General features: G+C 38.6%; 1 protein-coding gene across 1 annotated transcript; it reads right to left on the bottom strand.

The window, feature by feature from the left end:
* Positions 1-23,959: 23,959 nt before the first annotated feature.
* Positions 23,960-50,964, bottom strand: zgc:165507 (uncharacterized protein LOC561188 homolog). Its single transcript, XM_042511352.1, has 5 exons — positions 50,828-50,964; positions 37,913-38,158; positions 27,443-27,586; positions 26,015-26,818; positions 23,960-25,330 (listed from the first exon to the last, which is right to left on the bottom strand). The coding sequence occupies exons 2-5, from the start codon at positions 38,127-38,129 to the stop codon at positions 25,050-25,052; spliced, it is 1,446 nt and encodes a 481-aa protein (XP_042367286.1). The 5' UTR covers positions 38,130-38,158; positions 50,828-50,964; the 3' UTR covers positions 23,960-25,049.
* Positions 50,965-72,089: the final 21,125 nt, after the last annotated feature.

Raw genomic sequence — 72,089 nt, 5'->3', positions numbered from 1 at the left:
AGCTACATTATCGACATTTTCCTCAGGCATATTATTAAATTAAGAAGAAAAACTTAATGGGACTTAAGTTAAAATATATATTTTCTTGCCATCTACTGACAAAAGAACTTCCATCATCTCCGCCATTTCTCAGAATCAACATCAACATCAACATACACACCATAACTTGTATTTAACATAATTTTGTTGTTTTCATATGGACTCTACTCATGAACCCGGTAAACATGATCTTATTTGAAGGCAGCATGTATCCCACTGGCTTGCTAATCGCTGCCAGTCTGCATTGCGCTCATACAGTAATTAAAGCTCATAATTCCCTCCCAACCTATGGTGCTGTAACAATGTCATCCAAGAAGGGAGACACACCCTCAGCTTGCCGTCCAGGGATACACCGTTAGCTCTGTCAGCATTGTTACTGTTGTCAGCACTGTTTACGCTGTTAGCACCATTAGCTGTTTGCACCATTAGCTGTTAGTCACTGGCTCAACCACTTCCATTTTGAGAGCCGTGTGTAGACAATCACAGCTCAGACTCCCGAGTCATAGATATGCTCTGAATAAGAATATTCGCTATTTTGGAAAAATTACAAAACATGTTTTTGTCACTCATGGTTCAAATGCTGTGGCATTTAACACACTCTTGCTCGTAGTGTGAACATTTCTCTCTTTGATAAATAAAGACAGAATTAGAAATTACAGTTAACATGTTTTTGACTCCTTTTCCGAGTTGCTGTTGGGGTTGACCCACCTGCCTAATGTATGCATTTAATGTGTTACGGCCAGCTGTCCATTTACACCAGGCGTTCAGCCACCCTGTGATAGTGCTTCCCTCAGTGCCCCGTTCCAGTTGTGAGGAAATCTGTCGCCTGAGGCTCGTCAAGGGCATTACTGCTGCCTGCCAACCAGCTCCACATTCCTCTTTGTATCAGGGATAAAGAGTTTCACACGTTAGAAATACAAACTTTACCAGCAAAATAAATGTAACTATGCTTTATAAATGAAAAGCGGCTGATCTGTGAGGGACTCAAGTTTGAATCCCTCAAACAGCACAAAAACAGCGCGGGTGCAAGGATGAGATATTTCCAATGATGAGGTAAAATTTTATTACAAACAGTCGGAACAAAACTAATTACAATGATTGCATGAATATGTCACCTTGTTTATCTGATTGCTTTGCAGGCCCTTCAGTGAAATCAATTTTCATGGTCTAAATTGAATCCCTTAATTAAGAGAGGTTCTTTCCGTATTTCAGCTCCCGTTGCATTGCATTGATTGATGTCTGGTTTAGCGATCACCGCAGGGAAACAGCAGCGAGGCGGCTAATACTGCATGAAAAATGTAGACCAGAGCAGACAAAGCGAAACTCGAAATGAAGTTCTGCCAGGGGTTATGTTATTAAATGATGTCTCTGTTGTACGAGTGTGTGTGCGCACCTGTGTGTGATTGTGTTTGTGCAAACCCACAACGTGTTCGGTTATAATGATGTTGGCGTGGCATCTGGTTCTTTTACGGCACAATATCATTCCATCAAGACCAGAAACACCGCAGCAAGGGAAATGTGAAAAACACAAGGAATGGAGATTGTGTGGGTACATGAGACTCTGAGAAAGAGGAGAAATCACTTCATCATCAGCTCGTCCGGGAGCTTTGCCTGAATGATGGTCGCTTCAAGGCTTATTTAAGACGAGTCTGGCACTGTTTTACAGGCTGCTGTCAATCGATGGGCCTAATTATTGTTGGTAAATGTTAAAAGCAGTTGAGTCTACAGTTTGTTACAATATGTCTTGCAGCCAAGGGTGAAGGTTTCGTTTCAACATTTGAAACTGTGGGTTTCATGGTCCTCTGGCAGAAAATTTCAAGCATCACATGCGTTGAATTTTTATGCATTGATCATCATTTTCCTTGCATCAGTGTATGGTGTAAATGTAAATATTGAGGTGGTTCCCTGCTCTGACTTGAAATCTATGCCTAGGGTGACAATGAAAATGAGCAAGTTAGCTTAAAGCCTCTGTGACTGTGAAATTTGACCAATCTTACAAGTTTAATGCAAACTACACTGTGCGTCATGGATCTATTAATCTCAGATTTGATGTTTGCAGGTTGTGCAATGACATACATCCATCGACGTTAATACAACAAAACTTCATCAGTGTAGTGGTATGGGAAAAATGTAAACAAACATGAATCAAGCCTTTGCTATAGTGGCTTTTATGTGTGTCAAATGAAGTCTGAAGAAAAAGAAGAGAATGTAGATACTGTCATGGCTGGGGAAAAAAGGCCAACTTGGCCTGCCAATTTTGCAAGAGAAGTATTTATTAGCATCTATAACCGTTCAGAATTCACTAGCATTTAACGTTAGCGTTCAGCGCCAGTGTCACGCTGATCCGTGTCATCTCATGCTACATTTCTATAAGTTGCTTAGTAGACATGGGTCATAATAGCAGTCACACAGTGAGATGCTCATCCCAAATTTCTCACACTGTCAGATTTTATTCCAGGCTGTCTTTGATTGCAAGAGTGTGACAACGGCTATCCTTGAACCTCTCTCACTGTGCGGGATCACAGGAGGCCTGTCGATCAAGTCATCTTATTGGGCTATGGGAAAAAAACGCCAGTGATGTCAGAGGCTTTTCTGCTCTGAGTTGAATTTTTTTTTCAACTTCGGTATGCTCAAAATATAAGCAGTGCAAAAGCAGCTAACACAAGGTTTCACCCTCATTGAAAACAATTCCAAAAAGCCACACCAGGCTGCACATATGTGCTCTGTCTGATCACGGCTTAAGATGTCAATGTGGTGAAAATAACCTGTAAAAAAAATCATTTTGCACGCTGATGTTAGCATGAAGCAGAAAGCACCTCTGTGTGGAAGTACAGCCTTTGTGCTGTTGTAAATTTAATAAAGGCATCTGTGTATCTACAGGAATTGTAATGTATCTGTAGGAATTATTGAAATGTGTAAGTAATATAATAGACAATTACCTGTCTCTATTAGTTTAAAAGTAACCCCGCTGTGTGGCACTCACTAACAGAGAAAAACACAAAAAGGAATATATTAAATCTCATTTGTTTGTGGTATGAAGTAATCCATCTGCTGATACTTACAGAAGTGTGGACGCATGTTAAGTTCATCCAGATTCAAATCTTGCTCGAACAGCAGCACAACAGCATGAATCAGCTCTGAAAGATGATTTGTTGCACAGCTGCACAACAGTTATATGTCGGAAACAAAGCAGTTGCCCCTAAATTATTCATGAGATATAATAAGAGGACAGTTGCCGTGTGGGGTGAGGATCGGACTTGGGGAAGATGAAGCTGAGAGGAGGGAGCTCTGGTGTGCAAAGTGAACATCTTTCAGTGAGATGGAAATAGGCAGTTAGAGAGTGAGGAACGTGCATTTACTGTGTTGCACACGGAGCTAAAGCCTTTCAGAACAGAAAAAGATTTTCTGAGACCTCTGCTTCGGCTTGCTTCAGGGAACCTGTTTGTAGTGTAATGTTATTCTGGCCCGTGGACACATCGAGTTCTGCCACAACAAAAGGAGACTCATTCGAGGGAAGGAGAGAGACGGCTTTCAAACAGCATATATTAAATGTCTTCTTTTGCTGCTCTCACCTTCTGTGTTGCCGGTCCTTTGAGTTTCTCTCACGTCCGCGGGCTACGGCACTAACAAGGCTCCCCGCTACGGTCTCTGGTCACACTGTATTTACCTCACTGTCGCTGCAGCTGTATGCGGCCAGCACACAGTGTAAATACACTGGTTACAATAGCAGCACATTCTAACTCGCTGCCTAAACTTTAAGCCACTGAGTCACGGTTTTTCGGAGATGTACAGCAGATATTTCCGAATAATCTCTGAAGAACTTCGGCACCAAACAAAGCTGTTTGGACAGTTGTATCCAGAGGAAAATGGATCAAACTTTGCACCAACACACAGGAATTCCTTGTCAACAGTTCAGTCTGAACCAGCTGTTTATTCTACAAGCTCAAATAATTTAACAGTGAATGTGTTGTTTAACTCAAATATCGCACTGTTATGGAGTCGTGACTGTAGTTTTTCTTGGGCCAGTCAGAGCTATTTTTAGTGAGATCAGGCTGGTTTCCAGGAGTTGCGCGGGTCTTTGAAGCCAATTTTTATAGTGGCCAAACAACGTAACATGAACACACACAAAAGAGAAATGCATGCAGTGCCATAGCTATTTTAATGTTAACATTAGCAGTGTTACAACCAAATTTCACCTTGTAATATTTGCATTTCGTATGCAGTATGTGGTGAAAATCACTTCACATAACTCCATTAAACTTTAATTAGAGGTACTGATTGGTTGCAACTGACACAGCGTTTTAGTCAGACTATTTTTAAATGTTGTAAGCGTTACCTTTATACCCGAACTTCCGATCTAACATGTATCCAGCTGGTGCAACACACTGCAGGTAAATATAAAGTTTGTGTTTTTCCCACCTGCACTAAGCTCCACAGTTGGCCTTTCTGAACCGAGTAGAGTGTGAGCCGGTCTGCAGGGAGGCCTTGATACCATCAGGCGAGCTAATGGCTGAGGAGAAGCACATCAGATCCATAAAAGGCAAAGAGGTTCAAGGAAAGAGTTGGTCCTCTTCCCAGGGAGTAAATTTGAGGAGGGGAAGTCATCGATGCTACCTGACCTCGTGAAGTTGCACTGCGCTCACTCTGCCATTAGGAACCTCGTCGCTGCAGGAGCTGGTAGATTCAGTGCGGCTGCAGAGGAAGCGCCCTATCTGCAAAGTAATTTGGGGAACACACTGAAAGTGATTCATTTTTATGCTCTATTGTTCTTTATATAATGAGCAAAGAGGTGTTCATTATAGCAGAAACAGCTTCTACTTCTGCCAATTAGGGGAAGATGATTAGCAAAGAGATATGCTGAAATTGCAAATCCAATTCTCTTTGAGACAGGAAGTGTATTGATAATACTGCTTCACTATATGAGTCCCATGCCAACGTTTGTCCTTGATGTCATTTTTCCCAGAGGTGAAGTTTTCCCTAAAGCTTTAGCTGTGCTGATATTTCTCCAATCTGGACTGCCACCTGTCCTGGACGCCAAGCCCAGCACAGTATCCTTACAAATTACGCTCATATTGAACAACTCCACACCTCATGATTTCTGTCCAGTGCTGAGATTTCATGCCATTGCAGGAGGTAATGATCCCTTTATGTAAAGTGGTGAGAAGAAAGCATGTGGAGATCCATGCGGGAGACTGTAGCTCAGCACTGGGTATCACCTGCTGTGTGTAAGTTCAAGCACGACCGAGTTGTTTGGACATAATTTCGTCATCATCATCATCATCATCATCATCATCATCATCATCAAACCACTCATTAACTCTGGGAAAATTGACTTAGTATTAAGCTCTTTTACGTCAATGCCCTGGATTCATGGCAGTGGGCTAAAATGATATATAGCATATGATAGCTATGGAAAATTTGATAAATTCCATAAAACCAAATTACTGGCAGATTAACTGTCAAAAAACAACAGTAAAAAAAAAGATGAAAAAGTTAAGTAGCAAACAGAAAAAAGCGACAGAAAAAAAACAACCCAATAATATAGGATTGATGATTATATTTTTCCTTCTTCATACTATCCATATGGTGTGGAGTGTTTTTTGTTTACTGTTACTGTTCCTGTTTGTGTTTGTGAAAAAGCATTAAATATAGCTTTGATTTTTTTCCCCCCAAAAACTCAATTTTTTTTTCCATGTTTATCAAAGTAATCAAGCAAATTTGCTCGGGATTCAAAGGGTTAAAGTGATTGTGTGTAGGCATAGGCCACTTACATAGGCCCTGCGTAGAGCTGATCACAGCTATAAATCCACCTTAAGTAAGAACAGCTTTGGTTATTTCACAAGACTTTTTTGATGTTTTCATTGGGTTTAACCAAACAAGTAAGCAGACTTTTTAAGAGTACGATCTGAATAAAATGTGTCAACATCAGTACTTAGGATAAAGGAAAATTGTTATTTGTGTAGCTGTGTTCAATCTCTTACTCTTCTGATCAAAAATGATCTGAAGCTCAATCCCGAGGCTGCTCTGTAAATAGTTTTATGATATAAAGTAATAGCAACTTCTGTCAATTTAGTGAATAATTTAGTGAGTTAAACTTATAAAGATACAGTGTCAGATAATTTCGTACTCACTTATCCCTTCCAATGTGCTACACTTTTAAATAATACCCAATGTCTATTGTTTTCAAAAACTTTACATTTTGCGTATTTTGTTGTGAATTTAAAGGGTAATAAAGAAAAACATTAGATTTGGAACTGCATTTTCAGGCGCTGTAAGACATGCAGTACTTCCTGCAGTTGATATGAAATATCACAAGTGTGCAGATATCTTTCACTACAACAAAAACAAAGAAAACATGCAATGAATTACAAACTCAGAGGTCTATTAGTATCTGGTGCAGTTCTACTACACTGTTTGTTCATCCACAGTCTGACTTGGTGCCCAGACAGGTGACCTTTTTACCTCACGTCTTGGCATGAAAGATGCAACCTGCTGCTGTATGAATTCTGTGTAACCTTGCCCCGTGGACAGGACATGCCTAAGTATAGCCACCGGCAGTGTGATAGGTCAGGAGTCAGCCTGCGTGTCAGAAAAAAAAAGCCTCTGTGATTAAAGCATCCTGCTCAAACCTGTGTTTGCATTTCAAGATGGAAGAGCATCTCAAATTCAAGCATAGAGCGTGCGGTCAGGAATCACTATATGATGATGTGATGTGACGTTAAGTGAAACTGGATGGGTTTTAGCAAGCTGAGAGGTGGAAAGAAGCGATATGGAAAAAGGGCTAGAGACGTGCTGGCACCTGAGCCTGAAGTGAACTCTTCCTGCACATTCAAACTTCCCGTAGTGACACTCCTGCTGATCCACTATCATTACATGATCAGAATTCAGCTCAGGCCTCTGCATGCTTCAGTGATCAATATATGTACATCTATATTCCTAATTAATATTTTAAATCATTACATAAAGGACACAAACTCAGTCAAGTTTTCTGCAGGATGTTGGAATCACGGTTCCTTTCTGTGGTTACGTAAAACAGTTGAGTAATAAATTATAGCAGAAACAGACATTGCAAGGTGCTTTTGCTGCTGGTGAGATAGAGATGAGAGGCGTCAGAGAAACTGCTGTGACTTGCAGCATATTAGTTTGGATGTCAGCACTTTGATTGTAATTAAATACCAAAAACCGGTGCCCTACTTTTGCCCAACTTTGGCAGCCGAGCACATAATCTCCACACCGCCAGGTTGAAGGACATGATTAATGACATCAGCGTGGAGACAAAACTCTGTGTCATCTATTGTTTTTGTTTGTTTGTTTTTTCCCCCTCCTCTGTGTGTGAGGCGGGTGGTATGTTGTTTTTTTTTTTTTAACGCCCTCCGTCTCAGCTGTGATTTATCTCCCAGTTGTGTGTCTTTGGCACAATGGTCTAAAATTAATTTCAGGAATGGGAATATTTTTAAAGATGGAAATACTTGAGTAACACAAACTGGTAAATGGGGATTTTAAGGATACTTGTTACTTTATTTCATGCATTTTTTCAACACAGTTAACCCTTTTCCACTGGCCTGGCTACCATTATCATTAAGATATTCTACATAAAGGGATAATTTGCCATTTTTCAACCAGCCTTGTATCATAACAATGTGGGTAGTATGTGTCAGTGAACTGTGGTAACCTTTCTTCCGTCTTACCAGCATCCAGATCCCCCTGCTCATCTACCAGCACTTGAGCAGCTGATTGCAGTTCCACATTTTCTTATACCCACCACCACTGACAAAGAGTGTAGCAGCTGATCAAGAGAGAGCTACCCCCTGTATTCTCCCTCTCAAATTCAGACCAAACAAAGTGCTGATCAACTATAAACCAATACTCTGTCCTTGTATTGCCTATTTATTGTCTAAAATGTTTTCATCAACATTTTTCAGTGTACTGTTTGTATTTCGATAATTTGTGGACAGGAAGTGGGCACCACGCCGTGTCCTTGATTTGTATTCGTCACTACAAAATCCCACCCCACCCGCTGGCATTTACTGCTCACTGCTTTAGGTGTGTTCAGGGTCTGAAATTAACACCCCACAAGCGTCACATGCGAGTATATTTTTGTTTGGCAAGTAAATCTTGGAAGGCTATCATGAAATAGGATTGTGCAAAATGATGAGATATATCACCTGAAGATAAAAAGTAAAGTCTATCGTGTTATATAGCATTACTATTATAGCAAAGCATAATATACGTACGATATTATGCTATATCGTACACAATGCATGGCACCAAGAAAAAAGACAGGTAAGGCTTTGTGTTTTTCTTTATGCATAGCTTCGTTTGCGAGTATTTAGTCATATTTTGTGACCCTGGAGCACCAGTGCAACTTAGAAATCTTATGAACTGGAGAGCAGTTAGTTTGTTTCCAGCTCGCAATGGATGAATCCTCATATCAATCCAATTGTAGTTTAACTTTCTGCTAATGCCAATAACCAACTGTTAACCAGAAGCTTCAAAAATAATCAAAAACATTACCACTTCCTGCCAGAGACAAGCCAGGTCCTTCAAAAATAAAAGTACTATGGGTTCTGCTTTGATTTATTTAATTATGACAACACTTTCAGACCATATTTTCAGCAGTGAAAACCTTCTTTTGTCTCATCAGGCTAAATAAAAGTTGAGTAAAGTTAACTCTGTGATTTATTATCAGTGGAAATGAATTTCCACCGCCAAATGTGCAGACATTGTTTTGTTTCCTGATGCTCTGATGTCAGCAGATACTGCAGTTTTATGCTTAATGGTGTGTTTGTGGCGTCCTTGTTGTTTATGCTGTTTGCTCTCTGCAGTTCCTGGTGTGTGCCCTGCCAGCTTTTTACCTGTCCTACTTTACTTGACTTGTTTCACTATATTGTCAGAAAGTCCTATTATCTCCCTGAATTTTTTGTTGACATTTTTAAGATTATCTTTTGGTCTTTTTTGCCTTTATTTAATAGGACAAGTTTAAGAGTGAAAGGGAGAGAGAGGGGATGACATGCAGCAAAGGACCATGGGCTGGAGTCGAAACCTGCGGCCACTACTTTAAGGACACAGCCTTTGTACATGGGGCGCCCACTCTACCACGTGAGTTACTGGGCATCTCTTTTGCTGAAATTTTGACATGCCATTATTACGAGTAGCAATTAATTAAAATTGCAATACAGTACAAGTTCCTCCAAATTGTTCATTAGTACAATATTTGAGTGCTTGGTGACTTTGCACCGCTGTCAAAAATGAAATGTTTGGAGTAAAAAAAGCTCCTTGTTGAAGAAAACCATGAAGAACATTTAATCTAACAACAAAGAAAAACAACTTTGTTTGTTTCTGCATAATTACCTGAGATCAAACTCATTTGTAATCTTAATTTCTCACAACACAAAACAAACAGTCACTTTAAGAGAAACATGTGCCGTCTGCTTGTTAGTTATTAAAGTCTGTAATTTCCTTCTGAAGCAGAAAAACAACACACACGGAGGACAAAACAAGGACACACTGCCAAGGAAAGGCATTTTTTGGGAGCCATAAATTTTGGCATTTCACTCGTACAGTAGAGGCTGCCAGACTTCTTGCCGATGGCCTTGTTTGTTTGTGGTTCTGTGCTGGTGTCTCTTTTATTATTTATTGATGCTGAATTGCATCAGAAACCATGGACAACCAACTCTTTCCTAAATTGATAAGCCCAACTAGCTTGATAAATATTGTAAACAGTGATTGGGAAACCTGCTCCAGACAACCACTCTAACAATGATTGATTCCAAAGAGTTGATTTGCTTGTTTTTGGGCTTTTATGCCCGAGGCAGCCCGAGTTAGTCAGGCAGACAGTTGTGCAGCACAGAATCTGCTCATAAACCAAAAAAACATCCCGCTCAGCATTGACAAGTGTCCACAAATTCGGCCTCCCACTCACTGTCAATAAAACCACAGGGAGTTAAATGTGATGACAGCACATTTTGGAGCCTCTTCTTCTGAATCACACTGTCCAAAATCACATGAGAATCCTCCTCTAGGGTGGCTTTGAAAACCAGTGCTGTCGTTGCAACAGAGACATTTCAGACCTCTTATCAAATTTAGCATTTAGCATTGTATAATCTTCTTTCCCTAAATGATAGAGATTAGCAAATGCGGAGGCGCCTGTAAAGTTGAAGACAAAAGACACCGAGCTGTCCTTTCTGTCTCACACAAAAGCAAAATCACCTCAATAAAACTTGCACTCTCCTCCTTTGAAGCCAGCCTCTATAAATAACTTCCCAGTGGTATTACATGGTGGGACTGCAGAGAAAACCGAGCTAAGAGTGCCCTCTACGTGCAGGCTGAAGCTTTGTGCTTGCAAATGTGGAACACAGTCGTGCTAAAATGCTCAAGATATGAATATACAGACACGGATATATAACTGCAGCTGCTTCTGCACAGGATAATTGGTAAAACAATTTTCCTTCTACCTGCCTCTCAGGCAGCTGCATTTTTTTTCCATATGGGCTCAATATTAAGAGCGTTTAAGGTGAAAGTCAGAAGGAAAGCTTCACGCTCCTGGTGCCCTCTCTAAGTGCAGTGTCATCAGAAGTTAAGTGGGAAGGCAGGCCAGATCAAAGCAGCAAAGCAGATCTTCACTGTCTGACTTCATCTTTGCTAAAGCCTGAGAAACCCTGTCACAACCTCAGATGCTCAAAAAAACGATTTTCCTTCTGGACTCATTATTCCCTCCAGCACCGGATGATGCTACACACAGCAGTCACGCTTGTGTAACCCAAATCAAAGCGCTCCGTTTGAAGACTTGTTTGGTTAATAAGTCCATTACAGAGCTATAAAAACAGCAATTAGATGGAAAATCTGGAGTCAGTGTCGAAATCCCAGCTGATTTTCTAAAGTCAGATTATGCAGAGACAAGGTTTGTCACCTGTAGTAACTCGTACTGATGCAGTGAATGAATTAACAGTGATAACATGCTACATAGCTTCATTTACATACACACAGGCATGTGCTGTATTTAAATAAGCATGTAAGGGACCATAGGATAGGCTCAGATGATGCATGTTTAAAGGGAGACTTCATCCCCAAAATTATCCTTTCTGTATCAGTTATTTACCATGATTTACGTTAAATTTGGAGCGGAACTGCAACTGTTTCATGTTGTTAAGGTCAGGTTTAAAACTGTGACTGGCAGGGCGGTATTTATGTTGTTTTGGGGATGGTCATTTGACTATTTAATTGTTTAGAAATGAGAGAGAGTGTTGTTATTTTATATTATAATTATAATTTTGAATTTTATAATCAAGAATGAGTTGCATTATACTGTGCACATTATGTGAAAGTTTGTATAAGGATGTTTTCATACAGTTTTGGGATGACTTCAATTTATCAGACATTGCTAAATTTTTGGATTTTTCACCCACTGGAGGCATGCAAGAATAACACATACCAGTACGGTCATATCCTATATATATATATATATATATATATATATATATATATATATATATATATATATAATTAAAAAAAAATACCCTGCCTACTTTACAGTATTTACAATATTTTATACATTTGTACAACAAATAAATTAAGGTCATAAAAAAAGAATCATTGCTTTACACAAAACAGAAATGACAGAAGAGCAGCAACCACAAAACAGAAAAACTCATCAGAGGATTTTTTTAATAACACAGAGAAGAAAAGGAAGGCCAAATTCTTTCAGAGCCATAAAACAGGAAACATGTTGTCAAGATCTTTGTAGAGCGAGTGTGAATAGAAGTTTTAAGGGCATTTAAAAAATTGTCAATTAATGTGGCGTCCCTGACATTTCACAACCTGACGAAGTGTGCATGAATGTAGCACTCATGTAAAAAGCAACAGCAATAACTGAGACACACCGTGAGTCAGAAATGTCTTGTCAAGTGAAATATCTAAACGCCTACTTCAAAGTACTAAGAGATTAAAACAAAAAATACAGGGTTCTCTCATGTAAAATAACAAATGTTCTTAATTTAGTACAATAAAGTGTTCATGTAGGACCCTTTTGATAATAAAATTAAATAAAGGTTTTACTGCCTTTAAATACTGTTACATGCTGAATAAGTAATCATTGTGTCTTACCTTGCAGAATGTTCCATATAGTCTCAGACATCTTTCCATCTTTATCCAAATAGTTAAAAATATATAATTTGAGTGTTCAGTCTATCTTTTTTTTTTTGCTGTCAAATCTGAAAAGTTTTACACAAACTCAAGCTGCACTAACCATTTTTTATTTATCAGTTGATCAAATGACTGAAGTGTGTTTTCTGCAGAAGATGACAAACCCAAATAGAGTTATCACCTAATTAGGAGGTTTTACCATTTTAGTGTTTTTCAGCTCATGGTTTTGGTTGCACGGCCTTTATTTACTTTCACTGTTGTCACCAGCATCATTTGTTGCAGCAGGTTGCCGTATTCATCAGAAAAGCCCTGATAAACCCACTTTTTACCCAAAGAACTGCTTAGTGTATTTCCCTCAGCAGTTGGTGGAGACCAAAAACAGTTAAAACAAGAGGGAATGTTGCACTCAAGTTCCCCAACACAACTTTAAATTAATACTAATGTGTCTGCTGGATCTGCAAATAGGCGACTGTTGCTAACGTGTTGTTTTTGTGTTTACAGCTTGTTGTAAAATCGATTAGAAAAGTGCTCCCAGGAGAGAAAGGATGCCTGCCAGGTGACTTGGCGGCTGCCCTGGCTGATCACAGCAACTCGAGATAATTCTTGTAATTCCAGCAGACATAGGGCAGCACGTTTCAGAAGTGTCTGAAGCTAAGGAAACTACGCACCTTATTTATCTTTGACAGATCTGCACAGAGCAGATTGAGTTTTCCTGTTAGCAGACTCTATATGTAAAAAATGATTGTATTTTTAAAAACTGAAACACAGCAACAAATCTTTGATCCATGTCATTTATAACTGGACTTTAAACAGTATTAACTTTGTCAGTATGCTACAACATAGTAGGATATAAGAACAATAAATACGATTTAAAAAGATTTGATACAGTTTGGCCTGCAACAAACAGTAAAGCCTTTTGTTTTTATAGCCGAGCCGATTTCCGGAAACTAGTGGCCCCTACCAGCAAGTTAAGAGCAGTGAGGAGTCAGCAGTCAGTGACAGTATAAAATACTCAATTTAATTTTAGGCATTTATCACAATTATATAATCACAGCAACCACAAGAGTTCCTTGAGCATATAGTCTATAGTATAGTATAGTATAGTATAGTATAGTATAGTATATAAATGTGCACACAAAATATGAGGCTGATGGGCCCAATAGTTTGCGAGATTAGCTATGGACAGACACATGCTCAGACATGACCAAACATATGAGCTTCTCCAGGCATATGCCTCAGGCGATAATTATTGCAGGTCTAAGTATATTTTTTAATGCCAAAACAGACACATTTTGGAGGGAATGTCTGCTATAGCTCATTTTTTTTCAAAATTTCAACATTAAGCTGGGCCTGTGTCTAAAAAATTTCCAATAAAAATCGGATGATCACCCCTTCAAGATCAGGATTATATCTGTTTAAAGTGTCTTCCTGACACTGAGCTGCAGCGAGATCCAGTCAGTAAGTGGCAGAACACTCGCAGGAGAACGAGCAGCCAGTTCTTCACTCCACAACCTGGCGCTGGAGCAGACAGATGTGCTGATATGCCATCTATAGCCGCAGGCCTTTTCTGACTTCTAAAGGCTTCCGCTGTCAAAGTGGGGCGCCTGGGAGTGCATGACACAAAAGTTAAATGAAGGTTAAATGGAAGCACTTCAAAGTGGGAGATCTCCACAGAAAAATAACGCAGTAAAGGTTAATGTGTGTCTTGTTGAGACACCAGAGCAGCTTGTAGCTTTTGGGCATGACGGTTTGAGGTCCAGTTCGGGTCAGAACGCCTTGGGGCCGCCGTTTATTGGTTTCATTCACAGAGTCGATGTGTGCAGCACGATAACAGGGTTTTAAACTGATGCTTGGGGAGCATTTTTCTTCCAGGTCAGATTTTCCTCTGTTATAGCTTCAGTACATATTCTGTAATACTAGAGGCAGACAATATTGGCTTTGTACCTGTTGGATATGAGCCAGTTGGAATCATATTTGCTGATACAAAGAAACAGGCTGGAAATGCTGCAGAAAAGCCTCATATTCACAATTTCTTTCTTTCTTTCTTTCTTTCTTTCTTTCTTAGCTGTTTCCAACTGCCACTGGCCATAGCCTCCTATTCAACAGATAGATGTCACAGGGGTACCAATCTTCTCCATCCTACACCCTGCAAGAAGAGGTCAAAGGTAAAACTCTGCTCAAACTGTATATTTTTCAATGTGCAGCTGGGCAAAAATACATTAAATTTAGGCACTGATATGCTGTTGGAACAATAACTAAATGTAACTAAGATTTCTAAAACAAACCAGCACTATTCAACCAAATTAAAGGTAAGAGAAAGTTTGAAAAGTGTTGTCCAACCACATCTACAGTCAGTGTTGTGTATAGCTGTTCAGAATGGCTTATAAGGGTTTTGATTAACAGTGATTCAGACAAGACATATGTTTTAGTGCTTTAAGATCTTAATACTGTAATTTACATAGACTGGGTTGGTTTTCCGGCAAAAGAGGCAGGGATCATTTTGTCGCTATTAGGAATTACATGCCCCTGACCTGTGATGTCCCTCAAAGGTCAATTCGTGGCCCACTTATATATAAAAAATATTCACATTCTCTGTACAGTTGAAATGAACAAGAAAATTTGCTACAGAGACCAAAACAGGCTGGTGTAACAGGCTGTAAACATGTTTATTTCTGCTGTAAAGTTGGGCACTTTAACATGGGGGTCAATGGAAATTCACTAGCTTTTGCAGCCAAACTCAAGTGGTCATTTGAGGAACTGCAGTTTGTGACACTTGCAGATTGGCTTCATTTTTCAGCCCCAGATTTTACAGTTTAAAAAAAGTTAACTGTATTAGTTCGCAGAGATGAGAGGATCGGGGTTGCTGTTAATCTCAAGGACAATTGAGGCAGTAAAAACAAAGAAGTTTTGACTTTTATGTAAAAGCAATAACAAAATCAGGGGCACCCACTAGCTCTCCTGGTACAGTGGGTGCCCCATGTACAAAGGCTAAGTCCTTGCCACAGTAACTGCAGGTTTAATTCTACCGTCAGCCCTTTGCTGCATGCCATCTTCTCTCTCACTCTCTCTCTCCCTTTCAGTCTTAGCTTTCCCGACCAATAAAGGGCAAAAAAGCCCTGAACAATAACAAAATCAGCATTTTATCATCATCAAAAACATAGCCAAAATCAAGGACCGCATTTCAAAACAAGATTTGAAAAAATGGTTCATGCTTCAACTCCAGATCTCCGACAGGACATCCTAACAAAACCATGAGGCATTGGCAACTTATTCAAAATTCAGCTGCAAGACCTATTACCAAAACTAAAAGTCCACATCACCCCAGTTCCTAAATCTCTACACTAGTTGTGAGTAAGCCAGAGAATTGATTTAAGTCTTATTACTTATTTATAAATCTCTTCTTGGAGTTGGCCCTAAATATGACTGACATGCTCAAGCAATATAATCCTGCAAGACCTCGAAGATCACTGGGGAGTGGACTAGTGGTGCCCCGGGGCAAAATCTAAACAAGGAGAAGCGGATTGTAGTCGTTATGCAGTACAGCGATGGACAGCCTGATGGTCTTAGGAATTACAACCATTACAGTTTTTAAATCTAAATCAAAAACCACAGAAGTCCTGAAATGTGATTTTTTTTTATCTTGTGCACACTAAATAATTAACTAGTTTCACTCCTTTTTAACTGTGTTGTTCCAACTTTGAATGACATTGTTGTTTTGTATTTTGTTTCAATTTCGCACCTTGAAGCGACCTCTGTGTGAGAATTTTCTTCAATGTAATTAATGCAATGTAACGTAGGGTGAGTAAGTGATATACAAATAGTCATTTGGAGGGTGAATTATTCTTTTAAGCTCCCAGCCCCATTTCATGTTTATGCAGCCCAAGGATATCAGAGGAAAAACTATTGGAGGCAGGTAGATGTAAAACAATGAGCAGCAAAACGCTGCATCAAAAGAATAGTAACATCTCCTCTGGGCCGCCTGCATTCCTTCAGTATTTAACCTGTTATCACAACACTGTTAGGGAAGTGCAGTTGGCCTGTATGCCAATGCGACAGCTAATTGCCAACTGCCAGGACTCAAAGGCAGCCGACCTGAAACTCCGCGGCATTACAGGGAATAGAGTTTGACACTGTTTTGAAGGTCAACTTCCTCTGCATTCAAACCCCAACAGATCCCCCACCCACCCCCTTGGGGTGCCGGGTCCTGCTGAAACGTCTATCACAGGAAGCTGGAGAGGCTTATTGTTCTCTCCTCTCCTGTTGACCCTTACCGCCCCATTAAAATCTAGCCTGAAACTCTGCCTGAGGGTCTCCAGCCATCATCAGCACGTGTAGCCTCGCCAAAGCATTGCATACTAATGAGATGAAGGGGAGGGGGTGTAGAGTGGTTGTGGGCTTCGGGTTTGCATCTTTAAAGTGCGGGCTGGGATTGGTTACTGGGCAGAATTAATGAGAGGCTCGTGCCTGGTTATTAGTGGGTTGGAAGCAGGAAGAGAGCAGGAGGAGCTGCACTTTGAGCGTAATGAGAGCCGCTGGTCCCAGCCAGGTGATCTTGTGTGCTGACTGTTAATGGAAATACACACAGAGATATGATTGTGCTGACATGCTAAAAGATTATTGCCTCTATCATGGTGGTTTTGTTTTCAGCTGGTGGTTTGTGTGTTTGCCTCTGTCAGGAGGATTTCTAAAGAATGTGAAAAGAGTTTGTCACAGCGTGTTGTATTATATTACTTAGTATAATTATTAGCTTGAATAGAGATGTACAGTATTCTGTGAGACCATAAAGTCGCTATTTGTTTTTTGTTTTTTTTAAATCATAACTTAATGTTAGCTGGTTTTAGCACATTTAATGTCTAGGCCAGTTTTGGAGGCACAATCCCAGCAGGAAAAACAGCAGTGTCTTGGTAAAAAATCAAACCCTTTTTTGTGCCACTATCCCAGCGAGAAAATCAGTGATGTCCTTGCAGGAAACACAGTGATGTCGCTGTAATTTAACAACCATTTTTCATGGCACTGTCCCAGCTGGAATTGCAGCAACGTCTTGGTAAAAAAAAAGCAAAAAACAAAAAAACAACCCTTTTAGTTGTTTGTTGGCCTCAAACTTGCTCAGACTGCTTTGCAGTGGTCTGCAGCCTGGCAGGTGTGTTGCCTAGGTGACACCCCTGCCACCTGCCACCATAGTATATAAGTCAGCTTATATACTATGTCAATTTAGAAACATTGATATGATAAGTTTGAGAACGCAAAATAGCAACTTTTTCTTTTGGCAACTGGGCTGGCACCTAAACGACATTTTAAGCATCTTAGCAAAGGGTATGAGCACTTGTGTCAATATGATCTTTCAGTTTTTTATTTTGATTTGGCTTTGTTATTATTTGGTACGGTATTAATTTGATATGAACATATACAAGGTAGCTGATATTCAGAATCCAGATGGATATATGTTTTAACATACTAAAGTCTGGCATAAAAGATATTTTGTGTTGAAGTAAAATAACTAGGAATTACCGATGTATGGGGTCCATGCTGTCCTTTAATCAGATATAAAGGATTGATTTAGCACGTGGTAAACATAGTAGCTGTTTCGCCGTGACCAAAAAAAAAGTAGGAAAAATTACATTTGATTTGTTTTTCTTTTGGCATTTCATTTCCCACTGTTTGTAATCTAGCCAATATTGAGCTGTTAATAAAACCAGCTTGATAAAACATCAAAACCATAAAATCATGAACAGACTCAAAGGCTCATTTGGTTATATACTTTATTTATTCAGCTACAGTGATAGGTGATAACATTCTATTAGAATTACAAAAACATAAATCGGTTTTCTATACCCGTGTGGTACTTATCCTCACTCTGACATTGACGGCTGCAGAGGTAGTGGAAAGACTGACACAATCTCCTAAAAAGGTTAAATGCCATACAGTATGGCTGCCCTGATGAGAAAGCACACAATACGTCTGCTACTGGAAGGACATAACGGACTGAGTTCACTGCTGAGACAGACTACAGTACTGATGTCCAAACATGTGAACACAGCTGTCCTAAACGTGTTCATACACAGAAATATTTGCATCTTAGAAACACAAAATATAGCAAGTATTATCAAAGAAAATAAGTTATAAATATTTAGACTATATCTGGTGTTACAGCTTTTTGCTTACATGTGATAATCTGGTGTGAACGAGACAATTTTAGAAGAGTGGCTACATAAGTTGATTATTTACATAAAATTAAAGACTGTAAACATTCAGTCAGTAGGACACATTTTAACCTAAATCGCATAGTTTTAGCATCAAAATAACATTAACATTAACAGTGTTCACAAAAAGCTGTTTATGACCAGTACAGCACAATAAGGCACAGAGATGTTATAGACAGTCCTTCAGCCTTCCAGTAGCAAACCACCTTGTACACAATCCACACCAACACATGCTGATCCTTCTTATCGCAAAAACGCAGGAAAAAAAAATGGAAGTTTGTTCAAGATTTAGTTTTCACAGATTGGAATTTCAATAAGTCATAAAACACTTAATGGAGACAGAAATGATCAAATTGGCTTTAGGTGGACAGAGATGAGCTCAACTGAAAGAATAAAAATACAAATAAAAAAACAGGGTTTACTAAGTGGAGCTCTGAATGTGAAAATCGTGAATTCAAATCAGAACTGAAATTCTGATGAACATAAAAACAGAACGTTCAGGTCGAAAACAAACAATGCAGAGTAAAGAAGGAAAAAAGAAATTCAGAACTCATAACTAAAAATAATTTCACTAGTGGCAAGACACCACACCACACCCTGTAATGAAAAAATCTCTGCCACACGTTGGAGAAACTCCAACGAATGAAACTCAAATCTGCTGTCATTTCTATCAACTAAACACTGTTAGCTGACAAACTGCATGTAATCCAGGAGGAACCTAAATGACATCTCCTCCAGTCTCTCACAAACTTTGAAGAGACAGTTCACCTCCTCTTACCTGTTGTGCTATTTGTCAGTCTCGATCGTTTTTGTGTGACTCGCCGTAGAGATGTCTGCCTTCTCTTCAGTATAATAGAACTAGATGGCATTTGGCTTGTGGTGCTCAAAGCACCAAAATAGAGACAAAAAACTCAACAGCAATGTCTCTTTTACAGAAATCATGACCAAGTTACTCAGGTAATCCACAGACCTTGTTGTAAGAAGTTTTACTATAGGAAGTACTTTCTCTCTACATGCCATCTAGTTTCATTATATTGGAGAGACATGTCCTCGGCAAGTGATACCAAACCAATCTAGATTGATAAATAGCCCTACAGATAAAAGGGAAAATATTTATTTTTAATTTTATTTGGGGGTGAACTGTCCCATTAAAACCTTTACATTCTGCTTATTGCTTCCACACATCAGAAAAAAAACTATACAGTATTTGCTAAAACAGTTTTCAGTCAGAGCATTTCCTAAAGTGAAGACATAAACATTCCCTTTTTTACACAACACTTATGTGCACGTACAGACATCCAAGAGGGGTGAAAATATTTCATATTCATTTTAATTCTCTAAATTTGGTCTTAAGCAAACCTCAAAATAAACCTCTGTCCCTAAATATACCGTACACTTCAAAGAAAGAAAATAAATATAAGAGATGCTATGCAATATAATTGATAAGGCTATTGGTGCATGTCAAATTCAATCAGTCATCTCTATTTAGATTAAATAATTAATTTCCTTTTGTTCTTAGAAATAACATTATGAACCAAAACACATACAAAACGTATAGCTTAACTCTGAACAAATAATGTCAAGTACAGTAAGGAGGATACCATAAAATTTCAAACATGACCAGCACCCCAATTAGCAGAGAGTAATGTTATGGAGCTCTAAACCAGCAACCTTTTTGGCATATGTCGTTTTAAAACGAAACACTATCTACTTGTGAGCCCTTCTCACAGATAATAGTATCACAGGATACAACTATCATGCATGTCACAAAAACATAAATTGTAGAAAATTCTGAAAAAAATAAATACAATTTTGGGACACATCATATTTTTGATTCCTCCACATCATCGTAGGTACTGCTGCTCTAGAGATGCTTCTGCATGCTTCTTGACCGCTGCATTTATTTCTGCTCCATCTACAAGAAAAATAACCTGCTCTGTGGAGTGAGTTCTTATTACTGAGTAAAGTGAAAGACATGGAGTATCATTTACATGGAAAGAAAGAAGAAACAAACAAAAAAAAAATGAAATTCGATGATATTCCCCTTAGTTCCAACAAACCAAGACAAGGTTTTGTCCTATTTGTATACTTCAACATATAAATACCAAAAAAATTATTTAACTTAACCCAACCAAAAAAGGATTGATGCACTTACATTACCCATGAAACTGAAACTCTGTTACAAAAATAAATATGTGAATGAGTGTGTTTTGATGAAGGGAAGCTCGGCTCTCTCTACATTTTGGTCTAGGTGTTTTGAAACCAGCAGGGGGCAGTGTTATTTGGTAGAAAGTGATTGTACAGCAGTCTATCTCCCTCGTTGAGAGTCATCATATACACAGAACTAACAGACAAACTCTTAACACTAGATGTGTGTTAAAGCTGTAGTTTGAAACTTTTTGTCATATTTACTGAAACTGTCTCCACACAGTAGTAAATGAGACAGATGACCTGTGAAAAAATCAGGTTCCTTCTTCTTGTAGTGCTTCTAATGAGACGAGAAGTCTCTAATGCAGCTGTAAGTCATGTCAATCACTGCTCATGATCTGGGATTAAATTGTCAAACAGGCAAAGCCCCACTGATCAATTATGAATTTAAGATCGTGTTATTGCATTGCCTATTTCTCGCCTCAAATGTTACATAGAAGTAACGTATTTTTGTTCAGTGCTTAGCTGTAAGGGCCTCGACACACCAAGCTGTCAGTAGGCTGTCGGTCGATATCCTTGAGCGTCTGTCGTTTTTTTTGATGTCCCGCACCATTGGCACTAGTTGGCCCTTGTTGGCCCTTCTCTGTTTTTTCAGCTGATTTAGCATGTTGAATCAGCGTCGGATATGGCCGTGCCTGTCGGTGAGTTGAACCACTCCTATTTGGCAATTCAGCTCAGCACACAAGAAGAGAGACAGAGCTGAGGAAAGCAAACAACTACAGTCAAGAGGGCGTGACAATGAAATAAACTTGTAATATTAAGTAAGATCTTTTTTTTAGCCATTTATCTCTTCAGCAGAAATGGTTGGTCATTTTTTGTGTTATTGTTCACTGGCATACAGTAAATATAATTTGTTGTGTCAGCATCAGGTTGTGTTAATGTGCTAACTGGCTAATTAGCACCTTGAATCTGTCCTGTCAGTCTTCTGGTTTTCCTTTTTGAATGTAGACTATCACTGCCTGCTGGTATGAATAGTTATTTCCTCTCACATAGGCGCAAAACAGGTGCTAATTGGCTGTAGTTTTTGGGAAGTGTTCAAGTACAACTTGGATAACACAACAGTTTGCTCTGGCCAGTGATATGCTTTGGTTTCCAACATGGTGGCTGGGTCACAAACTTTCTTGTTTTACAGCTAAACAGTACATTAAAAAATGTTTCTCAAAACATTGGAGGTGAGAAAAAGGCAATGCAGTAACAGAATTTTAATTCATATTTGATCAGCGCTGCCCAGTTTGACAGTTTGACCACAGTTCATACGTAGTGATCAAAATAATTGACAGCTGCTGTAGTGACATTTAAGTATTTTTGGAAAAGTAACCAACTACAGCTTAAAGTGATGACAGCCTGTCTACATGTTGCTTGAGCCACGTTCAAAACCAAGACTAGCTCGTTTCAGAATAGAAAAATAAGTGAGACCAAGTCCAGTTCCAGAAGGAAGCTCATAAGAAGTCAAGTGCTTTGTTAAAGTGAGAAAAAAGGTGTGCAATTCTTTCAAAATTATCTTATTTACAATAAATGGCGCAGCAGATATTCTCCACGATGTTCCCCTGATACCCTCAGAATTCATTTAGCCAAACAAAAGAGCACAGTCTCAGGTGAAGACACACGGTTGAGAGCTGCCGCTACACAGCTGGACATCCATTTTCATGATTCTGAACACACATTTGACTATTCAAAGCACAAAAAAGGACAATAACATTGCTTCTTTTTGTTCACAATTGCTTTGAAAAATAACATTTGTTGGCTTTGTTAGGACATCTGAGACAGGACACCATTTGGTCAGCGCTCGAGACCGAAGCTGATGAAAAATGATCAACAGCACAGCAGGATGACATTTACAAAACACATGGAATGGGTAGAATATCGAACAATATTGACATTCACTTAAATTGCGACGTGATATGTTCATCCAATTGCACACAATACGATTGAAAATACTGGTATACTTCATTAGCATTCATCGATTAGTAGCGTCAGTGTTTTTTCCTTCAAATGTGTTAACATACTGGTATGGACATGGTTAGTGAATGAGTTACAGAACAATATTACGTCATCTTATAGCTTTAACATTTATACACGTGTAAAGAGACAAATGGACACTGATTTCTTGTGAGTTTTAAAGCTAATCACAGCAAAGGAAGTGGGTCACATTTTACACAAAGGTTTATCAGCTTCTTATAATACTATCAAGTATTCACTGTACAACTCCCCTGCATTCATTACATTAAAGGCAATGTATCACAGAATGGACTGTCACGCTGACCACAAAAAATACATTTCCCTGTATAGCTGCATTAAAATATGAGAAATGATATTGCTCATGGGCTCTATGTGTAGGACAACCACTATTATGCAGATGGTTTTTGGTCATTAATACCTTGTTAAGGCCCACAGAGGAAATTACATTCAACCATAATTAAATTAATTTCATTGCAGCAGTTTTATAAAGATGTTTGGGGTGAAGTATGGCCATTTCTCTTTCAGTTCAGCATACTGTAGTGCAATATGGAACACTAGTCGACTTACAGGAAGCATTTTATGACTTGATCGAAAGTATTAAAGTGGGACATTTGTGCAGGTTTTATTGCACAATGTTACAGTGCTCAGGCGGGCAGCATAATACATGGGCACCACCGTCACCAGCTGTGAACACATCTGTTCTTTATTTATAGATGTGGGAATTTTACAGCACCCGGTTGCCATGTTAAAACACAGTGCAATTAGAATTTTGAGTTCTTGCTTCACACATTTCACCAGATGGGCCAACCGTTTCCGGTGCACTTGGATTGCTAATGCTGCATTTACACTGCAAGCAATGCAATCAACAAGTCATCAGGAGGTTTTCCTTCCTACAGAGCAGACCAATCAGTGAAAATTTGCCAAACTTTTTCAGCTCATCAGCTGCCACTATCAAGGCAGGTCCTCTTTTGGTCTCTGTTGATATGATTTCACAAACATTCTCCTAAACTAGGGAACATTTGCCTTTCAAAGCAGTTTTCATAGCTCTGATGTTAGAGCATCCTAAAGACCGATGCTTGGAGAATGGGTGTATTCATCATAACAGCAAATAATAATATCCAATATTGTTGTATCTGTTAGTTTTCTATGCTAACAAATTAGCACCTGTGATTGTAGCTGGTCTGATCTGACTGTACAGTTGGTAAATTTAGAGCCTCGATCAGGCCACAGTTTATCAAAAGTGCACATTGATCACATTACTTGCAGTGCGAACACGCAGTTAGGGATCAGTTTTGCTCAAAACTGAACGGATACTGGCTGTTGTTAACAGAGAAATGAGCTTGGTGCTTCAGTGCCATGCCATTGTTCCAACAGCCTAAAATTCAATGTCTTATTAGTCAAAAAAATGTCCCATTGGACCAAAAGACAATTTATTTGACAGCTCATTATCCTCAAAACAAACGCCCATTGCACCAAAGTCCCGTTTCTCCAGAAATACACACCCCCTGCAGTTAGTTTCAGTTTCCCAGCAGCATTTGAGCCACCAAACCTGGGTGTTTTTCACCAACCTGAATTGTCCAACTGCAGAGACTGTATTTTCCAAAAAACAGAACTTGGGTGCAATGGGAAATTGCTGTCGGGATAATGGTCTGTCAAAGGAATGGGCTTTTGGTCCAGTGGGAAATATTTTGTACTAACAGAGATTTGGAATTTTGAGCTGTCAGAACAATGGGCCGTCCCCACTGTTTCCTCTTGTTATTTAACCTTTACATGTTTGCCAAGACTTCAGTGTGTCGTGAAGAGATTTAATTTTGAACATAAATTCAGTTTGCTGGTGCTGTCTAAACAGTGGCAACATGCTGATGCTGCATTCACATCATATCGGAAGACACAATAGGAAGAAAGGAATGATGCTTGTTGCTACAGCTTGGAATATTGGAATTTAGCAGGTAGTACTTTTCTTAAGCATAGTTGATTGTCTTTGAATTTAACTCATTTTCTAATTTTCTGTCAACATCTGTGGGTTTTGCTGCTAATGCTAGCTCTGAGTTGACACAATTTTGGAGTTCCTCTAGAAATATAATCCTATTGTAGCAAGGTTAATGTACTTTCCCCCCGCTGTTGTAGTCTTGTATTTACATTAAATCCGATATGAGGTGAACGTGGCAACAAAAAAATAGTTAGTACTACACTGTTTTCCATTCCATTTTCTGAATTTTAGTCTCCTTATATGTATACAGTATCTTACACTTTTCTCAGTGGTTATTATTTCTGTTAAAGTCACAGCTGATGCTCTTTGACAAACAGATACTATGCCTCACAGCCTTTTACAACACAGTTGTTGCTTTGGCAGTTAGTTTTAGACAAGTGCAGAGGACCCCAAATAGAGCCTGGTGGAACACTGACAGGCACCTCTTGGCTTGGAGCTCAGTTTGATCGTGATGAAGGGTGTTGCGAGGCTGACGCGGAGGTGAAGGTGACCTATTGGCAGAGCAGAAGGATCTAGATGTTGGTTTCCCGCTGCATAGGTTCATCACCCTTTTCAGTTTTGTCGACCAGCTCCTCCGACGCTTGGGCTTCCCCATCAGCCTCCTTCTTATCCTGAACGTGATCTGGATCTTCCGTCTCAGTCCGTTTGTACATCTCTGCTTGCTTGCGCTCGCGCTCCAAGAGTCTGTAGTTAATGAAGTTTCCAATGAAGAGCCAAATACTGGCCAAAATCACGACAGCTCCACAGCAAAAATACATGTACTTGTAGTTTTTTGTGAGATCGACCAGTTTGCCTGAAAGACAGCACAAAGTTTTTAAAATACTTAAGTATCTGCACAGTTTTAGAATTTTAATTATTGTGAATTAGAATGTAATATATGTAATATATGATTTACAGAAAACATATCTAAATGTAAATAATTATTAGTTCTACCCATATAAATAAAGGCCAGGTCATATCAGCATGGAGTTGCCATAATCAAAATTGCTTGCATCTAAGTAAATCCATGCTATTCCTTTGCAGCAACTTTTATGAACTTTGATGTACAATCTTAACAATGGTGGCCATTAAGGAAGCAAAGAGCTAATATATCTTATTATCTGTATTGTGGTACTCCACTCATGTAATTTCTTCAGCATGAACTCCTCCATGGCATATTTTGTAGCATGTTATGAGACAAAAGTCAGTAGAGGAACAATTTCTGTGAACATTATATTCAAAAAATGAGTTAGCTTGTCTTGCAACCAAGCTTAATCATTCTACCATTAGCTACTGTCCTCAGCTACTAGCATATTCCCAGCCGGCTATGAAGTTAGCAATAAGCCAACCAATTACAGTAGTTTGGCAACTGCCAAGCTTTTGACACTACTCATTTTTCTGGTGTGACTGAGCCCTAATTATATTGTAAGTTTAACTAACTGACACCAATAGCCAGAAATGCTAAGAACAATGAAAAATGCTCTCAGAGAGATCGTACCTGCTAGAGGTGGCCCAATGAGAACCGGGCAGCATTCCACAATGGTGGTGAGTCCAACAGCACTGGAGAACCTCTGAGCCCCAACCAGGTCCATGAGTGTTTCAAACAGCACTGAGCTGACCATGCCGAAGGCAAAGCCAAAGAACATTGCATACACCACCAGACCAGTGTAGCCTTCCGCCAGTGGGCAAAGGATGTGGCACACCCCATTGTACAGCACTGCAAAGCTAAAGAAGTACTGGATCTTGGGGCGGATCCACCGTGAGTTGGCCAGTAGCCCCATGGAGGGCCTGGCAATCATGTCAACGAATGCCAGAATTGAGAGCAGGAAGGCAGCTGAGTACTCATCCACACCAGTGTCTTTGGCGTAGGCTGCAAGGAAGACAATAGGTGCAAAGAAGCCGAGGAACATGATCACATTACCTGACAGGTATATGAGGAAGCCGCGATGCTTGAAGAGTGTCAAGTCCAAGTACTTGTTGAGTGTTTGCCAGGCAGTGCGCTTCTCTTTTGTTGTGGTGGCAACAGCGGCTAACTCTTCGTCCTTCTTTAGCTTGCTGGGTGGTGGTCCCAGAGGCCTCATAAGGGAACCAGCCACACAGCAATTCAGCAGCAGGCCACCCAGTATAAGGAAGCTGCCTCTCCATCCAAACTGGTTGAAGAGGTACTGGTTAAGAGGAGCCAGGGAGCTGAGAAACACTGGACTGCCTGCCATTGCCAAGCCGTTGGCAATGGGTCGCTTCTTGTAGAAGTATTTGCCTATCATAGTCAGCGCTGGCTGCAGGTTGAAGGCTAGTCCAAGTCCTATGAGGAAAGATGAAAGCAGCTGTTATTGTACCAATCCTAAAGAACACGTTGGAAGTTGTCCATTCTACTCACCTAAAAAAGAAATCAATTTTTAAAATTATGCTTTCTTAGAAGTAACTGAAAACCTCGAGGCTACTTGCTTTAAGAACAAGCTAGAAAAATGAGTGATACTTTAGAGTGTTTAGAAGCTTTTCTATTTTTAGCATTGCTCTGACCATGGCTGGGTATTATCCAATATTTTTATGACCCAGTATCTGCAAAACAAATGACATTCCCATTAGCCTCAGTGGTAATCTGTGTTTGACGCTGATTGGAAATTATTGTGATTATTAGATGGTAGATTCATGTGATGTCATTTGGATTTAAATTGACTATGGATTGATAGTTATACTGTGTCAACATTAGATCTCCGAAATATGCCTGAAAGATCTGATGAAGTCCAGTGAGGCAACATTACAGCTTTTTATCTCATAATGATTCATGATAAAATCAGTGTAAGAACCAAAATAGATTGAATAGGCGATAAAAATTCTCTTCCTGCAACAACAGTGTTATTTTTAACCTGCTACTTAGAAGTAGAGGCTCATCAAATTAACCTTAAGTGGATTTAGATGGACTTACCACCGATAACTCCTATGCAGAGGTAAAGCTGCACCACGCTGGTACAGAAGGAGGCTAAGATCATGCCAGTGGCACAAAGGCAGCCCCCCATCATGACAATGGGCCTGCAGCCATACGTGTTGACCAGTATACTGCTGATGGGACCTGAAACAAAAGAAAAACATAAAATCAACACACACATGTCGTATGTTTACAGTATTGAGGATCATGCAAAGTGAGTGCATAATGATTTAATCTGGTTAGAGCTGCACGCCAACAAGAGCCCAGCCTCTATTAATAGCAGCAACTGAGCTGTTTTCGTTTTAACACGGCACTCCTGTCGTCTCGTGCCAAATCAATTAAAGAGAAGGAGCTGACAGTGTGTAGAGTAAGAAAAGACTTCCAGGGCATCACTGACTATTCTGCACAATGTTTTAATATGTAGTTCAGAAGCATTAAGTAATGTTTTATTCTTTATCCTGTGTTTTCAGCTACATAATCTGCACAGGAGCAGCATTGCAATTTTGCATGTATTTCACTCACAAGACAAAAAACCCACTAAAAATAAACTACTTTCTATTTCTCTACTTGCTGAGTTTGCTATGTTTTTATTTGGGCAACTACAAAGCTGTGCCAGTGATATCTCTGTCATAGAGAGCAGACAGAAAAACACTTGAATGAGATTTACTTGGTTGTAACCAAATCCCTTGTTAAACCATATTATCTAAATGAGATAATTAGAAGTGAAAACAAAGATCAACCATAATAGTGTTACCTAAACTGCCCGCAGTGAATGTCTGTTTCGTCTTGCACAGCCATGTCCTGGTCCAGCTTTTAAAGACTGTACTTGCAGTTGCATATGCAGGCACTTTTACTATGTTGTGAACCGTAACTGTTGAACTGTATGCTATAAATTGCATGGACATTATTGTTAATTAATTGTTCTATTGCAGAAAAATTGGTTTTAAGTAATGTTTGAATGAAGTAATGTTTGTTTGCAAGCAATCAACCTATTTCTGAATCATTGTATAAACCTGCAGTTGATCTAAGTCCAATATTTACTCTCCTTTTAGCTCTGGTTTGGTCTCCGCCAACTCTGGAGGGTAAAATCTGGCTCTTCAGAGGCTCAATGCAACACCAGGTAGGTTGCTAACTTTTTCAGTATGGCGTCTCACAGCTCGTCAATGTCACACTTTGCCCAGGCAGCCAATCAAATCAGCAAGATGCCGGTTTTACTACTGTTTTGATGCTCATAGGAACAGCTGCATAATGGCAGATGCAGTAAAAAATAACGGTCGACCCCTTTTTTTTAAATATTATTCTACAACACATGCACAGAGTTACTTGCGCAGCCAGCTGAATCTCTTTGGTGAATACAGTAGCGTTTACTATGCTGATAAATAGGCTAGCTGACTAGTAGTTGTACTGTAAAAGAGCTATGGAGTATGTGCGAGGGAATTAATATCTCATGTCGTGACAGCTTCGTGTGGGCTGCTGTCTTTGAGAGTGACAGAAAGAGACCGTATGTATGGCAAGGTGTAGGGAGATTACAGTGTGTGCTTTTCTGTTCATCACATTTGATTGCCTAGTTGCTGTCCCGTTTCACAGGTGTACCACACTGTTTGGCCTGATGTGCTTTGCTAAGGTGTTCTTGTAGCGACCGCACCTGTAGCAATGTGTCTGTGTGGGCCCCCTCCCAAAAGCATTAAGTAGCTTACTGGTGTGTTCCATTTGCGTGGTTTTTTTAGTGTATTGTGATTGTATTTTATTAGGTATTACAATTTCTTTGACGTGTAAATAAATAAATGATGATGATGATCAGGGCCTTAGGTGATAATTCTTTGTTGATTCATTACTACAGGGAACATCTTTGACATGACACACAGTCATTTAATCCACGGTTAATATAAATGTATTAATAAATGCAGCTCTAAAATGATAGCTTGACTGGTAGGGATGATAGCTAGACACTTAAAAATCAGTTGTGCCAGCCACCGAACATGCAATGGACAGAAAGAGCATTCTGAAATCCCAAATGACAATGATGAGTCAGGTTTCCTCTGCAATAATGAGTCAGCATCTGGATTCTCAGTTATCTGTAAATGTCGTTCAGTCTTTTAATGAGGTGAATCATGACTATGACTTCAGAAAAGCTGAGACATTTCTGGGGTGAGGATGGTTGTTTTGCTCAGTTTGTTTTGGATTTTTGAATTCTGTCTCTGTTCACTGAATTTCTGATTGAAGACTCAACATTTTATTATACATTTGTGTTGTGTTACTTTTTGTTCTATTGTTTACATTTTTCCACTTGAGGTATATGAAAACATTTGATCAGTTTTATATTTTTTGGTACATCACATTCTTTGAATAATGTGGCTGCTCAAAGCACTTTTTAGGAATCTGCATCAAATAATTGACACCATCTTCCATGCCTTTGCTGAATTTTAAGCACAGGAGGTGTAAATTGAATAGGGAGAGAGAAAAGTAATGAAAGATGTATTTTCTTTTTTTTTTTGAAATAATACTCTCATTACCAGCCAGAAGATGTATCATATTTCTGCCAGGCCCAGTGCAATTTAAAAAGCCACAACGGGCGAAGAGTCATCTGACTTAATTTGCTCTGCATGAATCTTTTTTTCGACCTTGAGGAAAGTTCCCCTCATTTCCATCCGCAGCAGTGATCAGTATTCTCGGGGGCTCGACGGGACCCGAATCGACCGAGATGAGGAAGCCCCTGAGCCTGCACATTACCTCCCTTGAAAAAGGCTTATCATCTCCTGGCCAGACGCGGCATGGACTTCATTACACAGTGGACAAAACCCCAAACTAAATATAACCACCTAGATCCCAAAAGGGAATGACACATATAGAAATGTGTCTGCCGTTTTCTCCACAACCCTTTAATGTGAGCTGCAGCAAAGAGGCTGCCACGGCTCACGATGATGTGAGGATGCTGGCTATCCGTCACCCTTCAAATGGGATAAAGTCAACAGAAATGGAAGCAAACAACTTTTAAAAATTGTTCTGCTGCAAGAGGACACAGACATGGTTTTTTGAAGTGACTGTGTGTCTGGCTGCCGACCCATTACACAGACATTTCACAGGGACATGATGAAGGGTAAACCGGCCTAAACCCTTTTTATTTGTGTGATAAACATCTATCCACATTTTTGGGTTGATGTGGGGCTTTGAGATGAAGTTAAGAGCTGTGTAACAGTGGGCAGCAACACACTTGATGATGTTAACATTGTGGCCTAATGGATAGAAAAGGGGGCGACTGACAGGAAGATTGCTAGTTTGATATCACAAACACTGGTTTGATAAATCTAGATAGGGAAATCTTTTAACCACTCAGTGGAGCTGCTTAGTGGCTATCAGATCAGACTGTGGTTGTACTGAAAATTGCTGCCTGCTGTGGCCAAAAATGATGCTAATCAGAGCAGTGATGGCTAAACAAGACATTAGTTTTACACTTTACTAAAAGACACGAAAAACACCCTTGGACAGCTTTCACTTAGGGTTGCACAATAGATTGTTTCAGCATTGACATTGCGAAGTGTGTATGTTCAATAGGCTCAGGTTCCAGTGTGGTAAATGTAACAACATAAGAAAGCAGCCTTTTTAAGCGAAAGCATCAGGAATTATTCATGTGACTTTAGTGTGGATTGATAGAGGAGTATTATTTGAATACATTGGTGTCATGGTGAGTCAACTAGTGTATTAAACTACCTTATTTGACCCTCAGAAAAGTCTTGAGAGTAAAAAGTCATTTTTCAGCTTTTATTAATTTTATTTTCTATGAAGACTCCTCTACAAAATCACACCAATAATTCTACTATGATTTTTTTTTGCCTAATAGATCTATTCAAGTCATTTGGTGAATATTTCTCTTTTTTGTCATATGGCAATACATTGCCATTGCAGAAAAAAAGAAAATATATGTGGAAATATAAAAAATATTGCACCGTATTTTTTCCCCAATAGCATGCAGCTCTAATATATGTAGTCATTTAATAATAAATATTGATTATAGCAGTTTAACTTTTTTTTTCCCAGGAACAATCTCCCCATTATTTCAGACAATTCACCGACAATATTTGAATGACTTTTTACTTAAGAAATATGAAAACTGATAATCAAAGCACGCTGCATTGATTATCGAATCTACAGTTATATGACTGCAGAGGCTGCATACTCAGTCAGTTACACATGCAGGCAACCTCATTAAAGTCCCCTTAAAATGGAAAAGACTTCATGTTCGAGAAAATGTTTTTCAGGGACTCTTAGACAGAGCAAAGAGAAAAACATTTAAAAGCCTTTATTTAGTGGAGCAAAATGACTTGAAGCTGACTGGATCTTTTTTAAGGTGAAAATAAAAACAAATTAATGGCACCTGGCATAATAGACAAACTTAAAAATACATGTTCTTTGATGAAAATATAAAGGGATGACTTCAAAGCTTGCTGAAACTAAAGCTGCTGTTTCATTTTGCCTCATGGCAAACAAGTTTGCTCTATTATTTATTTGGCACATTGATATCTACCTGTGATTATGACTGACAGTGACGTGCGTGCACTGTTTCCACTCTGCCTCGCCCAAGGTCAAGTCTCTCTCTCTCTGTTGTCTGGATTAGCGACACTGATCCAACACTGACACACAGCTTAAACACGTCATCACAGAGCGACACTCGCTGTGCTGAGGCAGTGAGAGGTGGTTGCTTCACAGCTGTCTGATGTAATGCCATGAAGGATTGCACCGGAGAGCTGAAACATGCCCAGCCCTGTTTTTTTTCCCCACACAACAGACAGTGGCGGTAAATTACTGATACCATCTGGAGTTTACAGCTTTGACCTCACCTGCTTTCACTTAACTTATTCAGGATAAAGGGCCGTTGCTTCAGTACACTATTGCATTACTTTTGTGGATTACTGAAGTTCTCTTTATGCCTAAAAAAGATGATGTGTTGGAAAAGATATTTGCCAACTGATTTGCATGTTCGTTCAGGCAACGGACTATGCAAATCTTCAGAATTGGCAACATCAGGTCGACACTTCTTACCGACCTTAATCCAACCCTCCATTATAACTTGCATGAGTTGTACGTGCAATTTCATACGTCTGCCATCTCTTACAGCCATCTTAAAGCATTGATTTTTTTCCTTTTTAGTCATTGGCGTTAGCATTTAGCATGCTTTGCTTGTTAACATTTTGTTAAGTTTAACAGAGCCGAGCTGTAGTGATGCACTTATTTATCAAATCGGTATTGGCCCATATTTGCCTCGTTGACTGCCGTTGGCCTTTCAGCAAATACGATGACAATCACTGATGCCAGCGGTTAAGTTTTTTTTGTTGTGTCACATCAATTTCGTGCAGGCTAAAAAGCAGGGCTCTAGAATAATGGTATCCCTTCATCTCAGGGACAATAAAAAACATTTTACTTGAAGATCTCTATTTTTCCTTAAGGTCAAATAAAGCTCTTCCCTGGGTTGCCTTAGGGACGGAAGGACATAGTAAACTCACTGTTGTCGTGCCAGAGGATAAATATATTGTGAACAACAAATACGGGTTAAAATCGGCAGGAGAGCTAAATAATGTTGACTGTTAACATTGTGATGCATTCAAGCTCTATTTACTACAAATGAGACATAGGTAAGGGTAAACTATAACATTATCATTATGTGTTCAATGTAATCTTATAAAATGTAGTTTTTCAGGAGAAACTTTAACAAATACTGATGTTTGAAGAAGAAATTTGTTGCTTGTAGAGAATACACTTTAGAGAGGGAATTGTGATGAATAAGAATTAGGAAATAAGAAAATGTGATTTTTTTTAAAGGTTATATTAAAAGTTGTTCCATGTTTATCTATGGTTGAATTTCTGCTTATTCAGAGGTTGTGATATGAGTGACTGAATGACTAAAACTGTTACTTATAGTGCAGATTTCTTTGTTTCCCTGGCACAAGGTGCCAAATTGTTATTTTAAACATCAGTATTGGCCCAGAATGTCACAACTAGTCCCTACAAAGTAAGCTTACAGGAAACAGCTTTTCTAAAAGATGAATTTTGATTTCTCATATGATATCAAGGAAATAAGGCAAACCAGTGATCCATTTTCAGCCTAGACGACTAAACACATTATTCATGATTTGTTGCCAAGTTTATTTTTTGTGACAGGTAATTTATTTATGTAGGTTGAGAATGCAGTCAGACAGGGACAGACAGGGATATCGTAGTGGCTTAGAGTGACAGACCTGTCATTCTAGGTGTCACCCTCTTCCGCAAATTCTTATTTAATACTTCTCCGCTCCGCTCGAAACTCTTTAAATTTTATTATCTCTTGCGTTATTCCAAGCATGTGAGAAGGTAGTGTATGCATTATAGTGGGGTCAACATGAAAATGCGAGACAAAACGTGTCCTGAGTACAGCTGAAGTACAGCTGAGAGTGATGGTAATGTCATTCGATTTGCAGGTAATTGCTGATGAGTTTTGGAAAAAATGATTGTTCAGTCTGGGATTTGATTGCTTAGTTGATGGACAGAAAATAATAACTTATTGTTGACATCAAAAACAGTATTTTTTCTCATGTAAAGATTTTTTTAAATAGCTTGTTTAGTTATAATCTTGCATCTCTGTTTGTCATGGACACTCCTTTATGGATTTGTCCTTTTATTGGCTTATGTAATTGTCTGTTAATCTAAAACAAGCTTAATTTTTTATTTTGGGTTTGTGAGCAGTTGGTAGGTTGTAATTACAAGGTTTGTACTGGACAGTAGTGGGAAGAGAGGAAAGGTCCTATCTGCAATTCAGAATGATTGGACTAATATTTCTGGCTGTCTGAGGCTGTAGCTCATTATCAGGCAGCTTTACAGTAATGACTGAGCTGTGTAAACACCAACACACACACACAAGCAAACACACACAGCAGTGGGGAATTAGAGAGGTGTTAAACATTCAAACAGTGATTGCTTCATCAGCGTAAGAGGCAGAACAAGAGAGCAGATGTTAAATGAATAGCTGACAAGTGCGATCAATATGAATGAAAGAGTAACAAGAGACGTTCGCTTAGTAACCGCACATATCGACTGCGTCACCAAATGATAATGACATACAGGCACTGTAAAGCTAAGGCGGCACTTGGCCATCAGTACAAAAACTGTGACATGGTTGATGTGTTGATCTCTCCATGAGGTCAGAGGGTAGCCAAGATACTTTTTCCATTTCCAAAACACAACCTTTTGTCCCATACATAAATATTTTTTAAGTAATATTCAGTTAAATAATTTCCCTTCTTATTGTCAGTGCTGTTTTTTTGAGTAGAAGCAAATGTTGCGAACCACAAAAAAGAGAGAGTGAAATATCTTTAACTTACTTAAAGGGAAACACCACCTAAATTACTAATTCCAATGTGTTGACCCTATTAAACAATCAATAGTGCATGGTCTGTAGTTTATAGCGTAGATACATTAAGTCCACTCCACTTATGCTAATTAAACAGTGCATTATCTGGGCGCAAAGTATGGGTCAAAGGGCAACAGGTTTGTATTAAATCCCTTAATTAATCGTAGGTTTATTTTGGGCAAAACATATACTCAGCCACAGAGTGTCATCTCCCATTCCCTTTAAAAGTCAGGTTTGTCTACTTTTTACACAACAGATTCAGCAAATTGGAGAAAAGGGCAGTTTTTTGAGAGTATAGCAGTAAGAATAGTAATGTTACTGCAACAAATATTTTGGGGACATTTAAGTAGAAAAACAGACAGAGGAGAAGTTGACAAAGGAGACAGAAATAAACTTTTAGCTTCTGAAATAATCAGTTAAGTTACGCTGCTCTTTATGCTTCTCTCTTAATGGGGAGTTAGACAGCAGCTCTGCAGCTCTGCAGCTCTGCAGCTCTGCTCTGCTCTCTGCTGAATTCACATTTTAGAAAATGTCATTAGTATTTTCCTAATTAATGATGTATTATTTAAACCACTCGCAATCTATAGGTGCATGTCCCCATGTAAGTAAAAAGTGTATACAGATGGATGCAAGATACTTGTACAACGCGTACGCTGGCCATGAAAGTGTATGGATCTGAAACTAGCAATGACAATCGCGCTGCACTGTGAACTGCTTTTTCTGGGTGTAAGATAGCGCCCATTATTTCCATGGCCTTAAGAGTTCAATCAGTATTTTGTGAACATGAGCTAATAAAGTAGGTTTTAAATATGTGACGTCATCAAATATAATGTCTGGAGCCACTCTGTATGTTTTTTTAAATCTGATCATTAGCATAACAGATGCCAAATTTCTATATAAGTCCATGTTGTTTTAATAATATATAAATGGACCTAAAAAATAATTTACAGCAATGTCAACACTGTGTCACTGTAGAGCTGCACTGCACTGTACATTTCTTGTTACTTATCAGCTGACAAATAAGCTAATACAAATATATCTTCAAAAAGCTAATACTGTCCGGGGAGATTTATTAGTGTGATTTAATGAGATTTAATCTTATTTACTAGCATTTGCTGCTGTTGTTGGCTTTTTAAAAAAATGTCCAAAATACAAAATATTCTTAGCATTATTTAAAGTCTTTGCAATAAAATGTACACTACTCGCAGTTAATAGAAGAGCTGAATGAAGCATTTCCTTAAATTCTTTTGCTGCTCGTGGTGGAAGCCTCACTATAATAATAATACATAGGAAATGAGCTTTCCAGGCCTGCTGTTGACTGGTGCAGATGGTGACAACAGCAGTACATCGAGTGACAGGAGGATTACAGTGTGGACAGATGGCAGCCGTGGGGCTGAAGCCAAAGTGGGAAATACAGCAGGTGATCAGAGCAATATGGTGGAAAAAATGACCTGCAGAAATCACATTCTGAGCCTTCAAAGTTTCATTATTCAAGAAACAATGCAAGACCAGCTGTAGCATTGTGATTTGCAATAACATATAAAATTAAATTATACAAAGCACTGTTTTTTTCTGTGCTGAAAGCTTTTAAAATGAATGCTAACTTTTCCATTTTATCCACAACTTGCTCTTATTGTGGTCCCACTAGTCTGGGTTTGTCATTTCCTAAAGTCATCATGTAGATTATACATCTGTAATTGATTATAAAATGAACTCTAATTTGTTGCTCAACCTTTGCAGAACATGGTGGTTTTTGTCTTTGTCCAGAGGCTCAGCATGTGACGCTGTGCCTGCGTCCTGTGATGCTTTGGTTTTAAATCCAGGTCATGATCTAATGACACAACCTACTTCCATCTCTATTGCAGCTAATTCCTGCTGTAATTTAGGCAGGAAAACCAAACAAAACACAAATAGTTCGAGTCCACAAAGAGCTCCACAAGACCAAATACTGAAGAAGAAATCACCACAAAATGAATCCATAGTGAACAATACACAATGCTTCGGTGTTTGTTTATACATCAGTCTGTCCTTTTGCCAAATTAAGATCAGTGTGTTGCTAATTAAGAAGGATTATTATGTGATGTTTTTCAAGGCCATAACTGTTTGGTGTTTTTTTATGGGTGTGTGGTGCTCCTATAATTATATTTCTAATTTTTGTGTGAACTTCTTGAGCAGAGCAGTCTGAGGATGCAAAATAAATTTCAGTGTAAACAGACAATCAATTTGTATCGTACTGTAAATGTGGTAATTGGCCAACATTTCACAAGTTTGAAATGTGTATGGTCCCATCCCTTTTGATACATAGGCAGCATGGAGGTTGAGAAGTGTCCAAATTTCTAAACTCCACTTTTTGATCATTATGAATGCACCATCTGGGTAGTCATAGTGTACCGCACTTTGCCATATGTCTCTGTGTGATCGCACTTAGTTAATTAAAATAGCAAGTATGATTACACAAGTATCCAATATAATATGCAGCATAGGTAGCCCTGAGTTTCCCACACATTAATTTATTTATGGTGGCCTGCCATAATAACAACATCTACTGCCACAAATTGATTTGATATTTTTTGCCGCTGGACTGTTCATTACGAGCACGCCTAGAATATACATGCCCTTCAGTTATTAATTGCAGCAAGCAAGAGTGCAGGAGTGCAATGTGGGAGCAGATGGAGCAGTAAAACACCAAGCACACTGAAAGTGAAACTTAACCATTCATTGTCCTGGGTCTAAAAGTTTGCATTTATTTGCCTCTGCAGCAGCTTCTCCTCCCATCCATCAATTATCCACACTTCAAATGAAACTTCACAAACAACTGCTGAGGAAAAAAAGAACCCATGAAGAGCTACACCTGCACTGTATTCATGGACTCACGAAAACCTCTGATTTAGAGTCAGTAGCACACTTTTGTAAGTCGCTGCAGTGACTCCTAGCATCACCAGATGCCAGATTTCAGTGTTTCCACAAGAATTAAGCATTAAGCAATTTAACTAAATAGCTGCAGTATGATTATATCTTACACATAAAGAGCAGAAAATCAAAATGTCAGTGACTTAACGTTTAGATAAAGGTGAAACCACCCAATGACTCACCTGCAGCGTACATGACCGCAAGCATGATGGAGGAGATCCATGCGATCTGACTGTAGGAGGCATCGAAGATGACCTGGATGTCTTTGAAGAAGACTGTGATGGCCTTGGGGAAAGCGTACGAGAAGCCTATGGAGATGAAAGATGCCAACACCACAGCCCACCCCCAACCGCCGTCTGGTGGGGGCACGGCGGGGGAATTCGTGGCTGGGGGCGGCATCACTGGCCCACCTCAACACTGACTATTCACTGCAATGACAGAAAGGAAAGAAGAGAGGAAATTAATATTACCACCAGCTCTCTGTGGCCTTTTTTTTCCTCCTCGTAGTTTAGTTCTTAATGTGTGAATCTGAGAAGTTTTTTAAGGAAAATGCCAAAGATCATTACTGACAATCCACAGATAAATCAGATCATCTGCTACAGCTCGTGTTGACAGCAAGCATACAGACGACTGTGGGATTATAAAGAAGGTGAAAACTTTGTCCTCTGTCATTTACATGAATAACTGCCAGCAGTAATATGACACGGGACGAACAAGGACATACTAAAGGTCTGTATCCTGGAGAAGGTGTGCAAACACACGCACAAGCTACTAATTATCCATTCTAAAGGGCATACACCCACTCTACCTGAGAGACCAGACCTGCCCCGCCCAATACTCACCTTGAGCCTGCCACCCCCCCACCCAGCGCCCACCCCCAGCCCTCACACACTAATGGAAACAGGGTGGAGGCTGCCAACTCATAGAAGTGTTTAAAACCAGGTGCTGCTGTGTACAAAGCAAACACGCCCTAATTACATGCAAAACCAAAAGCTGCAACTGTCCGCAGCCACATGGCACTGTGTGGATTTTTTTTTACACATTGACACACAAACACAAACCATAGTCCAAAATGAGCAGCCGTTATGTTTTAGCTCTTTCTAATCTCATCGGCTTCACCTTTCTCATCAGACAGGAATAACTTACAGCTGTGTAATTAGGTTATCATGCACACTGAGGCGAGTTTGTTTTCACATAAATCACCAGCCAGTGGAAGAATCAACATGTTTCGTCGTGTTTGCACTGCAGCATCACAGCAAGCAATTATTTAACAGAGCTAGATGTGGTTCGCCAAATATGGCTGCTATTAATTGCACCAGTGATTACAACAGCTACCTGTAGCAGAACAGAGACAAGTTAAAGGGCCGCTCCACTGATTTTACACATTAGGGACAATCTATCTAACTCATGGTTGTACATCTCACCATAAAAAAAGTTGTAGAATATAAACAGTTTAATAAGCTTGTTGAGATGAACTGTGCCTTGCCTAGAAAAAAAACCAAAATCAGGCGTCTGCAACAAAAAGAGCAAAGATGCTCTATTTCCAGCAGCCTTCAAAGACTGTAAAAGCAGGGCCAGAAAAAATTAAATCCTGTTAGATCTATCTGTAGGCTACCTGTAGCAAATACTCTACCAGCCTGTAGTTTGCAGACCATGTATTACTATTTTTATTAACCAGACGAGATATGTTTGTTTATAGATTAAACCTTCATTGCACAACACTGGAATAAAAGCCTATAATCCAGCATTACATATTATAATTACATAGAAACATTTGGATTTTGTACAAAAACATGTCGTGTTTGTATTTGAAACTAAGAGCAAATAAGCTTTTTGATCATAAGTCGTAAAAGCAGGTTGAATTTTCTGAAAGCAAAGCGAAAGTTGCTTTAGTCCTTATGTTGCTGACAAATAGGAACTAACACTACACTCTTTTTACAGCAGCAAGGTTCATTTACGAACACCAAAGCCTTACAGGGGAAATGAACACTTCAGTCTTCAGAGTGTCTGTAAATGACCCGTGAACATCAGCTAACAGCATCAATAAATTATGTCATTCTCTTTCCTTGTTGGCACCCTAGCCAGATCAGGTTGCGTTACAGACTCACACATACTGAGATCTACACTAAGTGTCAACAGGAGGCCATTAGTGGGATGACTCACACACTGGCCAAGTTTTTAAATACATAAATTTGTCACTAGAGAGTTACAGGTTGAAGAAATTTGGAAAATATACTGCAGCTGCTGGGCTTTATGGAGGCTGCAGAGTGCCACCAAAATAATAATAAACCTCTTCAGGGCTTTGAATCAGTAACTGTTAAAACATTTATAAAATAATTAAGCAAGTCCTCACTGATGATTTAGAGTCTGATCACCTTTTAATAGTTATATACAGATCTTTTTATTTTTGCATGTAAATTCTAAGTTGTACATCTATGTAGTTTTAGTTTTATTGATGAATATAGATTCTGAATAATTAAAACATTTTTATTACTTTTTTACTGCAATATTGATACACCAGAACCTGCTGCGCTCTCACTCTCTCTTATTGTTTACATTTACTACAGTAATTGTGCTGTTCTTTGCTACTAACCAAGAAAAAAAGTCGTCTTGTTATATTTACCTTTTCAAAAAAATCTTAAATGTAATGCCCTCAATGTCAATTTTCTCTATGGTATCAAAATAATACTGAAAATCTTTTTTTTTCAAGGTATACTAACTCCATTATAGTTATGTTGGCAAATTCTAACTTCCATTGAAATGATCTTAAAAAAGGCAAATTTGACATTTTACGTAGCTTTGAGGAACGATTACTCTGATCTTTCATCCAGTCTTAAATGGGGACATCAATGAAGGAAGCACTGTTCATATTTGTGTCCAATTAGTCCACACCCAAATCTTCCAAGCATGACTCGTTTCCAATGACTATAAATAACCTTACTCAGAGCCTTTACACAATAACAAAGCTACAAATGTATTGCAATGTCGATGCAATACTTATAAAACTGTACCAATTTCTCCAAAATGATGGGCAGCAACATTATAGAACTGCTTTTTTTATGGCAAAGGTGAATTTGAACTTGAAATTGAACAATATAGTAACAATTTCAATATATTAACAGTTTAGAGTATACTTGCATATATGAATAAATACAAAAAACTATTATCAAATTCACATAAGAAACAGAACTTAACCCAACGATTAAATTTAACACTCAACAGCTGAGATTGAGAATCGTTGGTCCACATTAACAGTCTTGTCTCTCCACCAAGTCTTGTCTTGAGTCATGAGGAGTCGTAGAATTTATTCACTGACACAGTATAATTTGCTACATTTAACTTCATACTCTCTGCTATGGCGACCACGGCCTCACTGTCACTTATCATCTTCATACAAGGTTATAAGCATACATACTCACTACAAAAACAATTAAGCACCAAAATCTGAATTGTGATTCGGTCCGGTGGAACCGGTGCTGTGTTAGTACTAGGTTTTGGCACCAACCCTATACATTAAACGTTTTTACTTTGTCTGTCTGCTGTTTAGTGCTGGGCAGGTAATGTAAAGTGATTATATTATATTTCTTGCAAAATAACATGTCTGCTGCAAAAAGCACAGTGAAAGTAGCCATTAAACATCAAAGTTTTGGGCCAAAAACCAAAACGGCCTGAAGACTTTAAGCCTCAGATGCAAGATTTGGGTGATGATTTTCTGCTCATTCGTCACTATAAGTGGCTCCCTTTAACATCACAGTCATTTAATCCATTGCTAACATACAAATATTAAGCAGTGCAGCTTTAATTTACTGCTAATCTTTTACACTTTGTGCTGAATCCTTTTCTCAATTATCAGATTTAAAAGCAAACAAAAATGGAAAAAATACTTTTTTGCATGTTTATTTGCATAAAAATTAATTTAAAATGAGTCTAAATCTATAATTTAATGAGCAAATAGACAGAACAGAAATGGGACAAAATGTGTTCCAAAATGAGAAAACATTTTTTTAAAAATTAATACAATAATTAATAAAATTGGACTGATTGAGGTTGTGAATTTTGGGAATTAATTCCTTTTAACTAATGCAAATTTTGACCAAAAAGGGAACTTGTAGTCATTTTGCAAACACTAAATTTGTCTTTCAGTTTGTAATTATGGTGGCCGACACATTGAAGGTACTGTCGCATTGAAACATTTGGGTTGGTAATTATATCTGGATTTAACTGTGTGGATGACTGAATACTAACAAAGCATCTCTAACTTGTGCTAAAACTGTCCTGGTGAATGGAAATAATCCTCTGTGTATATCCCTTGTATTGCCCCTTTAATCAAAGTTAGAGATTATGCCTTTCCATAGAGTGGGTCTAATCCACGCTAATCAGATTACAGACTGTCCGCAGCAGCACTCAGTGAAGATACTGGTTTTGATTGATTGAACGTGATGACAATGCACGGACAAACCTCAGAACTCATAAGCAGCTTAAGTTGATGGGTTCGAATATGAAGCTCCAAACAGATTGACCATAAAAGAGCAGCTAAGGAGAAGGGACAAGGCACACTTCCAGACAAGCTAGAAGAATTTGGTTTATGATCAACCATATAAGTATATAAGAAGTCAAACAAAGCAAAGTCACTGTTCAGTTACTACAATGTCAACACTTCCTCTTTACTTCAAGGGCCCGGATCCTCATAATGTGCCGTCTCCGCTGTGTCCTTCACCTGACAACACCAACTAAAAGAGAAGCTGACAGAGGAGTGACTGACAGGCAGCAATCACAGCTGGAGTGCTCTGAAAGGTGCATTAAAACACAGGTAAGGACTAAGTCAAATGAAACTCTGGTGACTGTACGGTGCCTGTAAATATCTATAATCTCCGGTTTGATTTGTTGGTAGCCACACCTCCATCCACACCCACTGGAATGAGCTCAGTTTCACTTGAGAGACAAATTAGGCAGATTATGTTTCAAATCTGCAACCAACAGAACATGATAGTTGAGGTATCCGGTAATAACTTTGTCAGTCCTTTTAGGGAAATTGTTTTCATTCTCAACCACATAAAAACGTCCTAAGTCATCACAAGCAGCAGCATCGGATGTTAAAAAATGAAGCTGCATGGAAGTGCTAAAAATAGAGGTTCCTTGAATGACCTCTTGAGGCTGGATCCAAGAGCGAGTCATCCCCCTTAGATCCTTATGTTTAAATGGCCAACTTAACAGCATGTTTACAGCCTGGTTCAAAAAATGGTTTTGGTCTTTATAGATAATTTCTGCATTCATGACAACTCTACAGTGGTGAATTTTTATATAACTCAGTCTTTCTCATGTTATTACGGGTTAAATTTAAGCATAATTAAGGACACTTTCAGTGACAGGTGTGTGCCATCCATTAACAAGTCGACACCTTTAGTTAGGTAATGTAACCATGACTAAACCCCAGATTCACAGAGGAAAGGTGAAGCCATCACTGGTTCAGTGTTCTTAGTTCATGAATGTTAATTTTAATGTTTTTGTCACCTAAAACATGATTGTTTAGTGTTTGGTTTTACAGAAAAAAAGGAGTTGGATATTCAGTTTTTCCTCTAAACACATTTTACATAGTAGCTACGTCCATTATTTTATACCGTATATTGTCCTCCTTTAGTGTCTACACTGAATGCCTCAAGGAACAGAGTGTAGGTCACAGGCTTTTCAGCAGAGGTCTCAGAGCCCAACACACAATCAGTGTAGAACAGACTTTGATGCTGACATGTTCACAAAAACAATGTTAACATGCTGATTTCAGCAGATATCATGTTTACCATGTTCAATGTCTTATATTAGTCTGTTAGCATAATAGCATTTGCTGATTTGCATTAAACACAAAGTACAGCTGAGGATGATTTATTGAAGTTGAAAGTTTGACATAATGATGGCGTAAGATGAAAAGTTAAGGGATCACCAATTAATGGATACAAATTTAATCATAATCTAATCATAATCATTTTTTTTTTATCTACTCAAGATAAAAAATGTCAACCACATGGTGGCACTAGAAGGAAAGTCTGGGAACCACTTAGGTCCGCAGGCTTCATGCTCTGCCGACAATACATTTTTTGCACAAAATTTTATGGCAATCCACTCAATAATTGTTGAGATATTTTAGTCAGGAAACAAAGTGGTGAACTAACAAACAGACATTACCATCCCTACAGCCAAATCACAATCATGGCTCAAAACAAAGGATTACAGTCACTGATTTATCTATATATCTATTTTAGTGTCAAAATCTATTACCAGAATTCATCACAAGCAGCAAGGATACAGTTGTGTGCTAAAATGGTTTGTTTGACCAACAAGAATTCACTTAATGGAGAAAATTCTCCCATTTTAGAAGCTGGGCAGGACCGTCAGGTACAAAGACCCACCGTTAAAAGCACACAAACCATGGAGACGCACACATTAAGGCTTGTCCTTGTGTGTTGCTGGGCCAAGCATGCAGTGTGTTTTGCTCCATTGTCCCCCTCATGTACTTGAATTGGCTTCATTGGCGAGCCTATTTAAACAACAGAGCGGAGTGTGTGAGCAGCAAGGAGACAGAGGGAGTCCAGGAACCAAAATAGTGTCTCTATAATCAAATCATCCAACTGGCACAAGCTCATCAGGCTGTGTTGTACGTTGCTACTCTATGAGAGTGCAACTCTGTATGTGTTTGTCTCCTCTAAGGACATCACCTAGTGTCTTGGCTGAGAGCCTAAAGGGCCTCATTCCTTGTAGCATGGAGAGACACAGGATCTCTCAAGCAAAGACCCCAGTGTTGTATTTCAGGTGAGTTTCAGTAAAGGAAGTGTGTATGGATGTAGCTAAAGGGAAATGGCTTGAGGCAACCACAGCTCATATACTAAGACATGTTAAGTTGCTGACTAATCCAAAGCCACAAATCCAAATTTGGTAAAATAGGGAAGGGTCTGAGGAGGGATAAGTAACCATTACAGGAAAAAACAAAGCAGTGTTTCCCCTATAATGGTGCAGGCCTGGTGGGCTGCCAGGCCAACAGGAACCCAGCCAGGCCAAAAAAAATCATTTTTAATGCCAAAAATAACACGAAGTAGCCATTCCCCTTGATTCATTCTGTAGTAGTGCACTACAGTGATTGAGACAAGTGTCTGTGAATAGTTTGCATGTCTGTAGAAAGAGCAGGACAGTCAAGTGTCTGCTATTTAAACTGCTAAATTCAGCTGAACAGGTGAAGTGAAGATAACATTGTCGGTAGGCTACCAGTAACAAACAGGCTCGTAAGTGCTAATGTGGTGACGGATTTGGTTTTTGTATTTGTAGCTGCGCTAGTCCAGTGAATATTTGATTAAAACAGATCGATTGGCCTTGTGATTTATTTTTTTAATCATAGTTGTGATGGATACAATTGATAAAAATACGTCAAAACACCCATGCCTATTGTTTTCATATAGGCCCACACACTCAAGATATGTGCTATTGGGTTTAACTGAGCCTTCTTTGACTTAAACAGCTGCCTGTTTCTGGAAGTTTAGCTAATGAGAGCCATGAGACTGAGCAAAGCTGTGGGACGCAAAATAAAAAAAAATATTTGAAAGACACTGAAAAATGCTCCATAAAGCTGAGAGGGATTGCAAATTATCAGTGGCCTTTTAATGACAACAGGCTATTCACATTACACAGTCATTTGATTCATTGCCAAAATAAAAATATTGACTAGTGCAGCATTAAACCTTATAAATCTTTTAACTGAGGCAGTAACTCTCAAACACCACCGAGATACAACAAGGTTTGTCAAATTATTACTTTCATGTGAAGGTTTATTATAATTTTCTGGGGCGAATGGAACTAACTTTGTATTTTGAGAGTAATTGGGACATAGAATTCAATGCAGTTCGACTTTTTGAAGTCAGACTTTAGTGGCAATTAAAGTAGAAAGAAAAGAACAGCAGAGGTACCATTCAGAGGAAGAAGAATTCCTCCCTTTCATTTTCTACACTGATTAAAGCTTTTGACTTCTTATTTGCTAGATGGAGTTTTCTACTTTCACTGATAGTCAAAGGTCAGGCAGTGAATTAAGAGAATACTCAATAATGGTTCCTTAATGTGGGCTTTTGTGAAGCCTTGTTGGACTTGAACTGTAGTGAAGGGCAACTGAAGGTTAGCCAACAGGTGGTAGGCTGGAAACTTCACTGAATCAGAGTTAGGGGGCAAGAAGACATTTCTATTTAACCTGTCTATCTATTTTAATTTTTTCTGGTATATATCTTTGAAAAAAACACGCTCCGTCTCCAAAGCTTTGAGACCTAGAACAGCAGAAGTATTTAATAATTCCAGTTAAACGTCATTTAGATAACCAGGTGCTGTAAGCCCTGTCAGACTCTACAAAAGGAAACTTGACCTCTAAAGTCAGCAGCTGCCAGCATGACCCTCACTACACCTGCCCACCCCCAACCCAAGTCTCATGGGACTTAAAGTTATGGCAACGCAAGCTTAGCTCTAAGGTAACCTTCGAGTAACACTGCCCACTTTGTTTTAGTTCATAATAGTTCATCATTAACCCAATCGGAAAGACTCTGAATGTTGACTGAACCACACGTTTCATTCCTCTTATCAGCATCTCATCCAGTAAACACACTTGTCCTTGATCTTGAGCACCAACAAAACAGGAGAAATACCACAGAAACAATGGCTCCTTCTGAAAGCTGCTTTCTGATCAAGGAAAAGGCCACCAGGCAGGGGGTCTTCCCATAAAATATACTAAGACTATAATACCCTTTCTACTCAATTGTCAGCCTCTACACTTTGAAGTGCTAATTCCTGGAGACGGAACCTTGATTAAAAAACTTTTAAGTGGTCCAATAAATTTCCGTCAGCACACCTCTGACCACAAGCCTCTGCCAACACAGAATAATTCTCCCAACCTCTGATTTACTGACAGAAAAGGCACATTTATGCAGCGCTCCTTGACAGTTTGACATCAAGACATCTCATTTGTTAAAAAACAGCCCCCTTTTCATCACCTACATACAACGTCACAATAGCATACTAGGAAGTCCATCCATTTCACTTTTTCCATGTGGGTCTGCCAACACCCACATTCAACATCCAATCCAGAGCTCCCATTTCACTTCACACCTCTGAACACATCATGAAGGTCAGAGACATTGATCTCTGTTACATCTTTTGCATCTTTACATCTTTTTACATATTTGCTTGTATGGTAATAGAGTATCTTTAGACTGTGGAGATTAAACTGAAGTGCTGGTCACCACATACACACACACATCCAGCTGCAGACATGCTTTAAATTCAGTATATGCAGTCCAAAGTTTAAAGTTAGGCACAGGAAAGCAGATCAGCCTTGCTTCCATTTTTTTCCTGGTATTTTTTATTCTGGGGTGAACTGTCCTTTTATATTTACCCACACAGTTTGATTGACATAATATCATGGTGGTAAAGTGCCAAATTAAAACCCTAACAATCACTTATTAGCCACTTTTTACTGCTTTAAAGCTAGGATTTGATTTACAGTTATTACATTAAACCTTATAAATATATCTATATATCATATATTGATTTAGTAACTTTTTTACTATCATACATACATATTGAGTGGGACATTCTCCAAGTGAAAAATCAACCTGAAACCAATAAATAACAGAGGACAAACTTCAAGTTTTTATTTCCTCAGTGGAAATCCTATACATGCTGGTAGATTTACAGATGCTCTGATGTGTAGCATCTTTATTCCCAAAAATAATCACACTACTTATTCAAATGCACGAATAAGAATTATTATAAAAAATAAAAATAGAGGTGAGAGTCTGTCAGCTTCTATCAGTCTCGGTATTTCCTTATTCTGTTTTATCTAATATTCTTGTTAGACATGGGGTCAGATTTGGCATGAAATCTATTGGAGGCATCTTTACACAACAGAAGGAAGGTAATGTTCTTCCAGAGCAAACACAGCTAAAAATTAAAGTTTGTACTCCAGTATTTATGGGCTTACTGAAGTTTCCCAAAGTATTAAAACCTTTAATTAATTTGAATTTGAATTTAATTTTTGTTTAGGTTTTTAGTTTTTAGATCATTGTTAAGTGTTTAATATTAACTTATGTTCCCAATGTGGAGTACAATGCCTTGTTCTGTATCAGGTGGTGTTGTTTGCACACAGCACGTTTGTATCCACAATAAACTTCACTCAGGGAACATGGAAAGAGGTCCTGATCTTGAAACCTGATCCAAACACAAAAAAAACTATACATATCCACAAGGTGCAATGAAGCGCAACCCTGTCCGTCAGCTGTCAGTGGTATACAGTGTATCTGAATTACCTCAGCAATAAGGTAATTTAAGTATGACAAAAATGTCGACCTTTAAAACAGTGAATCACAGTCATTCAAAAAAGAGTTTGCCACTAATGTTCCTGCCCACATAATCTGAGGCACTGCTGCTTTTGTGGGAAACAAAGAGTGTGGACAATGACAACCAAAGAATGTTTAGGTTACCTGCACACAGAAACTACATGCAGGACAACATAAATAGCAAGAAAAACAAGGCCAGAACAAAGAAGGAAAAAATGCAAACCATCTCACCTTTTAGAAAAGGGGCAGGAACTAGAAAAACTGGACGTCAACAGGAGCAACCTTAACTTTAAAAGAATCAGTGACACCCCCATCCATCAATGTATTTTTATAGTCACTAATCACAGTTTCCTTTGTAGTTCCAAAGGAGCCTTCTCCAATACTAACAGCATCATGTCAAATAATGTATCTTCCAAAATGATCTCAACAACCTGAAAACTAACTTTCATGTCAATAGAAAGCTGGTGCAAACTGTGTTGTTCTGACAAACTACAGAAATGTTTTAAAAGAGCTGTTTACAACATTTAGAGCAGGGGAGTGGGATTGTCTGCAACATAGAGGTGGTTTAGCCAGCAACAGTGACAACGCTGTCCTGCTACCATGGGTTACTTCTGATTGCCAGGTACTGTGACTTTAAAGGAACAATTTGACATATGCGTATGGTAAATATAAGCTACCACCAGCAGGTTAGCTTAGCTCCAGGAAGTGACTGCACCTGGCCAAGAAATAGTCCATCTCATACCTCCATAAAACCACAAAGTGTCATTATTACAGTTCAGTTTGTGTACAGATTAAACAAAGTACATAGAAGGTGTTAATTAGTGAGTTTAGATGCAAGGATATGGATTGTGTTACATTTGGACAGAGTTTACAGTCTTTGTGCTAAGCTAAGCTAACCAGCTACATTTTGAGCAAGACTGTGTAATGTTTGAGAGACTAAATAACATTATTCTTACAAATGAAAATAAAACGATCTTGACTCATGTTGGTATAACTTTAGCTTAGCCTGCTCAGGCGTTTTGATCCAGCCTCAACCATTAGTTTAAGTTAGCAAAGTTAAGGCCCAAAAAAAGGCCCACCTAACGTGGTGGAGTCGGACATACTTCTGTCTGACTATCAATTTAAATGCACGCTGTAATTAGAATATTTTCACTGCTTTACCTTGCCATAAGGCAGCCCTTACCGACAAGCATTTGAAGCCGTTGTATCAAAAACACCAGACTCCACTGAGAAAAACGCCACCATATAGAGGAGTCACTGGTCTACTGCTGCCTCAATCAGCTGTTGTGTAAGGCAAAAACGGACCAAATATTCAGATATAGTCTACACTTAAACTGATGTTGATTTTTTTTTTTTTTTTTTTTGTTTTAGGTGGCTAAAACATGCTCTGCTGCGGCCCCATCCACAACATTATAATATTTGTTACCCCTACCTAAACCTGGCCCAAATCCTCTAAGGGACTGTACTAACTTTATCAGAGGAAGGAGGTGACTTTTTAAAATTTAAAACAAATACAAAATAGTTCTATTTAAAGTTGAATGTCCCTCACCAAAGCCAAAATTCCCTCCTCAATACTTTTTTTTTTTTTTGCCTTACCCATTTTGCATAAGTAACGGACAAACCTGGCGCAGCGACTAGGAGCATGCACAGAACGCCTAGGCCCAGTTCAGGTCCAGTTGAGGCGTTTAAATGAAAGAGTAGCTCGATTGGCAACCGAATTATCTATATGTGTCAGTCCACATTTGAGAAATTTGATTTAGTATGATTTCAGTAGAACTAACATGTTTTCGTGGATTTTAAAAGTACATTTTTAGTTGCTCAAATACAATAATTTGACTTTTTCTAACACCATCTGAACATACTGCATGGGTTAGCATTTAGCTGAGTCCGACTTCTTATAATTGTTACTTTTGGCCACAGTGGCTGCTGTTTTGTAAAAAGGACATTCACTTTAAATTATCGAGGCTCTTCTATAACAATCTAGTTGAAAGAGAGGCTAATAAAAACTGATGTTTATTTCAATTTTAACATCTGACTGGCCTGATTAGAGGCCTGTTTAGGGGTGAACTGGTCTGTCTAAACAAACAGAGCAGTGATACATTTTCCAGGGGAAACTAGTGACGTGAAGTTATTTTTACAGCTCATCAGCTGACCTGGAGTAAAACCTCCTCATCTTGTGCCAAAACCTACAGAGGGGAAAAACTCCTCATCCCATTCTGGGATAATAATAGACTCACTGTCATCTGTCAGTCTGAGAAATCCTGCAAAAGTTGCACCCCTCCATCTGTAAAACTAGGTCTGCCAAGATGCAGAGTGATTCCTCAGCACTGCAGCCTCATCATATGATGCTGCTGATGTAAGGATAGGGACCGGATGAAGCCAGTTTAAATGCCAGCCGGGGCCTACATGGACTTAACCGGGCGCTCACAGTCAAAGTAGCTTTAAAAATAAGATTGTATGCAAATAATTTCTTCCAGGAATTGACCGCAGCATTGGCAGCGCGGATGAGCATTTGTACCTCTCTCCAAAGGCTCCTGAACGCATCACGAAATGCACTCAAACATCCCCTCGCGCAGCATTAAGCCCTTTCTCCTGGTACATTTCTCATTCATCGCAGCACATGCTCATCTCTGCATACCGCGGCGTCACGAAAACGCCGAAAAGCCCGGTTAATCCTCCCGATCACCGGCAGCTCGTCTTTCAGCGCCGTCAGCGACAAACAGGCATTAAATGTTACTTTACCTGTGGGGGGAATGGAGGTGTGTGTGTGTCCTGTGCAGGCTGCCGTGAAGGCGCGGTGACCTTGGAGCAGAGAGATGCGTGTGTCTGTGTTGTGGACGGCTCTGTGTTTGAATTTCCTGAGTGAGCCGCTGCCTGACGTGAAAGTGCCGCGGGCTGTGGAGGGCGGCGCTGCCTGCCTCCGTTTCTATTTTAGACCAGAGCAGCTCCGGAGGATTGACTCAGTCATACTCAGCAGTCGTTACTCGTTACATCCACAGATCCTTACCCCCTCCTCCTTGGTGCTGTGCCTTTTCTTTCTGCTGTGTCCCGTGTAGATAGTGAAAATGGCGGTGCGAGACAAACGCTGGGACTAAATATTTCCATTCACAATTAACAGATGGCTTATAAAATGACAGAAAATTTGGGGGTTTTTTTTAGAACCCAAGATTTTTCCCATGCACTTGATTTGCAATCACACAGGACCATACAAGGCAGCAAGTAGGATAATTAGGGGAGACCAGGGTTGGTTGGGACACTTTTCACTCTGCTGTATTTCTCTGGCATAATTTATGTTAGAATATTCTAACTAGCAGTTAATGAAAGGTTAAGGTCCAGTTGAAATATATTATAATGTACAAAAATATTTTATAAAATGAGTGATATGTTATTAAAATTGTTTTGTGCCAACCAGCTCTAGACATCTAGAGGTTGATTCAGACAATTAATCCCAACAGGGGCAGTTTTTTTCTAAACAGCTTGCTGTGCACAAACACTTTAACATACAGTAACATGTAGAAACATAAATAAATGACTAATGAATAAAAGTATGCCAATGAGTAGAGTTGAATAAAGGAATTTATAAATAGAAAAAAGTTGGTTGTTAAAATGCTGTAGTTATCCAAAAAACAAACAAACAAAAAATGTAGAAACCAATCGAAACAATTTGAACATTCTGCCCAAGTTTAAACCAGTTATACGAAATTTATTTATCAGTAGGAACGTCTATTTACTTTTACCATCGACCACGCATAATAAACATTGTTTTTAGTAAGTCCACAGATCACTTTTTAAGTTTTAATACAAAATAAAGTGTTTGACGCTCAAACATTTTTTGGTGAAGGCTCCCTAACTTGTGCTGCGAGTGCATGAATAAGATGCAAAGATGGTTTTGAATCTCAGTTAATGCTTTTTATGTAAGACAAAATAAAGTTGCAAATCCTTACAGTTGAGAATCCAGAGCAACAAGATGTTTGACATTTTGCTTTAAAAATAATCTCTTATCAATGTAATTATTTTATTTTTGTTTGTTTTTCCCCCCTAAATTCTGCAAGTAATAATTTCATTCAGTTGAACTTTTAACACTAAAAGGAAATGAAATGTCACTTGACATGTAATTTCTGAGAGTGGTTAGAATTGTCACTTTAAAAAATTAAAGAGCATGATTATATGAAATAGCGGTCAAAACCCCTCAGATTAATTTTTAACTTAATTACTGTTAATTGACTTTGATTTTCAGCTTTGAAACGCAAAGTGTGATTCTTAGAAGCAGAAATAAAAAGTATCAATGGTCTTAAATATGATCTTTTTCTGTAATTGTATTTTTTGAATACTATTGCTGCTGCTATAATAATAAAAAAATACATAATAATAACTACAATAATGACAAAGTTGAAGCGGCAGTTGCAATACAATAACTGAAAAAAACCCTTAAATAGCAGTTAAAGTTTTCAGTTAATTGTTAGCATCAAATGAGGTTTAAGTGTCAACGTGTCAAAGCGTGAGCACTGCGTTTAGCATCTGTTGACACTGAGCATGCTGACACAAGTCAAATAGTCAGTTGATCTCAGAGCACCGAGAGCAGTTAAAATGTCGGTCAGAACGGCTGCAGATTGATTTTCTGTACATTGACTTTTACTCTTCCAACATCAAATGAAGTCTTCCCCCTAAATGTTCTTTGCGTGCATAAAGCTGCTGGCATCACCGTCGGAAAACTCAATCTGGGTCATTTGAGCTCAATCCGTTGGATTAATGTGAAGGGGTCACAGTGAAGCCTGTGCATATGGTGAGAGTGACTTGCCAAATGTGAAGAAGACACTAAAGAACAACTGACTCGAACAAAAGTACAACAAACAGGAGTTAAATGAAATAACATCTAATGCACTGCAATGAATTAAAATGTAATGTATTCCAACATTGATTGGAAGAGACTGACTCATGTCACTGATAATTGTTTATTCATTTTCTGGATTTGCAAGATAGTCAACCTAACAGTCGCTTAGTCGTTCTTTTATTTCCCTGTGTGTCATTTCAAATCTCATGCATTAGTCTGCTATACGTTTGAGTCTGGATGGAGAACAAAAACTCGCAGGATAAAGTCGACATAAGCTGTCGCGTCTTCTGTTGTTAAAAGTTTCAAGTTGGTTTGTTTAGATTCAGTTTACAATTCTTGTGATTCTCCTTTCTGTATCTGGCTTGGACTTGTCTGAACTCTTCTGCGGTTTTTCTTGCCATTTCAAAATTGTTGAATTCAAGCATCTGTGTAAACACCTTTTCATTCTTGTATCACCCTTTCATAATACCTTGTGTCTGGGATCATTTCCAGGCATCTCTCTGCTGCTCTTTTGTGAATTATATCATTATTTTTCTGCGGACGAATGAATCAAACTAAAGGAGGAAAGTACAGATACCTGAGCTCAGAAGATGCTTGCTGTTACTTTGCCCTAGAAGTTGATCATTAAAATTTCCTCCCCAAAATGCGTTGCTGTATATAACTTTGAGATGATACACTCTCGTCATTCTTGCTGTCAGAGTATGTTGCTTTACATTCTGATGGAGCCGACCTGATTTATGTATACACAGGGAGTCATGGCATGAGGCCAAATGACACAGTAGATAACCTGTTCTAGGAAATATATCCTGCAGTCAAACGCTGATAAAGAGATTTTATTAGATATCACATTAACAAGAGTCCATGTTTTTACCTGGAGGTTCAAAACAGACTGGAAAACCTGCAGTGAAATGTTTCATTTCTTTGTACATTTTCTAAACTCAGTGAATGGCTTAGTGTTATTTTTGGGATTTTTTTCCCATGTAAATGTCCCACATGGTGCACCACTCTGCCCGAAAACAGCTCTTAACACAATGATCCCTTTGTAAGGCCGATCTCTTTAAATATCAATGAAACACACATTTCATTCAAACATAAAAGACTGAGCCACAGTGTTTTGGCCTGACAATAACACAGCAACAAAAGTACTTATTTCCAGATTTTTTAAATATCTGAATAAAGCTGCACTCATTGTCAAACACATAACTGAATTTATCAAAAAGAAAAAATGGTTAAAATTAAAAATGGAAAGTAAAGTGTAATATAAAATGTTTCCTTTAACTTCCGACTTGATCATTTGATTTAGAAAAAGAGAAAAGATTTTTACTTCTAACTTTGACATTATGAGAAAAGATACGTAGGCTAAATATACAAACTGTCCAGAATAAGTAGATAAAGCCAAGGTGGAAGCCTGGTGTCTGTTAACTTTCAAGTAGCTATAATTAGTTAGCAAACTTTTTTTTAGCATTATGCCATTTTCATACTGGACATGAAAGCACCCCAATATGTCAGTTGTGGAAGCAGTCGACTGGCCGATGCACAGCATCAGTCAGCAAACGACGTCAAGTTCTCTCTCTGTTTGCTTGTGTGCATGTGTCCACTCATCTCTCACTCTTTTAGATTAGATTTAGATAATTTAGATAATTTTTGATAATAGTTTAGATAATTGACAAATATTTGGAACCATGAGATGAATATTTTATTATTTATCAAAATCAGATAGTTTATATCATCATTTATATCCTTTTTATTGTTTATAATAGATTTTTAATGTGCCAGATTTGGTTGTAAAGAAAAAAGAACAGTTGCCAAAACTGCTGCTACAGATTGTTGCAGATCACGAGCCACCCGTGGAGCTCCAGTGCCACAGTGCATCCAGTGTGAACAGCCGAATTGTTTTACGTGTTTATCTAACTAACCATGTTGGAGGAGGGGATGGAGGATGGCGTGCTACCAAGGCGAGACCCCAGCCAAGCTGTGAGCAAACTGTTCGAGACCAACGGAGAACAAAAAAATGTTGGGTTTTAGTAAGTCAATACTTTGTTTTTTAGCGGCTTTTTAGCCACCAAAGATTGGCGTTTTTTAGCTGCCACGCTGTCAAAACAAAAAAAAGTTTAAACAAATCCGCTAGACAATAACGTACAAATGTAGTGCATTCATGGTTTGCAGAAACGTACAAGAAAATTTTGGTATTTGGACTGCCCACTTTTATAGTAACACTCACATATCCTGGGGAAGACAGCCTGGGTTAGTGAGAACCATCGTGGTACCAATTATCTCGGATTAGGGTTTTAGAGGTTGTTGAGCCAGCTACTGCAAAGAAAGACACTCAGACCTCTGTCAAATGACTGTCAATACATACGAGATCTTCGGTACCAAATAAAGCCACAAGGGCTACATATCACTTCACTTGGTACTTCCATCTAAACAAAACTATGCACGCAGTCTGTGAGAATTCACACGATCCTCAATGTTTGAAACTATAAACAATAAGCTTTCAGGTCACAGATAAAAACACAAACATGAGAGCTCAGATTATAGAAGCATGGCGCTCCCAAAATCTAAACAGAAACTTCAGACAAGCTCACACTGTTGAGGTAGAGGTGCGGCACACAGGGGAAGCCAAGAGAAATATGTTTTTTGTCTCACAACTGAGTATAGTTGAGACCGATGGGATTTAGGGTGAACGTGATCCATGAGATTAAATAGATTATAATCTAAACATTGCCATTGTTTTATGAACATTTGTGTAAATAATAGAACTGCTAAACAATTTGACAATGTCTCTTTTGATGTAGCATTTAGATGAAACGATTGTGTTTCTACTTAAAGCTCTTAAAGCATTTCTCTAGCTTTGAATTCAAACAATACAGCTGCAGCTTGTTGGCTGCGCTTCGACACAGCTCCACAATCCAGTTTACAACAATGTTTGATTCCCCCTTGACTGTAGTGTTTCTATTCCTGTGTGATCACACTACACTGTAGTGTGTGAAATGAAGAAGAAGAGGCCTTTCTCCTCTCTGCGTCAAGTGTCGAGATGCACTTTATGGAGCGAGGCGTTACCCAGCCAGTCGCTGCAGTGGATCAGACAGAGGCAGACTGGTTTCACTGGTCAGGAGTGAAGTTGAAGCAGGGCAAATTGGACAAAAAGAGTGATTAATTTCAGTATCTCATAGGGGAATTTAAGTACACCTGGGCTGAGAAACAAAGCCAATGTGGAAGTGCCAAAAATGTAGTTCCTGTACTCCACTGATTGGCTCCAAAACAGAGACAGTCCCCAATGACCATGTTAAAATGCTCTACACTCTACAGCGGAAATTAGCATGTTTACAGCCTGGTGCAAAAAATAACATAAAATATCAATTATAAAAAAATATTATTCATGCTTTGACATTGTATAAAGGCTTACATTTGCACAAAATAAAGGGCGTGGCCACTTTAAGTGGAAAATGGGTGCTTTATGTTGGCGAGTTGCTACCACAGCCTCAGTGATGATTAATGTAACCATGGCCTAACTCCAGATTCACAGTGTACAGGTGTAGCTATGGATGTTGTTATTTCATTGTGTTTTCAGTTCATGAAACTTAATGGTAACGTTTTGGTCGCCTAAAAACGTCTTGTTCAGCATTTGGTTGTATTAAAAGACCCTCTAAGGCAGGCATGTCAAACCGGTCCACAGGGGGGCCGGTGTGGCTGCAGGTTTTGTTTCCAACCAAGTAGCAGCACACCAGACTTGACTCATTTAATCAACTGATCTCCGTCTTCAGACAGTTGATTGGTCAAACTGTGTGCTCTTGGTTGGTTGGCACAAAAACCTGCAGCCACACTGGCCCCCCTGTGGACCAGTTTGACATGCCTGCTCTAAGGAGTCAGACATTTCAATTTTTAAGCAGCTTTCTGCAAGAAAAAACTATCATAAGCCAAATATGTCCAAGTATGGTTGCTTAATTTCTGGCTCCAAAAATCCAAGATGTCAACAGCTAAATTCATGGATGTATGAAAAGAACTGGATACAACCATGGAAGTGTGTCCCTGATAATTCCTATGAAGGTTGCTCAGTGGCCTGTGAAGCAAAAAAAGCTTGATTTCCGCAGTGTGAGTTATCGTACTGTGCGGGCCCATAGAGCAGGTGCACAAGAGACTAAAGCCGCTTTAGTCCTCTGCAGACTTGAATGAGGATGAAATGATTTAATTATGCACCTCCTCTAGACTTTTAAAATATTATCTGACAGGGTTCCCACGGATTCTTCAGAAGTCTTAAAAGGCATTACATTTTTTAAATCTAAAAGTAAGGCCTTAATTGGTATTAAAATTTCTTGCATTTCATGCATGCCATGTCTTAAAAATGTTTGCACATGACAAGTAGGATTTAATTAAGTGTTTTTTCTGACTTTGCACTTTAAAATCTCAAAATAATTGCTAAATTTAAGAAATATCTCAATGAGTCAGCTGTAGGAACCCTGCTGGATCAAATGGGTCAAGTTCTGAATTTTTCGGGGGTTGTTATGCTCAAAAAAATGTATTGGATTTACAGACATCTCTTTCAAAATGCAAGTCTATGGGGGAAAAAAGTCTCTTTGGGACTAATTGCATCACATGAAGGACATGGACAGTGTAATTCCATGTTTAGTCACTTTTTAAATTGGCTCCAAAACCCAATGCTGTTCCTGGAGACTTGGCCAAAAAACTCAGGCTTCAAAAACAGTCCACAAACCAAAAAGTGACATCACAGTGGCTGCGTCCATTATTTTTATACAGTCTATGACACACAGGCAAAAGGCAGAACAGATTTCCAGTTCACCAGCTGTCCATACGAAGCTTTCTTTTTTAACTGAATGATAACCCCCTTCGTTCAGGCCGGGAACTGACGTCACACTTGTTTTGACTGCTTGGCATGAGCTGTTTGCAGTGTGCTTCTTGATGACTGGCTCATTCAAAGCTGTGTGGATAGTAACCTATTCATGCAGGTGACATTATAAGCCGACACCATCACTGTTTACTCTGCTGAACTCTGCCCAACCTCCTCCTTATATTGTTTATATAACCAATGTTCATGTTTGTTAAGGGAGGATTAGCCCTCAGAAGGATCCTTGTTGCTGCTCTGATTCTTTAAGAGCTCCCCTAAAGAGCAGATCCACTAAATCTAACTTTGTCTTGACTGAATTAGTAGCATAAGGTCATCTCTAGAAGACAAGGTTAAATTAAGGCAATTATTATGTACTCATCAAGCTTTCTGGCTCATTAGCGCAAACTGTTTGACCCAGTAAACTTCTCACTTTACAATACTGATTTTAGTTTTCATTACTGCTGTGGGGCACTAAGGATTTTTGCAAACTGTAAGGCTAAAAGAAAGTATATTTTATTCTCTATTTTTCTTTTTTAAGGCAGTATTTCAGTCTGCACAATCTTTCTCAGACTACTGTGAAAGATAAAACAGGCAATTCTCTCAGAGGTAGTAATCAACTCTGATAACTGTCACCTGCTGGTGAGCAAACAGCAGCGGAGAAACAACTCAAGCTGGAGATCACAATACTCCAGAATATACAAGGAAAATATATAAAGTACAATATTTTATATGTGTGTGTGTGTGTGTGTGTGTGTGTGTGTGTGTGTGTGTGTGTGTGTGTTTGTGTGCATATATATATTAAGTGAAATATTATAATAATATGTCAGAACCTCAAAACACTTGGTAGTCTATTTAGTTAAACAAAAGTTTCTAGCTATAAATAAATTACAGACAGATGCCACAGAGGCTTACTTGACTGAGGAGATTCTTGCAGAAGGAAATGTTTAAAAAAAAGAAAGAAAAATGCCTTAAACCATTCATAACCAATAACACACAAAAAAAAATATTGTAATGCTGGAATTCTACTCAAAACACACTCATAAATCATGAGCAAAACCAAAACCAAAAATTTTATTTAAAAAAAACAAACAAAAAAACTTGAATCCATTAGAGCTTAAACCACACAGCATTTAAAAACAGTGTGTTTAAATGTGTTAAATTCAACATGGGACTCTTAAAGTGAAGAATGAGCTCATTAAGCATCAGTGAATGATGACTTGCATGTTCAGTGAAACTGAAAAGATACTTTCTACTAAAGGGAAGAGACGGAGTAACAAGAGTGTGTGATAAATGAGAACACCTGTTGTGATTGTGTCCTTAAGAGGAAAGCCTCAGCACATCCAAATTTACTGTTGAAATAGCTCTCAGATATGTTGTTCATACATGTAAAGTTGTCCCTTGGTTGACAGATTGTCCACCACCGAATATCAAGTTTGAGAGTCAGGCTTTGGATTTTGCACTGCAAAAATATGCTGACATTACAAGTACATTAGATAAGGCAGCACATGGATGAGGAACCACTAGTTGACAATAACTATCCCACCAGTAGGGGGCGGTGTGGTAAATGAATCCAAAAGGAAACAAATTAAACTGAGGCTGTTCTTGAATCCAACCGCAGTGGAAAATATGCTCAGGTTGATTTCTTTATGAGTGCAGAGGGGCTTTTTACCGAGCCTCATGAAGCTGCACCTTGACCGTCCTGGTTAAACATAAATATTATGTTTTTAAAAGTAATGTTGAGACATTAGTTTGAGCTGTGTTGTTTCTGTAGAGCTGTAACACCGCTGTACATTTTAAGTTCACACAATGTCTGTTTTTTTGTTTGTTTTTAAGGGATTAACTCAGCCAAACAGCATATAATCCTGTCCCTGAAGACAAAAAATGAATATTTGTTCCACAGTTGTTCAGTAATGTAAAATCTCTGCTGGTTTTCAGTTATCAGGGACCAGAGTGCAGCAAACACAATAAGCAATGTCACATGCAGTAACATGTCAAATATCAGCTGAAAGTATGAAATATCAACTCTTTGAAATGATCAATAAAATCACAAGAAATTAGTAAAAGTACAAGAAAATTACATGAAAATTAAATAAAAAGAAAAATTTAAAAAAGGAAACGACCTGTAAAAAGTGCTTAAAAATGATAATAATTCTGCAGCATAATTTTAAATGTGACATGATAATTCACTGTAAAGTTTCCCCTAGCTTTTGTCTTTCCCCCCTGAGACCCAAAGCTTTTTTTTTTAAAGCAGTTCTCTCAAATCTACTAATTTCTTACCATTTTGGAACATTATGGAACAATTGTTACCAAGTTACTTTTTTCCCATGTTTTTAAAAGAAATCGCAGCAATTTGCTCAGGGTTCAAAGGTTTAAATACATGTAAAAGGCATCTGAAAGTTGCATAAGAAAGCTTGTAAGGGTTAAGATGCTCTGTTGAGCATTGACAGAGTTAATCAAATAATAGATGCACAAATAAAAACTATTTTTTTTTTTGTTATTTTTGATATAGACTGTATGAATAACCTTTGAATCATCAGAACATGCTTCAGTGTGAAGCATTCAACGGAGAATGTACAACAGCAGCCAGCACTTTTTTTAGTCAGTCAAAGAAAAGGAAAAAAAAGTTTATTAATAATAATAATAATAATAATATAATTTTGAAAAGAACTGTAAGTTTATTTTTTCCTATTGTACATGAAGACTATAAAAATCTAAATCAGAATAACATTTATTACAAAGTATGGTTTCACTTACACAGAACATGCTTGGGTATGTGTTGCTTAATTAAAATACAACATACATATTAGGAGGAAATAAAATAAAGGCGAAGTATTGCAACCGCCAAGAGCATAAATATAGAATAGAAAAATTACAATTAAAATATAGGGGGGAAAATCTATATTTTTAAATAATATAACAAATATAGCTGCTTCAGGAAAAAAGAGCAGTGCAGTTGTGCAGGATGTGCAGAAGTAAGAGACGGTGTCATTGGAGATTCTGGGTCTTAATGAAAATTTAGGGCACATATATGATATCAGAATCATTTACAGACTCATCTCAGACTTTTCACAAAGACCTGCAGTGAATGTGCTACTTTTAATGCAGGAGTCAATACAGACAGGGACTGACATGCACACGTGAAGCTCAGTGTGAGCAAACTAACTCCTCTCTATTGTCTACCTCTAGAGGTCACTATGCACCAGAAATCATCTTCACACACTTTGAGAGGAGCAACGCTGTGCTCTGACATCATCTCATCACCTCTCACATCATAATTTCTACTCTCCGCTGGCTGGTGTTTAACTTTACAGCCCGCGTTCTTGATTTAAAGCTGCATTTAAACCATGCAGGGTTGTGTGACTGATGAGACCACCGAAGGAAGAGCCTCTTTCCACACCTTGATGTTTACCTTTCCTGTCAGCTTGTTTCCACAAAGCCAGCATAGACTGACCCCGACTGTTTGGGTCAGGGGGGCTGCTGCAGCTGGGGAGGGTTGCGTTTTCACCTCGACACCTTCCTCTGGTGTGGGGGTGAAGGAGTAAGGAGACGTCCAACAGCTGTATTCATAGACACTCTCCACCTGTCTCATACTGCTCTTTACATCCACATACTGCCACAAACCTCTGTTATAACAGTCTATCATTCAGCGGTGGGATGTACCTAAGTATATTTACTCAAGAACTGTACTTATCCACTTTATCCTTCTACTTCACTACGTCCGAGAGGAAAAATATTGTATTTTTTACTTAGCTACATTATTGCAAAATATAAATCAAAAAATGTATGTTTTTCATAAAGTAAATTACCCAACAGTTATCATTTAAAATTTTGGGAGGGTGGGATACTTCTTTATGTATTTTTTATAATTTTGAGGGGATTTGGGGTGTTTTTCCCCCTATTTCTTCAAATGTTGAAGCGTTTTTTTTTTTTTGTTAAGGTTTTAGGTGTTTCTTTTTTTTTTCTTTTTTTATAATTTTGTGTTTTGTTTTTTTTTTGTTGTTTTCTAATAATTTTGAGTATTGGCATGTTTTGTTTGTTGTTTTTTTTTGAAGATTTTTCTACATGTGGTAATTTACTTTTAACACTATAAGTATATTTTCCTGATTATACTTACTTTTACTTAAGTAACATTTTCAATGCAGGACTCTTACCTGTAATACAGTATTTTCACCGTGTGGCATTAGTACTTTTGCTAAAGTAAAGTATCTGAATACTTTGTCCACCACTTCTATTATTTAATCCACTTTACATAAAAATGTCAGTAACTCCAAACAAGACAGAAGAGTTGAGACTCAAAGTTTATTCTCTACACTGGAAATAGAAGTCGACAAAGCAGTTTCACTTCAGTCAGACAAAGCCAAGCTAGATATTTCTTCCAGCTGCTCGCTGTAGCTTCGTGAACATACCTTGTTGGAGTAAATAAAGGGTTACTTGAATTCATCTGTTGGAGAGGTTTGGCAGACAAAAAGGTAGACATCCATTAGCTGTAATATAAAGCTGACATAACAAGCGATAGTGAACTGGGAGGAGGTTAATAAGACTTTATAAAAACAGCAATATGTTTCGTGAGTAACCTCGCACAAATTGTAAAGGGGTCTATTACGCTAATTCTAGGTTCATATTTGGGATTTTGGGTTTCTGCTAGAACATGCATGCATACATAAATGCCATGGACTGTGTATATAATATACATAGCTGCCATGACATCACGATGACAGTTTAATGAATCCATCACTCCACTCATACATTTGTGTACCTTAATTTCTGAAACTTTTGCCACTTTTTAATATGCGCATCCAACACGGTAATATTATGTGTTGTACAGAAAATAAGTAAAAGCAAAATTGGCCCATTTTAAATGTCAAAGGGAGATGCAGTGTTTCATTTTGGTAGCATTCTTGCTACTTTGCCTCAGTAAACATGAAAAAAAATTGATTTTGTTAGGTATATTCTGCCAGGTTTAAAGTGTTCATACTAATGCTTCAGAAATAGAGTTTGACAGATTCTTTAGAAAAAAATCATGCAGTAGTTCAAATAGCTTTATAGGCTAATTGCAGCAATACACAAAGACTGTATGAAGGTCAGTGATCTGTGTAAAACATCATGTGACTGCTCTAGTTTACTGCCTTCAAACTGCTTCTAGATTATTTTGCTCTAGTAAGACCAAAACAAAATATCAAAGAAAGGCATCACCTCCCCCTCCAAACATAACAGGTTTTTGGGGGGTTGGTTGACCAGGTATCTACTGCTGCTATGCAAACAAAAAGCTCAAGCCGGGCCTGAGTGCCGTGCATCATCAATCGCCAAACAATGGTTCAGCACAGACAAACAGAGGAGGTGAGAGGAGGAGGGCAAGCATTCAGGAGACAATCAGCAGGAGGTTTGTGGGGGGTAAAAGTTGGGTGGGGGCTGGGTTGAGTCATCAGAGTCCCTGGGGTACTGTGAAGGTGCTCTATCCCCTTCCTGCTTTACTCAATGCTGAGCACACAACATATACAATGAGGCAGATTTGGCCTGTCCTGACACTTAGAGGTGTTATCACAACTTATAATTTCAACCAAACTGAGCTAAAAGGTTATTTTTATAGTTTAATTTTAGTGTTCATTGTTCCGCTGACAGTGCACAATTAAAATAACACAAGAGTCAGCTAGCAGCTAATTTGCATCTGTTGACCAGGTCAGTCCATCCATCAGAAGAAAATGTTGGCATTGCATATTTCTACAAACCACATCGATACGTTACATTTGTTACATTTGTGCGTTTCATACCTATCATACCAACATTTCTAAAGTGATGTAGTTCTGATTACATGTGAGCTGACATTGTCCTCGGGAGGTGGAGACGGTGATGGAATGATTCCCAGGTGAGCTAAAGAGGAAACCAATGTTAAAAACCAATCAACAATAAAAGCAGCAGCATTTTCAGCCACACTTGCTGCACCAAAAGTATTTTTGTAGCAACACGCAGTGTCATTTCCAGCTGCTATTAGCCGCTTTTACACAGAGATCGCGCTATAGGGTCTTCCTATACGAGTTCTCCCCTTTTATACCCCCTCCTCCATTTTTACACAGAACCAATCGACGGTGGCATCATTAAGCTCCAGTGTGTGATTATATATTGCATCCCAGCATCCTGCAATCAAAAGAAGCATGACAGGCGTGAAGTTTAACACAAGAGCATCCCCTTTTAGTGTGACATATGATATGTGTTGGCAGTGCTTTCTAACCAATGACAAAGGCATAATATGTCAATCACAATCATTTACCATTTCTGTTTCAAGGTGGCTGATCTTGTCCTCTGCTTGAAGGGTAAGGAGTTCCTGATTCTTATTGTTTACAGACAGTTTACACTGCCTGTAAACTGCAGCTGCTGCAGCTACTGTGGCACCAAAACTGTTTGTCAGCAACACATAGCTGCATTTGCAGACATAATTGTGACATTAAAAGCAAGTACTTTCATAGCAACATGGTTACCATTTCCAGCCACAATTGTGGTGCCAAAAGCAGATATTTTTTACCAACACATGGCAACATTTCCAGTCATGACTGTGAAACCAATAGCGAGGTTTTTTTTGGCAAACCCTGAAATCCAGGTGTCCATGGATTTAGGAGATTGCACATATGTAGGTGTTACAACAGACTTTTGCAAATATGGAAATGTGAGTAACAGTTACCTCCCTGAATTAAAACAATAAGCAGTCTGGTGACAACGGTTTTCAGTCCAAACTGTCCCTCTCTAACTGAAAACACATTTTCCCTACAGGCTTTCTCCCAGTTATCTCCCATCTGATATGTTCACTTCCTCTTGTCTATTCAAAATGAGTCACCTATTAACAGTACATTGTTTTCAGCAACGACCCCTTAAACCCATCACTGACCTGACAGCTATGTGGTTTAATTTAACAAGTGCTCTTTGAAATGCAAATGTAACGACCCCTCTTACATGCACGAACATCCAAGTCCTGTCAGTGCAATCGTATCAAAAAGTACATCTCTGTTACCTTTTCAACTCAGGCCAGCAGGTGAGGGGGATTTGAAATTTTGGATATTTTTGTATTTTTGGTAACTGTTTTATAACTCTTATTGAATATCAAATATCATAGAGGTTCACAGTCACAGCAACACAACAGACTTCAAAATCTTGCAGCAGCTGTTGTGTAAGGTGAAGAGGAGCAAATATTCAAATACAATGTAAACATAAACTGATGTTGATTTTTTTTTTTAGGTGGCTAAAATATGTTTTGCACACAGCAGTGCATCGCTTAGCTTCCGTGGCAGTGTCGTGGGATTGTACTTTATTTATCAGATGAGGGGGGTAGCTGGGGTGTGATTTTTTTTATTTAAAGGTTTAAAAGGCATTTCAAGGTGTATGTCCCTCACCTAAGCTTAGATTAAAAAACAAGTCTCTCCTCAGTGCTTACATTTTGTTTTTTAAACACCTGACCTGTTTTGCAGCATCTCTTCCCCCCTCACAAGTAACAAACAGTCCGTTTCCCTAACCACCAAGGGAGGCCTGCGCGGCGACTAGGAGCACGCACAGAGCGCTCAGTCCAGTTAAAGTCAGACTAAGGCGTATGCATGACGGATTAGCTCGACTTCCAGTCGAATTGTATGTGTTTGTCCGATTTTGAGAATTCCGATTTAGTACAATTGCAGTCTGGCTAAAATGTGTACATGTATTTTAAAAGACAAGTTTTAGTCGGACTTACACAATAAACTCATCTTTTTCTAACATCATGTTAACGTGCTGAGTCAAAGTCAGCTCATATACTACATCACTTTAGAAGTGTTATTTATGAAACATACAAATGTAAGGCATCGGTAGTTTGCTGAAACATTCAAACTCAACATTTTATTCTGGCATCTGGGCTGAGAGTTATGGCATCCCAGATCTCATTTTAACAGTCTGACATTTGGTTTTTGCTCTGGTTATTTGGGGGCCCGTTGATGTGCATAAAGTGTGATTTAAATAAACTAAATATGCTGATGCATCCCTCCAACCACCCCCACTGCGTTCCTTCCAACTGTTTGAACAGCTGGGCTTTCTTTATCACTGCTGTGGACCCACCGCTGATTCTTCCTGGTGGGAGGGGTAGGTGAGGTGAGGTGAAGGTGGGGGGTCTGGGGGTTGGAGAGTCTCAGCAGGAAGGAGGTCTGGTTTGACTACTGCCTTGTTTGGAGTGAGGAGAGACACACATCATCACTGCTAGACTTTTAGTAATGCAAGAGTTTGATTAAGCATTATGTATCCGTTTATGGTTTAATAGGCTAACTGAAGCCCGGCTAGTCAATAAAGTAATTTCAAATTGCACATGTTTTCCATTGTCAGCCAATTTACATTTCCAGGGGTGGCGAGTGGCATGCGAGTCGCATGGGTGCTTACATATACAATAAATGGGAAGCGTGGAAATAACATATGCTGTGGACATATACTGTCATACTCACCATTGATCTGGGTTTGCAGCTGCCTATACCGAAGAGCAGTGTGAAAAGCGATGAGCACTCACTCTGCAGCTAAATCTGGGTACCAAATATCTGAAAGCGCAAAATGTTGAGTGGGAAGTTAAATTAACTAATGAGTTTTCGCATTTCGGACAGTGTGTCTTCATGCAGAAGAATTGTTATTGGATAGAAAGCACACCCGTCTAACAAATACAAGGAAATTGTGTTTTAAATGACAAACATACAAACGTGGACATGTCCTTTGTGAAACCAAAAGTCAACGTAGTTACGTGACTATTAAAGTAAAAAGGAAAAGTATGTACATTTACATCAGTTTTAAATATCGTACATAGTTATTTTAACTGTACCACAATGTTTTTCTTCCACTTAATCACGAGTTTTTCTTTCCCTAAATCTAATCAAACTGCGACTGTTTGTAAAATACTTTGCGTTGGCATTGTTTTTGTGTTGTAAGCATGGAATTGGTAAGAGGTTGTGTCCATTTCATATATTTCTGTAAGATTGTCAACTGCACTGTGTGAAGCCTTTTTAGCACGTCTAAATGTGAAACACGCATACACACTAATTAAGTTGAGCGGCAGTTGTGAAGTAAATGTCAGTGAGAGAAAGTGCAAAAGGTTGATTAGGAAGTTAAATTGGATATTGAACTGACTTGTCTGCATTTCGGGTCAGTGTGTCTTCGTGCAGAAGGGTTATTATTGGATAAAAAGCACACCCGTCTAACAAATACAGGAAAATTGTGTTACAAATTAAGTGCAATTTCGCCTCTGGGTGAAAGATAATTGCAATCAATACTAACCTCAGGCAAAAGTCCTATATAGGCTGACCTTGAACCCAAGGTGAATCTGACTGTGATGTGTTTGTTGGTGTTTTTCTGCATTTAGATAACTGATATTGACGTCAGTAATGATTTCAAAATTAGAAATATAATGTCCCTCGTACGCTGATGTCAAAAGAAAAATAATTTAAAGAAACTTCTCCCAGCTGATGAGAAAAAAAGTGGGTCCCTTCTGCTTGGTTGTCAGGCAATGTGTGTATGTGTGTGTTTTGAGGGGGTAAAATTATGGGGTGAAAGGACGCATGTTGACAAATCATATGGCCATCAGTCTGGGCCACCACACTCCATGCCAAAGTCAGTCGTCCCATTAATTATGAAAGACAGCCATCCTAACCGAGCCCCACACACTGCCTCGTTTATCCCCGCTGACCAGTTCACACAGCAGACATTTTGTTTCAGGCTCTAATTGCCGGCGGCCACACAACGTAGACCTTAACACGGTCCACTTTGGAGCCTCTCAGCCACCCGTCAACATCAACCTCACACAGGCTCAGCCTTGACAACACATACACTGTTCTGACGTTTAAATGCTCCTGTGTTGGGCAGCAAGGACGTGAATATGGCCGGACACCTGGAATGAGCCTTAACGCAGCGCGCCCCAAAGATCCTCTCTTTCTCAGACGTGATGCACGTGCACTTAAAGTAATAACCTGAGCTGTTGTATGTCTGTGGTTTGTTTTGAATTAATATCCAGACCTCCATCCCACATAGAGCTTGGGAGAAATCCAAGTTCAACAGGCACTCAGAAAAAAAGCAGAGACATCAGGTTGGTACAATAATAAAATTATGCAACAGTTGTTTTTTAACCAACTGAAAAAACAACCAGTGGTGCTGTTCTCAAACTTGCTGACAAAATTACGACCACCACAAAAATCCAAAAGCTTTCATTAACTAAATTCCTCAACAATATATTCTCTAGACGTTAGCAAACCAGTCTAGCCAGTCCGTTGGCTAATGCGATTTTTTGCTGATGAAATACAGGCTTGAAACCGTTAAAACCAAAAGTAATTACTGAAAAAAAAAAATCTGACTCCTCAGGAGGTCTTTTAGTACAACCAAACACAACAAGACTTTTTAAGGTGTTCAGAATGTTATAATTAATTTTCATGACCTGAAATCTAGGGCTGCCCCCTGAATGTCGAAGATTCAAATCATAAATTGGAGACCCCTCAGTCTTCTGAGATTGCTTCAGGAAATTTCTTTTTTTGTTTTTTTTTTTTTTTTGTTTTTTTTTTTTTTTGCTGGTCATTGTGCTTTGCAGTGTATTTATGGGGAGGTTTGAGTCCCCAGATTTTGTGGCAGAGTGAGCAATCTTCACTTTAACTCTGCTCTTTTGATCAGACAGCTGCGGACATGATGCAGCAGAAGGAGGAAATTTGCACAGTAGCTTAGAAAAAACATGATCTTCTGCATAAGAGTGGTGAATTTACAGCTCATCTCAACTTTATATGATAGTCTCTGGCTTTTGTTTGTGCAGTTAGCTCGTTAACTATATAATGCGAATGCCGCTTTCACACTAAATGTCCCTCTAGAATTGACAAATACCTTTATTACCACTTTTTTTCTCTTTTTTTTTTGTAAAGCGACCTTGAGTTCATGAAAGGCACTATATAAATCCAATGTATCATTATTATTATTATTATTATTATTATTATTATTATTATTATTATTATTATTATTATTATTATTATTATTATTATTATTATTATTTATTATTATATTGAACAGCCAAATCTGATTCAACTGGCATATTTTAGCCCTGCTGAGAGCACACTGAAATAGCAACATCCACAGCTATGCATATTCACTGTGAATCTGGGGTTTTGTTTCCTCCATAATGGCTTCATTTTTTAGCCTCAGAGGTTGCAGCTTGTGGAGGTCTTTGTACTGTTGTTGCCAGTGATCCTCGATGTGTCTGCATTCAGCTAAACATGTTGGGAAACTGTATGGAGCGCAGTGTGGCAGAGAGATTAAATTGACAGGTATACTGGGACAAAAAGATCTAAATACATTTTTACAGAAGTAAATTTTCTTCAAAGTAAGAGTACTTTGACTTCAATACAGTATGTTTGCACTCTTTCCACCTCTGCAGAAAATGTAACAGAGGTCACAACTTCATGCCACATTCAGCAATTACTGTCTCAAAATGGAAAACAATTATAATTTTAATCTGACACATTGAAGTGTCTTATATTCTGCACAATTCTGCCCTTTTATATAACCATTATCCATTGAAAACACATAAGCACTCACAGACATACCTTCCCTGCCACTCTGCCCCTTCACTGTATGTTGTTACTGGCAGAGAGCGATACCTGGAGCTAGGCATGATGGGTAGGCATTTTTTCAGCACCGTTACTATTCTGAGTATAATGTCTGGCCGCCATCCACGGACAGCATTAGCAGCTCGGCAAGCTTACTGCCAACATCTGTACGTGCTTCACACAGACTGCAGAGGTTCTGGCACCGATACTTGACTGACGGACTGACTTTCAGCACCGCATACCTCCAAACTATCCTCCAAACTGTCTGAGGGTGGGGGCGGGGGTGCAGCAAAGGGTACGGGAGGTGTTTCACAGCCAGAAAAACATCTATCATGCAGGCGCCGCTGTGACCAAACAAATCAGCGGCGGCTAGAAAATATGATTTCACCAGCAGAGGAATGTGAGAGCTGAGGCTCGCTGCAAGGCTGCAGCACACTGAAAACGCTGTCCAGAAAGAGGGCATGATGGGATCAGTGCCGTCTGCTGTGGGGATGATTTTAGGGGTCTACAGCTGGTGAGGTCAAAGGCCCTATTGGTGCTCAGGAGGCAGTTCAGGAAGAAAAGTTTATTTACACTAGAAGACAGCAAAATTACCTAAAACTACTGTCAGATTTCTTGCAACTTAGTTTAAAAAGAAGATTTTCTCCTCAAGCAGCTAGTGGGAGGTGTTGTTGCTGTCTGGTGTTGGTTTGCAGCGTGAGGCCTCCGCGGAGGAGACCATGAGGAAGCAATCAGCCCATCGATGAGTGGGCCTGTTGGGACAGTGTGATCCCCCCTCTGCTCTCCCAAAATCCTGCAGGAGTCTGCAGAGACCTAATCAATCACTACAAGCCAGCAAAATACACAGACATTCCATTCCTGCCCCAGATTCCTGCTAAGTTTGTGTTTTTGTTTGTTTTTTCCCCGCTGAGAAGTCAGCACACTGTGGCGCAGAAAAAACACCAGATTCGTCAAGGAAAAGTAGGTTATTATTATCGGTGGTGGTAATCAGCTGAGTCTAGTGGGACATTTTCTCTATGGTTAGTTATTCAGCTGCAGATGAGAATTTGATATATTGACGAGTGGATCGGAATCACGACACACGACTGTTATGTTAAATTGAATTATTTGCTCAAATTAAATTAAACTGCTCCTCGCAAAAATATGTATATGTCAACCCTTTAAGTTGAGTAAATTGGCTTGATTTTTTTTTTAAAAAAAAAACATGGAAAGAAGGCAATAAGAAATTTAAGGAGGAATGACCAAAATATCAACAAGATATTAACAATAACAAAAAAACCCGTAGAAATTAGTACAAAAAAAGAAAAGTAACAAAAAATAGGGCATGCCCTGAAAAAAGGTGCTAAAATAAAATAAAAATTATAAATATAAGTATTTATATTAAATATACATATTTATCCTCTAGCCTAATTTTAAATATAGAATTATAATAATTGTAAACATATTTTGGGGGAATTTTTGTCCTTTTTTTGATAATTTTCTAATAATTCCCTCTCTGTGGTTTAATTTAATATTTTTTGCAATTTGCAGGACATGTTATCCGAGTTGCTGATTTCACTCCTGTTTGAATTATTTAAATGCTTGTCAGTGTCATCTGAGCACAGCACAAGAAAACTGATGTTGATCCAGGTTTCAAAGGGTTAAAGCAGTAAGTTCGACTAAAGTTTTCATTATTTTTAAGGAGAATAACATAACACCTTGATGTACATTCTGTTCAGTCAGTTAAGAATCGATACACTGTTCAATGGCCCAGTTCCTTTATGGCACAATCCAATTTATTGACAACTTTAAATTAAAAATGACTGACGATAGGAGCAAATGGAGCAGCAGAAAAAAATGGTGCATGCTGTGCTCTGCCATTCGCTTAAAGGCTTGCATAAACAATGCTAAAAAAAAACAATAGAGATTAAACAGCAGAGTAAATTATTATGCTAAATCTTAGAACATTTTTTTTTGCCAAGGATAATTTTTGTTTGCATCATCCTGTCTCTGAATGAATGACCCTCATGTTCTGAGCAGTCTGTGGGAGAGTTTTTTCCTTTTGTCGCTACCCCATTTGCCCTTTCTTTAATATGTGGGGTTGGCCAGCTGACAACTTGTCACACCTTTGAGCAGATGTTACAGAGACAATAAACCATTCACAAGACAATTAAAAAAAACAAACAAAAGGATTACTCAACACCAGTCACCTGCATTGTAAGAGCAAAAAACAGCCTCGTACCAGAAGGTTCGGGGAAGCAAGCACTGTTAAAAGCCCTTCACTTGTACCATTCATTCTACCTCAATTTGAAATATAATTTTTTAAACCAATTTATTTATTTGGTTTTCAATGCAAAGTGTCAGTAATAAAATAATCACTACATGTCTGTTTGCAAAAAGAGAGAAAAGTAGATAAACAGATGAAGAAATAATTTAAAAAAAAACAAATTATAATAAAAAAAAGTTACAAAAGACATAATAGCCAAGAAACAATAAGAAAGTTAACACTAGCATACAGTAAAATGCGGTTACAAAGGTACATGTTGCACTGATTGACAGAAGATAAATACACTTACATCTGGTTAACCAGGCATATGATAAAATGCTGCCATTCTTAAAAGAATCTGAATAGCAGATCTAATTTTCTCCAAGTTTAGGAGCCTCAAAGTGTCCAGGATCCAATTTTTAAATGGTGAAAATATAAAATCAATTATCTATTTAGTTTTCTTTATTCAAGTCACACCTAATTTAAAAGTGCCAAGAGCCTCCCCGAAATTATATCCTACT

Source organism: Plectropomus leopardus, chromosome 22 (genome assembly GCF_008729295.1).
Source record: "Plectropomus leopardus isolate mb chromosome 22, YSFRI_Pleo_2.0, whole genome shotgun sequence".
NCBI lineage: Eukaryota > Metazoa > Chordata > Actinopteri > Perciformes > Serranidae > Plectropomus > Plectropomus leopardus.
The sequence above is the reverse complement of the archived record's forward strand: the minus strand, read 5'-3'. Positions and strand labels throughout refer to the sequence as shown.

Bases quoted from the DNA above. Each gene is read 5' to 3' on its own strand.
- zgc:165507 (XM_042511352.1), bottom strand. From the start codon at position 38,129: ATGCCGCCCCCAGCCACGAATTCCCCCGCCGTGCCCCCACCAGACGGC. The intron at 27,587-37,912 runs GTGAGTCATTGG...CTTTTGTTTCAG, and splicing joins TGCGGTCATGTACGCTGCAG to GTCCCATCAGCAGTATACTG. The intron at 25,331-26,014 runs GTACGATCTCTC...GCTGTCTTTCAG, and splicing joins CATTGGGCCACCTCTAGCAG to GCAAACTGGTCGATCTCACA.